Genomic DNA, 72,089 nt, shown 5'->3' with positions numbered 1-72,089 from the left:
CATAAACCAAGTATCATTTGTACAGATTTACCTCAAAAGTAGCATTTGTTCATATTTATCTCAGAAGTACATTTGTTCACATAAACAAAGTGTTATTTGTGCATGTTAACCTTAAAAGTACATTTGTACACAAAAACTCAGTGTCATTTGTACATATTTACCTCAGAAGTACATTTGTTCACAAAAACAAAGTATAATTTGTCATTATTTAACTCAGAAGTACATTTTGACACATAAACGAAGTGTCCTTTGAACATATTTTCCTCATAAGTGCATTTGTAAACATAAACCAAGAATCATTTGTGCATATTTACCTCAGAAGTACATTTGCACACATAATCAAAGTGTCATTTGAACATATTTACCTCAAAAGTACATTTGTACACATGAAGGAAGTATAATTTATTCATATTTACCTCAAAAGTACATTTGTACACATAAACGTAGTATCATTTGCATATATTTCCCTCAGAAGTACATTTGTTCACATAAATGAAGTATCATTTGTATATATTGAACTCAGATGTACATTTGTACACATATACAGTCATTGGTGTATCTTTACCTCAGAAGTTCATTTGCACACATAAACAGTCATTTGTGTATTTTTACCTGAGAAGTACATTTGTACATATTTTCCTTGGAAGTACATTTGTACACAAAAACAGTCATTTGCAGATATTTACCTCAGAAGAACATTTCTACACATAAACAGTCATTTGTGCTTATTTTCGTCACAAGTGCATTTGGACACAAACAAAATGTCATTTGTATATATTTACCTCAGAAGTACATTTGTACATATAAATGAAGTGTCATTTGTACATATTTACCTCAGAAGTACATTTATAACAAAAAAGAAGTATAATTTGTACATATTTCCCTCATTCGTATATATCAACTCAAAAATACATTTGTGCACAGAAACCAAGTATCATTTGTACATATTTATCTCAGAAGTACCATTTGTACATATTTATCTCAGAAGTACATTTGTTCACATGAACAAAGTGTTATTTGTGCATGTTAACCTTAAAAGTACATTTGTACACAAAAACTCAGTGTCATTTGTGCACATAAACTCAGTGTCATTTGTTCATATTTACCTCAGAAATATATTTGTTCACAAAAACAAATTATAATTTGTCATTATTTTACTCAGAAGTACATTTCGACACATAAACGAAGTGTCATTTGAACATATTTTCCTCAGAAGTGCATTTGTAAACATAAACCAAGTATCATTTGTGCATATTTACCTCAGAAGTAAATTTGTACACATAATCAGTGTCATTTGAACATATTTACCTCAAAAGTACATTTGTACACATAAAGGAAGTATGATTTGTGCATATTTACCTCAAAAGTACATTTGTACACATAAACGAAGTATCATTTGCACATATTTCCCTCAGAAGTACATTTGTTCACATAAATGAAGTATCATTTGTACATATTTCACTCAGATGTACATTTGTACACATAAGCAAGTATCATATGTACATATTTCCCTCAAAATACATTTTTACACGGAAATGAAGTATCATTTGTGCATATTTAGCAAAGAATTACTTTTGTACACATAAACGAAGTGTCATTTGTATATATTTACTTCAGAAGTACATTTGTCCACATAAACTAAGTGTCATTTGCACATATTTGTTACGGATTCAGTGGTGGCGGGGCTCGCACCCGACTCTTGACCCCAGTGTTAAGGATCCACGGTGGGGGAATTTGAATGCCACCCAAGTCGGCTCCAATCCGTAGCCAGTTTGGGTTTTCACACCCGACTCTTGACAGCCAAATGTGGAATATTCAGTGTCACTTAACCACCGCAGTCTCCGGGGTTACAACGCCGGCTGGTTCGGCACAGGCCTCGGGTCACGCGCCTCCAATCGCGATATCAACGTACCCCTGGACCTTCCCAGTTGGGGAAACAGACCCCGGTTAAAGACTGGTTTTGTCAGAGACCGAGCGAATTCTGCCAGTCTGTAACCATTTTGGTTTTTATATCCAAATCGAGCGGATCCTTCCTCGGCGCGGCATGAATTAATTCAAAGCGGTAACTTCATACGAATCAGCCAGATTTATTGTGGACACCTCGGGGAACACAACACAAGCATGCACGACAATGTTATAATCAATCTTTAACCCCTTCTTTACGAGGGAGCTATGGATTTTGGGTTTCGAAGGGAGCCCAAGTGAGATAAACCTGAGACAACATGCAGATAAGACACGGACAGCATGCAGACAAGACACAGAGTACTTGGTGATGCTTCATGGACGAGAGGAAAAGTGTCAAAGGTCCGAATGTGGCTCATGACAAGCCGATGTCCACTGATTCGAGCACCCAAGCTCAAATACGCCGCGTGGCAAAATGGTGCCCGTCCTCCTTCTCCCGGCACCGTTGCACACGCAGCCTCAGCGCGTTCTGTCCTCGCGTAATGTTGACGGCACAAGACCGTCAGATCGATGATGGGTTTCAGCTGGTTCCTCCCAAGCTCCAGTATACAAGTCCAGGCCTGGCCTGTTCACCAGACAATGCCAAATCAAGGTATTGGGCTCCGCAGGCTGGGTCCATGGCCGAGGAGGCACCGCCGGCCAAAACCACTCCTCCACAAAGTCGATTGCCTGACTCGATGTGCAGGCGGCCTCTCCCACTGCCAAAATGGCAGACTCGACGTACAGGCAGTTTCTCTTACTGCCAAATGGCAGACTCAGCGCGCTCAGGTACAGTTTCTCTCCCGGCAGATCCACCACTGGCTTTCCGGCGCTCGCTCGCCTCGAAGCCGAATGCTGACTCGCACACAGCCAGTTCTATTCAGTCGATCGCGCCACACTGGCGCTCAGTTTTGCCACCGTCTTCCCGACGCTCGCTCGCCTCCGAGCAGACTGGCTCCTTCCTTCAGTTTCACTTCCTTCTCCAGGCAACTCCCCCTCAGAGTGCAGAGCGGGGACTATTGTCTGGAGAAAGGAATGAAGAAGAAGAACCTCTCGGTCCACCACCACTGTACGAGCAATAACAGCCTCTTACACCTCCCGACACACATGTAACGTCCATTTACCGAACAACCGAGCTAAACATTAATTTAGTCGGGGATCTGGGCTTATCCTATATTTAATAATACACTTAGGGCCATTTCCGCAACAGTATTTTTCTCAGAAGTACATTTGTACACATCAACGAGGTATCATTTGTGCATATTTACCTCAGAAGTATATTTGTACACATAAACTAAGTATCATTTGTACATTTGTATACATCAAGGAAGTATCATTTGTACATATTTACCAATGTAGTACATTTGTGCACAGAAAAAAAGTCTCATTTGTACATATTAACCGCAGAAGTACATTTGTTCACATAAACAGTTTTATTTGTGCATGTTTACCTTAAAAGTACATTTGTACACATAAACGAAGTATCATTGGTACATATTTACCTCAGAAGTACATTTGCACTCATAAACTTGGTGTCATTTCTACATATTTCCTTAAAAGTACATTTGTACACATAAACAAAGTATCATTTGTACATATTTACCTCAGAAGTACATTTGTACACATTAACGAAGTATCATTTGTACATATTTACCTGAGAAGTACATTTGTACACATAAATGAAGTGTCGTTTGTACATATTTATGTCAGAAGTAAATTTGGACACATAAACTGATTATCATTTGTACATATTTACCTCACAAGTACATTTGGACACATAAACAAAGTATCATTTGTATATATTTACCTATATTTACCTCAGAAGTACATTTGTACACATAAACAGTCATTTGTGTATATTTACCTCAGAAGTACATTTGTACACATAAACAGTCATTTGTATATATTTCCCTCAGAAGAATATTTGTACACATAACCAGTCATTTGTGTACATTTACCTCACAAGTAAATTTGGAAACAAACTGCGTATCATCATTTGTACATATTTACCTCAGAGGTACATTTGTACACAGAAACGAAGTATCATTTGCACATATTTACGTCAGAAATACATTTGTACACATAAATGAAGTGTCATTTGTTTATTTCTACACATAAACTAAGTATCCTTTGGATATACTGACCTTAATAGTGCATTTGTACACATAAACGAAGTATCATTTGTACATATTCACCTCAGAAGTACATTTGTTCACATAAACAAAGTGTCATTTGTGTATATTTACCTCACAAGTACATTTGGACACATGAACAGTCATTTGTCTATATTTACCTCAGAAGTACATTTGTACACATAAACAAAGTGTCATTTGTGTATATTTACCTCAGAAGTACATTTGTACACATAAGCAAAGTGTCATTGTGTATATTTACCTCAGAAGTACATTTGTAGACTTAAACAGTCATTTGTGTATATTTACCTCAGACGTTCATTTGCACACATAAACAGTGTCATTTGTATATATTTACCTCACAAGTACATTTGTTCACAGAACCAGTCATTTGTGTATATTTACCTCAGAAGTACATTTGCACACATAAACACTCATTTGTGTATATTTACCTCAGAAGTACATTTATACATATTTACCTCACAAGTTCATTTGTTCACAGAACCAGTCATTTGTACAAATTTACCTCAGAAGAACATTTGTACACATAAACAGTCATTTGTGTATATTTACCTCACAAGTACTTTTGGACACAAACAAAATGTCATTTGTAAATATTTACCTCAGAAATACATTTGTACACATAAACAAACACACATTTGTGTAAATTTACCTCAGAAGTACATTTGCACACATAAACAGTCATTTGTGTATATTTACCTGAGAAGTACATTTGTACATATTTTCCGTCGAAGTACATTTGTACACATCAACAGTCATTTGTATATATTTACCTCAGAAGTACATTTGTACACATAACCAGTCATTTGTGTACATTAACATCAGAAGTACATTTGTACACATAAACAGTCATTTGTGCACATTTACCTCAGAAGTTCATTTGCACACATCAACAAAGTGTCATTTGTATATATTTACCTCACAAGTACATTTGGACACATCAACTGAGTATCATTTGTACATATTTACCTCACAAGTACATTTGTACACATAAACAGTCATTTGTATATAATTACCTCAGAAGTACATTTGCACTATTAAATGACCATTTGTGTATATTTACCTGAGAAGTATATTTGTACACATAAACAAAGTGTCATTTGAACATATTTTCCTCAGAAGTACATTTGTACACTCAACTAGTCATTTGTGTATATTTTCCTCAGAAGTACATCTGTACACATAAACAAAGTGTCATTTCTATATATTTACCTCAGAAGTACATTTGTACACGTAATCAGTCATTTGTGTATATTTACCTCAGAAGTTCATTTGCACACATAAACACTCATTTGTGTATATTTACCTCAGAAGTACATTTGCACATATATACCACAGAAGTACATTTGTACACAAAAACAGTCATTTGTAGAAATTTACCTCAGAAGAACATTTGTACACATAAACAGTCATTTGTGTATATTTACCTCACAAGTACATTTGGACACATAAACTGTGCATCATTTGTTTATATTTACCTCACAAGTACATTTGGACACAAACAAAATGTCATTTGTATATATTTACCTCACAAGTCGATTTGTACACATAAACAGTGATTTGTGTATATTTACTACAGAAGTGCATTTGTACACAGAAATGAAGTGTTATTTGAACATATTTTTTATCAGAAGTACATTTGAACACATAAACTGAGTATCATTTGTACATATTTACCTCACAAGTACATTTGGACACATAAACAAAGCATCATTTGTGCATATTTACCTCACAAATACATTTGAACACAAACAAAATGTCATTTGTATGTATTTACCTCAGAAATACATTTGTACACATAAACAGTCATTTGTGTATATTAACCTCAGAAGTACATTTGTACACATAACCAGTCATTTGTGTATATTTACCTCACAAGTACATTTGGACACATAAACTGTGTATCATTTGCACATATTTACCTCACAAGTACATTTGAACACATAAACAAAGTATCATTGTTCATATTTAGCTCACAAGTACATTTTGACAAAAACAAAATGTCATTTGTATATATTTACCTCAGAAGTACATTTGTACACATTTACCTCCGAAGCACATTTATAACATAAAAGAAGTATAATTTGTACATATTAACTCAAAAATACATTTGTGCACATAAACCAAGTATCCTTTGTACATATTTATCTCAGAAATATATTTGTTCACATAAACAAAGTGTAATTTATGCATGTTAACCTAAAAAGTACATTTGCACACAAAACTCAGTGTCATTTGTGCACATATACGAAGTATCATTTGTACATATTAACCTCAGAAGTACATTTGTTCACATAAACAAAGTATAATTTGTCCATATTTTATTCAGAAGTACATTGACGCATAAACGAAGTGTCCTTTGAACATATTTACCTCAAAAGTACATTTGTACACATAATCGAAGTATCATTTGTACATATTTAACTCAGATATACATTTGTATACATAAACCGAGTATCATTTGTACATATTTACCTCACAAGTACATTTGTACACATAAACTAAGTGTCATTTGCACATATTTGTTTCGGATTCAGCAGTGGCCGGGCTCGCACCAGACTCTTGACCCCAGTGTTAAGGATCCACGGTCGGGGGAATTCGAATGCCACCCAAGTCGGCTCCAATCCGTAGCCAGTTTGGGTTTTCGCACCCTACTCTTGAGAGCCAAATGTTGAACATTCAGTGTCACTGAACCACCGCAGTTTCCGGGGTTACAACGCCGGCTGGATCGGCACAGGCCTCGGGTCACGCGCCTCGGGTCACGCGCCTCGAATCGCGATATCAACGTACCCCTGGACCTTACCAGTTGGGGAAACAGACCCCGGTTACAGACTGGTTTTGTCAGAGACCGAGCGAATTCTGCCAGTCTGCAACCATTTTGGTTTTTATATCCAAATCGAGCGGATCGTTCCTCAGCGCGGCACAAATTAATTCAAAGCGGCAACTTCATATGAATCAGCCAGATTTATTGGGGACACCTCGGGGAACACAACACAAGCATGCACGACAATGTTACAATCAATCTGTAACCCCTTCTTAACTCGGGAGCGATGGATTACAGGTTTCGAAGGGAGCCCTTGTGAGATAAACCTTAGACAAGATATGGACAGCATGCAGACAAGACACACAGTACTTGGTGATGCTTCATGGATGAGAGGAAAAGTGTCAAAGGCCCGAATGTGGCTCGTGACAAGCCGATGTACACGGATTCGAGCACCGAAGCTCAAATACGCCGCGTGGCAAAATGGCGCCTGTCCTCCTTCTCCCGGCACCGCTTGCACACGCAGCGTCAGCGCGTTCTGCCCCCGCGTAATGTCAACGGCACAAGACCGTCAGATCGATGGTGGGTTTCAGCTGGTAACTCCCAAGGTCCAGTATACAAGTCCAGGCCTGGCCTGTTCACCAGACAAGGCCAAATCAAGGTATTGGGCTCCACAGGCTGGGTCCATGGCCGAGGAGGCACCGCCGGCCAAAACCACTCCTCCACAAAGTCGATTGCCCGACTCGATGTGCAGGCGGCCTCTCCCACTGCCAAAATGGCAGACTTGACGCGCAGGCAGTTTCTCTTACTGCCAAATGGCAGACTCAGCGCGCTCAGGTTCAGTTTCTCTCCCGGCAGATCCACCACTGCCTTTCCGGCGCTCGCTCGCCTCGAAGCCGAATGCTGATTCACACACAGCCAGTTCTATTCAGTCGATCACGCCACACTGGCGCTCAGTTTCGCCACCGTCTTCCCAGCGCTCGCTCGCCTCCAATCCGACTGGCTCCTTCCTTCAGTTTCACTTCCTTCTCCAGGTAACTCCCCCTCAGAGTGCAGAGCGGGGACTATTGTCTGGAGAAAGGAATGAAGAAGAAGAACCTCTCGGTCCACCACCACTGTACGAGCAATAACAGCCTCTTACACCTCCCGACACACATGTAACGGCCATTTACCGAACAACCGAGCAAAACATTAATTTAGTGGGGGATCTGGGCTAATCCTATATTTAATAACACACGAAGGGCCATTTCTGCAACAGTATTTTTCTCAGAAGTACATTTGTACACAAACGAAATACAATTTGAACATATTTACACATAAACGAAGTATCATTTGTTCACATAAACGAAGCATCATTTGTTCATATTTTCCTCAGAAGTACATTTGTTCACAAAATGTCAGTGTCATTTGTACACATAAACGAAGTATCATTTGTACATATTTACCTCAGAAGTACATTTGCACATGTAAATAAAGTATCATTTGTACATATTTACTTCAGAAGTACATTTGCACTCATAAACGAAGTATCATTTGTACATATTTACCTCAGAAGTACATTTGCACTCAAAAACGAAGTATCATTTGTCCATATTTACCTCAGAAGTACATTTGTACACATGAACTTGGTGTCATTTCAACATATTTACCTGAAAAGTACATTTGTACACATAAACGAAGTACAATTTGTACATATTTTCCTCAGAAGTACATTTGTGCACATAAACTTGGTGTCATTTGTAAATATTTACCTCAGAAGTACATTTATAACATAAAAGAAGTATAATTTGTACATATTTCCCTCATTCGTATCATTTGCACATATCAACTCAAAAATACATTTGTGCACATAAACCAAGTATCATTTGTAGATATTTACCTCAGAAGTACATTTGTACCTATTTACCTCAGAAGTACATTTATACACACAAACTAAGTATCATTTTTCCATATTTACCTGAAAAGTACATTTGTACGCATAAACAAAGGATGATTTGTTCATATTTACCTCAGAAGTACCTTTGTTCACATAAACAAAGTGTTATTTGTGCATGTTAACCTTAAAAGTACATTTGTACAGAAAAACTCAGCGTCATTTCTTCACATAAACTCAGTGTCATTTGTACATATTTACCTCAGAAATACATTTGTTCACATAAACAAAGTAGAATTTGTCCAGATTTAACTCAGAAGTACATTTGTCCACATAAACTAAGTATCATTTGTACATATTTACCTCAGAAGTACATTTGTACACATATTTACATCAGAAGTACATTTGTACACGTAAACCAAGTATCATTTGTACATATTTACCTTAAAAGTTCATTTGTACACATAAACGAAGTGTCATTTGCACATATTTACCTCAGAAGTACATTTGTACACATAAACGGAGTATCATTTGCACATATTTACCTCACAAGAACATTTGGACACATAAACAAAGTATCATTTCTACATATTTTCCTCACAAGTGCATTTGGACACAAACAAAGTGTCATTTGTACATATTTACCTCAGAAATACATTTACACATATAAACAGTCATTTGTGTATATTTACCTCAGAAGTACATTTGTAGACATACACAGTCATTTGTGTATATTTACCTCAGAAGTACATCTGTACACATAAACGAAGCGTCATTTGCACATATTTTCTTCAGAAGTGCATTTGTAAACATAAACCAAGTATCATTTGTGCATATTTACCTCAGAAGTACATTTGTACACATAAAGGAAGTATGATTTGTGCATATTTACCTCAAAAGTACATTTGTACACATAAACGAAGTATCATTTGCACATATTTCCCTCAGAAGTACATTTGTTCACATAAATGAAGTATCATTTGTCCATATTCACCTCAGAAGTACATTTGTACACATTTATCTTAAAAGTACATTTGCACACATAAACCAAGTATCATTTGTTCATATTTCCGTCAGAACGACATTTGTACACATAAACGAAGTATCATTTGTACATATTTGCCTCAGAAGTACATTTGCACACGTAAACAAAGTATCATTTGTACATATTTACCTCAGAAGTACATTTGTACACATAAACTTGGTGTCATTTCTACATATTTACCTGAAAAGTACATTTATACACATAAACGAAGTATAATTTGTACATATTTTCCTCAGAAGTACATTTGTGCACATAAACTTGGTGTCATTTGTACATATTTACCTTAAAACTACATTTGTACACATAAACGAAGTATCATTTGCACATATTTACCTCACAAGTACATATTAACAGTCATTTGTGTATATTTCCTCAGAAGTACATTTGTACACATAAACGAAGTATCATTTGTACATATTTTCCTCAGAAGTACATTTGTTCACATAAAAAAGTATAATTTGTCCATATTTAACTCAGAAGTACATTTCAACACATAAACGAAGTGTCATTTGAACATCTTTACGTCAGAAGTACATTTGCACACATAAACTAAGCATCATTTGTACATATTTACCTCAGAAGTACATTTGTACACATAAACGAAGTGTCATTTGTACACAAAGTGGCATTTGTACATATGTAACCCAGAAGTACAATTGTCCACATAAACTAAGTATCATTTGTACATATTTACCTCAGAAGTACATTTGTACACATATTTACATCAGAAGTACATTTGTACACGTAAACCAAGTATCATTTGTACATATTTACCTTAAAAGTTCATTTGTACACATAAACGAAGTGTCATTTGCACATATTTCCCTCAGAAGTACATTTGTTCAGATAAATGAAGTATTATTTGTACATATTTCACTCAGATGCACATTTGTACACATAAACAAGTATCATATGTACATATTTCCCTCAAAATACATTTTTACACGTAAATGAAGTATCATTTGTGCATATTTACCTAAGAATTACTTTTGTACACATAAACGAAGTGTCATTTGTATATATTTACTTCAGAAGTACAGTAAGAAAAACTGCCTGCGCGTCGAGTCTGCCATTTTGGCAGTGGGAGAGGCCACCTGCACATCGAGTCGGGCAATCGACTTTGTGGAGGAGTGGTTTTGGCCGGCGGTGCCTCCTCAGCCATGGACCCAGCCTGCGGAGCCCAATACCTTGATTTGGCCTTGTCTAGTGAACAGGCCAGGCCTGGACTTGTATACTGGACCTTGGGAGGAACCAGCTGAAACCCACCATCGATCTGACGGTCTTGTGCCGTCGAAATTACGCGGGGGCAGAAAGCGGTGCCGGGAGAAGGAGGACGGGCGCCATTTTGCCACGCGGCGTATTTGAGCTTGGGTGCTCGAATCCGTGGACCTCGGCTTGTCACAAGCCACATTCGGGCCTTTGACACTTTTCCTCTCGTCCATGAAGCATCACCAAGTTCTCTGTGTCTTGTCTGCATGCTGTCTGTGTCTTGTCTGCATGTTGTCTGAGGTTTATCTCACTTGGGCTCCCTTCGAAACCCGTAATCCGTAGCTCCCTCGTAAATAAGGGGTTAAAGATTGATTATAACATTGTCGTGCATGCTTGTGTTGTGTCCACATTAAATTAAACATTAAAAAACAGTATTTTTCTCAGAAGTACATTTGTACACATAAACGAAGAATAATTTGTACATATTTACACATAAACGAAGTATCATTTGTACATATTTACCTCAGAAGTACATTTGTACACATAAACTAAATATCATTTGTACATATTTACACATAAACGATGTATCATTTGTACATATTTATCTCAAAAGTACATTTTTACACATGAAGGAAGTATCATTTGTTCATATTTACCTCAGAAGTACATTTGTACACGAAGTGTCATTTGTACATATTTACCTCAGAAGTACATTTGTACACATAAATGAAGTGACATGTGTACATATTTACATTTGGACACATAAACAAAGTATCATTTGTACATATTTACCTCACAAGTTCATTTGGACACAAACAAAATGTCATTTGTATATATTTACCTCAGAAGTACATTTGTACACATCATTGAAGTGTCATTTGTGCATATTCATGTCAGAAGTAAATTTGGACACATAAACTGATTATCATTTGTACATATTTACCTCACAAGTACATTTGGACACATAAACAAAGTATCATTTGTATATATTTACCTCAGAAGTACATTTGTACACACAAGTCATTTGTATACATCTCCCTCAAGTAGTACATTTCTACACATAAACAAAGTATCATTTGTACATATTTACCTCAGAAGTACATTTGCACACATAAACAGTCATTTGTGTGTGTGTTTACCTCACAAGTACATTTGGAAACAAACTGCGTATCATTTGTGCACATTTACCTTGGAAGTTAATTTGCACACATAACCAGTCACTTGTGTATATTTACCTCAGAAGTACATCTGTACACATAAACAAAGTGTCATTTGTATATATTTACCTCAGATGTACATTTGCACACATGAATAGTCATTTGTGTATATTGACCTGAGAAGTACATTTGTACACATTTTCCTCAGAAGTACATTTGTACACGTAACCAGTCATTTGTGTATATTTACCTCAGAAGTACATTTGTTGACATAAACAGTCATTTGTGTATAATTACCTCAGAAGTTCATTTGCACACATAAACAAAGTGTCATTTGTATATATTTACCTCACAAGTACATTTGTACACATAAACAGTCATTTGTGTATTTTTACCTCAGAAGTACATTTGCACACATAACCAGTCACTTGTGTATATTTACCTCAGAAGTACACCTATACACATAAACAAAGTGTCATTTGTATATATTAACCTCAGAAGTACATTTGCACACATTTACCTGAGAAGTACATTTGTACACGTAACCAGTCATTTGAGTATATTTACCTCAGAAGTACATTTGTACACATAAACAGTGTCATTGTGTATGTTTACCTCAGAAGTACATTTGTTGACATAAACAGTCATTTGTGTATATTTACCTCAGATGTTCATTTGTACACATAAACACTCATTTGTGTATAATTACCTCAGAAGTTCATTTGCACACATAAACAAAGTGTCATTTGTATATATTTACCTCACAAGTACATTTGGACACATCAACTGAGTATCATTTGTACATATTTACGTCACAAGTACATTTGGACATCAACTGAGTATCATTTGTACATATTTACTTCACAAGTACATTTGTACACATAAACAGTCATTTGTGTATTTTTACCTCAGAAGTACATTTGCACACATAACCAGTCACTTGTGTATATTTACCTCAGAAGTACACCTGTACACATAAACAAAGTGTCATTTGTATATATTTACCTCACAAGTACATTTGTACACATAAACAGTCATTTGTGTATTTTTACCTCAGAAGTACATCTGTACACATAAACAAAGTGTCATTTGTGTATATTTACCTCAGAAGTACATCTGTACACATAAACAAAGTGTCATTTGTATATATTTACCTCAGAAGTACATTTACACATATAAACAGTCATTTGTGTATATTTACCTGAGAAGTATATTTGCATACATAAACAAAGTGTCATTTGTTTCTTTTCCTCAGAAGTACATTTGTACACGTAACCAGTCATTTGTGTATATTTACCTCAGAAGTACATTTGTACACATAAACAAAGTGTCATTTGTGTATATTTACCTCAGAAGTACATTTGTATGCATAAACAGTCATTTGTACACATAAACAGTCATTTGTGTATATTTGCCTGAGAAGTACATTTGTACACATAAACAAAGTATCATTTGTATATATTTACCTCAGAAGTACATTTGTAGACATACACAGTCATTTGTGTATATTTACCTCAGAAGTACATTTGTACACATAAACAAAGTGTCATTTGTGTATATTTTCCTCAGAAGTACATTTGTACACGTAACCAGTCATTTATGTATATTTACCTCAGAAGTACATTTGTACACATAAACAAAGTGTCATTTGTGTATATTTACCTCAGAAGTACATTTGTACACGTAACCAGTCATTTATGTATATTTACCTCAGAAGTACATCTGTACACATAAACAAAGTGTCATTGTGTATATTTACCTCAGAAGTACATTTGTATGCATAAACAGTCATTTGTGCATATTTACCTCAGACGGTCATTTGTTCACATAAACAAAGTATAATTTGTATATATTTACCTCAGAAGTACATTTGCACACATAAACAGTCATTTGTGTGTATTTGCCTGAGAAGTACATTTGTTCACATAAACAAAGTGTCATTTGTATATATTTACCTCAGAAGTACATTTGTACACATAAACAAAGTGTCATTTGTATATTTTTACCTCAGAAGTACATTTGTACACATAAACAAAGTGTCATTTGTATATTTTTACCTCAGAAGTACATTTGTACACATAAACAAAGTGTCATTTGTATATTTTTACCTCAGAAGTATATTTGTACACATAAACAAAGTGTCATTTGTATATATTTACCTCAGAAGTACATTTGTACACATAAACAAAGTGTCATTTGTATATATTTACCTCAGAAGTACATTTGTACACATAAACAAAGTGTCATTTGTATATTTTTACCTCAGAAGTACATTTGTACACATAAACAAAGTGTCATTTGTATATTTTTACCTCAGAAGTATATTTGTACACATAAACAAAGTGTCATTTGTATATATTTACCTCAGAAGTACATTTGTACACATAAACAAAGTGTCATTTGTATATATTTACCTCAGAAGTACATTTGTACACATAAACAAAGTGTCATTTGTATATTTTTACCTCAGAAGTATATTTGTACACATAAACAATGTGTCATTTGTATATATTTACCTCAGAAGTACATTTGTACACATAAACAAAGTGTCATTTGTATATTTTTACCTCAGAAGTACACCACTCCCTCCCAGTTCCGTCTCCACGTGCTGCACGGTGCCATTGCGGGGCGCCAAGTCCCAGCAGTGTGGCGTGCTGGATGATTTGTTATTTATTTATTTCGCATGGGGACGGTGTCCTTGAATGTCCCTCGACTTGTTTTATTCCTGTTTGAATATTCTCACAGTAATTTGTGAACATCAGAGCCAGATTAACCATTAGGCAGACAAGGCATGTGCCTTTGGGCCAGCCAAAAATTCGGGCCACAAAAATGTAGGCAACTTTTTTTTATTTTTTTTTTTACATACAATTCTTATTGGTCTCGTAATTTTCTTCCGAATTTGGAAATCTATCGCATGCAACATACAGATTCCTTTCGCTCAGTTATCTCGGTAAGTACGTGTTTTATAGATAGCTTCCTTCGCCTGGTCTCATGGGTGAATCAGTGTAAATTCGTTGCGATAAGTTGTTGGAATACCGCATCTCCAACAACAACAACGACGACGACGACGACGACGACGACGACGACGACGACGACGACGACGACGACGACGACGACGACGACGACGACGACGACGACGACGACGACGACGACGACGACGACGACGACGACGACGACGACGACGACGACGACGACGACGACAACACCATCTCACGTCCATCCTGACGCCATGACGCTCGCGGCATTCTTCGTACGCACGTTCGCCAGCAGGCGCGAGCGTGGGCGGAGTCTGGCGTAGGCATGGCGACCCTCCTTCGCCAATCGGCAGGGAGTGGGCGTCTTCCCGCCCCGTCTCCGACTCGACACGGTCGCCATGAGACACGCGGTCGGAGGTGAGTTAAACACTGTATAGTGTTTTATGTGGTTTGTATTTTATAATAAAAGGTTTTGAAACTCGTACATTTGATGTTCTATTTGCAGATTCAATCCATCGTTTTGTCAGGATGCAAAGGTGGCTGGGAGCGAGCTCAAGAATTGCAGAAAAAGAAGCATAAGGAGGATCAACTACTCAAGAAGACGCATAAATTGACATCGTTTTTCCATGTGGTGGAGAAAGATGCTGGTGTTGGTGGTGATGATGATATAGATTCAACGAAGGACTCCCCTTCAACATCCCCCGCAGTTGATCCTGTCGAAGACAGGCCGGCCGACTTTGGTGACACTCGGGGCGAAGGTGCTTCAGTATCGACTCCACTGATTCCCAACGATGTCGGGTTGTTTCGTAACATCACAGACAAACTGCGCCATGTGTGCATCAGCTTGAGCACTGACCATTTTCGGAACTTGGATGACATTTATCCAGAAAGGAAGCGCGAATACTCTGGGGTGAATCGCTTTCTTAATGCCAGTGCCTTCAAACGGGTTTTGCCAAATGGGGAGGTAGCTGGTCGTGATTGGTTGGTTTATTCTCCTGCCAAAGCTTGTTTTTTTCTGTTTTCCATGCACTCTGTTTTCCTCTGACAGAGGTGCACAGCTTTCTGGCTCGGGATTTACTGATTGGAAGGATACGGCACAGTACTTGAAGGCCCATGAAATTCTATGAAGGCACATAGAATCAGTTCTATCATTTTGTCAGCGGAGTGCTGATGCCGGTCGAGTTGATAAGCAATGCATCAAAACATGCTGGAGCAGCGCAGCTCTTGGAAAAATGTGTTGACACGTTGTGTTGCCACATTTACTTTTCTTTGCGAGAGGGGTCAGTCGTTTCGAGGTAGTAACGAAATTGTTGGCTCCAGCAGCAATGGTAATTACTTGGGCATTTTGGAGTTGATTGGGCAGTTTGATCCGTTTTTGTCCCAGCACATCCATTACCATGCCAATCGGGGTCACGGTCACACGTCTTATTTGTCAAAAGCAATCTGCGACTAATTAATTGCTATGATGGGCAAGCAAGTACTTGGTCGCATCAAGGATGAGATTTTGAAGTCGCGGTATTTCTCCATTTCAGTGGACTCCACACCAGACATTGCCCATACGGACCAGCTCACTATCATCCTCCGTTACGTCAACATGACAGATCACAAGCCTGTTGAGCGTTTCCTCACGTTCATTAATATCTCTTGTAATACAGGTCAGAATCTTGCTGATACTCTTCTCCAATACTTGAAGGACCATGATATCGACTTTGACAATTGCCGCGGTCAGATGTATGACAATGCTAGTAATATGTCGGGCAAGTACAATGGTATGCAGCAAATTTTGAAGAACAAGAACAGTTTGGTTGATTACATTCCCTGTGTAGGTCACTCTTTGAACCTAGTTGGTCAGTCCGCAGTGCATTGTTGTATTGAAGCGCTTTCATTTTTGGGATTTTTGCAGCGCCTGTATGCGTTCTTTGTGGCATCCACGCATCGTTGGGGTGTCCTGCAGACCCATGTGGATCAGCAACCTGGGTGCCTTGTTCCGAAACACCCATCGGATACCCGGTGGTCTGCCCGAGCTGATGCCACTGAAGCTCTGTTCCACGGTTACCGCCAGTTCCAGAGTGCTCTCAAAGAGATCTCTGCAGCTGAAAATCAGAACAGGGAGACATGAAATGAGGCGGATTATTTTGCAGAAAAGATGGGCACCATAGAAGTTGCCCTGATGTGTGAACTTTGGAATGATATTTTGCAGCGCTTCAAATGCTGCAGCAAGTTGTTGCAAAGTGCCACCATATAATCAACACCAGCTATTTGTCTGCTGAAGAGTTTGAATGAGTTTTTACATGCGCACAGAGAAAATTTTGATTTCTATGAGCAACAAACATGTGATCTCTGCGGCAACAGCACTTACAAATCCGAAAGTCAGCGAATGCCCAAGCATAAGAAGCGTGGCAATGATGGAAATGCTACTGATTCCACAGAAGGGATGACGGGCCAACAAAAATTCAAAGTTAATACATTTTATGTCATCATTGTCCAACTGCGAAGTGCATTGCAGAAACGCATAGAGGCGTATTCTGTAGTGCTGCAGCAGTTTGGCGTTCTGACAGAGTTTGACTCTATGACCGACGAGGATATCAACACTGCTATTACAGGGCTTGTCAGTGTGTATCACAAGGATCTGAATACTGATTTTGCGTCAGAGTTCCGTCAGTTCATTTGCTGGTATAAAAACAAACTGCCCTCAAGATCCCCCTCAACAGGGTGTGCACAGCATATGTTTGCGCTGCTGCACACCACTGGAGTTAATGCAGCCTTTCCAAACACTGAAGTGACTCTCCGAATATACTTAGCACTGATGGCCACTAATTGTTCAGGAGAACGCTCATTTTCGCAGCTAAAGAGAATCAAATATGTGAAGCGTTCTACCATGCATCAACAGCGTCTTGGTGCATTAGACCTTTTGTGCATTGAAAGTGATTCGCTCCGAGAACTGGACTTCAGTTCTGTAATTGAAGAGTTTGTAGTTGTAAAAGCGCGCAAGGTTGCAATCTAAGGTCGATTAAACTGTGAAGCAAAGTGCCAAATCTGTACGTGTTTTGTCATGCATATATTCATGCACTGCAAATTGTACAGAGGGATTAAATAAACTATTTTCTTTTCACATTAAATATTTGTCTTTTTTTGTATTAAATATTTTGTTCTTGAATCAGTTCATCTTTTGTCTGGGGTCCATTTCCATGAGCCCGAGATCTAATTTAAAATTTTCAGGCCATTCTCTAAAATTTCAAAATGTGCCTTAGGGCCAGCCGAGGCTTAATCCGGCACTGGTGGACACCCTGTATACGGATGAAAATAATCCGAATCGAACCCTCCCATTCAAAATACTCGAAAATAACGATAAATATCACAGTGAGAAGTAAAAGAGCGAATTGGAAAGCATATTGGCCGAATGATTGATTCGGGGTGAGGACAAATGGTGGAGGAGAGGAAGTGACGAGGTGTGCGGATGAGGATTGAAGGAATTGGTCGGTTGGGTGAAGCTCATGACGTCGCCCAGACAATCGTCAGTCTTGAGCGGTACCTTGCATATTAGATCGAGATCGCTACAGATCTGTTTCTGTGTGTGTGAATCCCTGAGAGTGGAATGGAAGATAAATCATTGCGTTTTTGAAATTGTTTGTACCTTCCATCCAATACGGGTTTTAACGATACTAAAACGGGTCAAACCGGCAAAATAAGGGTCACTTATTTATGTGTTATAAAGTAGTGTGTTTGTCCGTCCATCCCCGAACTACTCCCTCAGTTTTGGGGCTAGCCCCGCCAAACCTTCTGTGGAACGTTTTGAGGTCCCAGCCGGTGTCCAAACGTGGAAAGGAGGTTTAATAAATACCTCAATACAATTATGATGTTGAGTTTCGATCCGTACGAAACTGCTCCCGATCCAGATGTATTGTCAGAAGGGCGTTTATCTTGATTCACCTCACGAGTGTTTGTATTTTGTTGTGTTTGGTGTAGTATTAATTTGTGATTGAAATGATACTGTTTGGAATGAAAATATAGAGAGAAATTGAGTTTAAAAGAGAATGAGGAAATAATGTGATTGGGTTTTCACCCGTGACATTCATGGATTTGGCATTTGCAGATTCGCCATGACATCATTGAAATACTTTGTTTACCTCACGAGTGTTTGTAATTTTGTATTTTGTTAAATTAATGGTGTAGTATTAATTTGTCATTGGAATGATGCTGTTTGAATTTAAATACAGAGAGAGATTGAGTTTAAAGCAGAATGACAAAATAATGTGAGAGGTTCCACCCATGACATTTGCAGATTCGGCATTTGTGGCTTCGCCATTTCCCCCCCCCCCAAAGTCCTTCACGAATCGGCTGTCCAGCCCCTCCCGTACGTGGCACGGGTACTTCGCTAGTTATATGATATACTCGTGGGGTATGCTTGCACATTGTAAGCAATAACGAACAGTGCTTCCGCATTGCTCAGGTCACTCACCTGCATTTATTTTCTCATCATTTACCCACGAGACATGTGGAAAGGGCGAACTAAACGAATACGAATGAGATAACTGTCTTGGGATCGCTATATTTTGGGTGCTATTGTTGCGGGGCCGGCGTCGGCCGTGAGCATGACCGCCAGATGGAGCAGTAGAGTCGGCTCGACCGATCGCCCGGAATTCAGATCGTACTTCTTCGGAAAAGTATGGGTCCCTTTTTGGACCGAAGTTTGCCAATAGACAGACCACGTGGGGTAGGGTCGATTGCCAATTTCAATTTACTTAATTACCCACGTGGTCCAACCTACCGGGGAAATTCACCCTCGACGGCTCCCGTACGAAACGAGCTGCTTAGCATACTCGTTCCGTGTGCGATCCGAGCGGTTTGATCGCCGAGATTCTTCGGTCCCAAATATCCTGTTACAACGGCAACGGCCTGGCTAATTTTCCAACACGCAGCACGCTAAGTCAATGAAGGAATAGACACGAACGAGCTGAAACATTGAATAATCGGGGTATTTATTTACAATGGGGGATGAGGGGAGCACTTAAGGGCAGAGTGAAACCGAATACTAATGAATGCACGTGTATACAGGCAAAAAGCACTTATACATTTCACTACTTAGCAGATGGGCCCACGGACATACACACGCATACACACACACCCAAATAAACGGACCAAATGGTCTTTATTCAGACCTCCAGCCCGGGGACAGTCGGGCTGAAGACAGGGTCTGTCTTGGACCTGTTCACTTCGTGTGGTCTTCAAGCTGACTCGGTCCGGCGAGAGGCGAGCCGAACCCAGACACCAGCGAGCGGTTCTTGCGGGGACTGGCGTCGCTCGAGCTCTCGATCGTGATGAGGAGGACAAAGACGACGATGACGACGACCAAGACCAGCTTCTGCCCAGGCTCCAGAGCAGTTCCTGCGGCTCCTCAGGCTCTCTATCGCGAGGAGGACAAAGACGACCAAGACCAGCCAGACAGACCGCTGTCCCATTTGACTGACTCCCTTTTATGCGCTCCGGCGCGGCTCGACCCCTCCCCCACTCGGCACGTGGAGAATCCCGGGGCAGAGGGTTGTCGTTGTTCTCTGCAGAACTGGAGTAAACCGTTGCTGTCATTGATGATGCCTTTGCTGATGGAGTTACAAATAAAAGGAAATCCTAACTAGCAAAAGTAACTCACAGTGCACAAACATTTATTTACCCATTAGACAAGGGAAAGCAAGCTATCTATAAAACACATACTTACCAAAATAGCTGATCTATAGGACCTGTATGTTGTGTGCGATAGGTTTCCAAATCCGCAACACTTGCCTTGGAGGAGTGCAGGCTTCGCCGAGCCGCAATAATATTTATAGATCGATATTGTTGCGAATTTGCGCCCGCCGGCGTGCGATTGGCCGCTCGACTCGAATGGCGGCCTCCTCGCCCACCGGACGGACAATTCTGTCGTGACCCTCCGGGACCTATCGCCCGGAGCTAGTCACGGGTGGGCCTTTCGACCTCACCACGATCGTGCCAATCGGCCACCCGCGTAGGATAGGGTTGTTCGCCAAACTCGACCTACCTAAGTACCCACGTGGATGGTAAACCGGGCGATCGTACCTCACCACAGGTCGACTCCGGATACGAACCGCTTAAACGGTCCGTTCCGTGCTATCGGGATAACCGAGCGGTGTTATCGTTGGCCTCGACGGTTCGAATTAATTATCGGACGTATTAAGCCCACTACGAACCCTTGACGTGAAGCAAGATGGAGATTCAAACGAAGGAAAGGACGCAGCGAAACGGGGAACAATTCAACATAATGCACTTTATTTACACGACACACGGAGAGCACACATACACAGCCAAACAGTCAGAATGCACATATATCAATTTAAAACAAAAACAACAATGCAGAGCTACGACCGAATACGCGAACAGACGGCAACACTTATACAGTTTTACTTTACAAGACACGGCGCCACAAGATCCATACAAAAACCCCGAAAAGAAAAAGGTGACTTCCCTTTTGGGCCGTTGAGTCGCTCTCTGACGTCCGTCGACGTGGTCCCGCCTGGCCGCGACTCCGTGCCCCAGCGTGGTAGGCGAGGCCTCTCCGGCGTGCCTCGCGCCGGCACGTGTTGACCGCTCGATGCCACGGACGGAGTTTTCAGCGCTATCCCAGCGCGGATAGAAAGGGGGGCGGGAAACGTGGATGCCCGGGGTCAGGAGGGGGGAATGGCGGACGCTCCTTCCCGCCAGCGGGGGTCTTGGAACCGCACCACAGCAGACCAGACCAGCGGCCACCAGGAGGAGAAGAGGACGAGCGAGCCGGAAGACAGGAAGAGAGCAAGAGCAACCACAAAACCGCTCCGCCCATGTCCGACTTTTTATATCCCGGAGCACCGCCCTGTTGCTCCACCCCGTTCTTTGCTCCACCACCTTTGAGAAAGGTCTCGAAGAGGGGCGTTCCTCCTCCCTGGCCGCGTCACACCACGCATCCACCAATCGGGCGCCAGCTGCCCCACCCCGCTTCTCCTCCCTCACACCAAGCGCGGAGAAGAATGGCGCGAAAAACAGGTGGGAAAAGCCCACCGAGCGTCCTTGTTGGTTTTTGTTTGAAATAAAAGATAGAAAAAGAAAAACGACCGACTCAAAGCGTCGCAGCCTGAATGAATCACATTAATTCCCTCTAAACAACGAGTTTGGTGCTAACTACACATGTACTTAAGAGATACCTCACCTACGGGACCTGGATGGTGGTTTGCGAATTTCCACAGCTGTAACAATATCAAACAACCCAGAAACACCAACGGCACATTCACGAGCATGCATTCGACGAATAACATCGAATTCCACTTCTAAGGTAACACTTTTACAATGCCTCTTAGGCAATAATCTATGGGGTGTTTACAAAGTCCTGTTACCCCCTCCAAAGAACCTGATAAGTGAACATAATGAACACACAAGAGGTATAAATGTAAATTATGAATACACAAAACTTTTATTGTCATAAAAACCAAAATGTTGACATGAACATAAACATATGTATCCAAAACGTACCATGGCAGTTGATATAATGGGGGAGGGAAGGGGGGTGGGGTAATGGAACTTTGTAACCACCCTGTACACTGCAGTACATCTCTCGATGTGCATGTGCGAAGTTGATTTTGCGATCTCATGATTTCTGGTCTCTTGGTCACTTGACAGTTGCATTTCAACGAGGTTTCCGCAAATCTCATGGGATTGTGAGTTGGACAGGCGACTGACGGGACATTTTTAATCACTCCATAGTGCCTTAGCCTTTGTAGCGACATGAAAGGCAACATTAAATGATCCCCAACCCCATTCCTTAGTGAGTGAAGGGAAGTGTTTTTGGCCCCACAAATAAAAAATACACTGTGCAGCACTGGGTAATGCTGGGTATCCCTGCTAGTCCTTCATAAACATGTCTCCTTGTCTCAATCGCAAAGGTTCCCATTAGCAAACTTTCAAAATATGCACTCGAGGGCACGAGTAATTTTCAAAATCAATGATATCATCTGTGCAAGTGCAATTTATCTCATCATTATTTTGCTTTAGAGAGAAGTATGTGGAGAAAAACAATGACTTTAGCGTCCGTTCTGAGTCTAGGAGGTCGGCGGTTCGAATCTCGACCGAGTCATACCAAAGGCTTTAAAGAGCAGGTTGCGGGTCACCAAACATGTTCTGAAAATTTATCAATATGATTATATGTGTATTAAATAGTTCGATACAAACTATTGTGGTTGCCTAAGTATTGGGAAAACTAATGAAATTTAACTCCGAAGTTGTTATTTCTCGAGGCTGTTGAAAAAAACAGCCGCGTGCCATATATGGATGGTGACATCACGTTCTCCAAAACAAAGCGGACGCTCACTCGCTCATTGAAGAAGTGTCCAGTTCAGCGGGCCGTTCTTTCACTTTTTTTGAGCTTGCAACTATCTATATTATCCTTTTTTATTTTGAATTATTGTAGAACAAAGTTATTTGGATATTTGTACATCATGCCTCATACGTGTGTCGTCATGTTTTGCGAAAATGGCTGGAAAACGGGTAATCACTCCCACTGATTCCCGAAGGAATCAAACATTCGCCAGCAATGGATAAGATTTCTACAAACAAAACGGGTGAATGTTCCCCAAAAGAAAACGGGAAAAGAGGACCCTTTGGATAGACTTGTCATTTGTGGTGACCATTTCACAGCCAAGGATGATGAAGGCATAAACACATCTGATCACCATTCTGTGAATATGAGTTGTTGGTTGACAAGTTCTCCAGATACTGCTCTGTCACAGAATCAATTGTTGAGTTTAAGTGAGAAAAACCTTGAAATGTATTCTTAAAGAGTACATGGAAAAACACATAAATAAACTTTCTGAAAAACACAAGCATGAAAAAATTTCTCAACAAATCGACTTATTGTTGATTAAATTACTTTTTCAACAGCATCAGCAAATTGGGCTATTTCATTTAAATTGTAAAAAACTAATCAATTTTCCACTTTTTTTTCTAAATTTGGTAGAATATTTCCCAATGAAGCTAAACATGTTTTGGTAGTTATGTGCCACAACAGTCTCTTGAAAGTTGGGGTTTGTTCTAACTGTTCATTTTCGCTGGGGTCAAGCTCAGCTGTCAGAAAGATTTCAACGCCAAGGCAAAGGTGTATAATATATTTGGGTCCATTATTGATTCATTCTATTTCTGACTCGAGTGACTGGAGGGTTAAAAATTATTATATCAAGTCACAAACGAATCAAACTTTACATTATTTTATGCATCGAACAAGAAAATGAAAATCTACAAACCAATCTGTCTGGTGGAGTCTGTCAGTGTGAACTGCCGGGCAGTCATTCCTGCCACTTGTACACAAAATAGGCCATTTTCTGGCACTTGCAAGTGGCTCAAATTTATATGGCTCAGGGCCAGAAACTCCATAGTATAAATTCCCATCATCCTCCGACTCGTCCTCGGCAATATCGGAATGAAAACACTAGATTTCATCACCGCTGAAATCACTCCCTGATTCGCATCTCGCCATTGTTCACACGCTGTTTCCGAATGTTCACGAAGTTTTCGGAGAACGTGACGTCATAACATCTTTGGTAAATTCCAGTCTGTTTTTCGATCACTGACAAAAGTTTTGACTTAAAACTTAATTTAAGAATATTTTAAGTTTCAAATGTAAGAAAATAATTGCCCAACGATTATTAATGCGATTACAACCTTCGAATCATGCGAAGTCATCAGCCACCCAAAACCTGCTCTTAATGCTCAGCATTTAAAAGGATAGAGCACGGACAAACAATCATAGGTTGAAAATACTAGCGCAGGCTTTGTGGGCCTAATGGTCTTCTCTTGCGTTCTAAGTTTCTTGTAAGGGAACCGAAACATACTGTTACGGCCCAGGGTTCAAGGTTCGCCATGAGGGGAAGCCTCAGGTTCCTTCTGAACGCCTGGTCCTGAGGCCACCAGCCGCATATAACTCCACCGTCCGGTTGTGAAGCAACCACGAACACCAATTTAACCTCATCAGCTCTAACGGTTATCCATCAGACTCGGTTTACCCGAGCTGGTGACTAAATTAACCTGAGTTTCATGCCCTGAGCCACACTCCGGTTACTGCCGAGCGATACAGTGAGTGTATGCTGGTTAACGAGTAGAACCAATCGGTGGGGTACAACTTCCTGTTGAACTACACTTGTACACTATGTCGGACCAATGGAGGAAAGGACAACTGAGACAGATTTCAAAGAACAACTAGCGACTATTTATTTACACACACAAGCAATGGTGAAAAGCACATTATTTATAGGCCTTTCTTCACAAAAGCAAGCAATCACTAAAGCAAGTATTTACAGGCAAAAAGCACAAAAGAGCAGACTTAACCCTAACACGTATTCTTATTCAATGTTATTTACACAAAAGACAAATGGCCATCATTCAATCTGGGAGGAAGAAGAAGAAGACAAGAAGAACTGAGAGAAAAGAAAAGTATGGAGCATGGGGTCAACTCCTTCCCTCATCTCACACAGCCCAACAGGGCTATGTTGCTCCAAATACACTATGGGGAAGGGGAGGGAAGGATGGGGGAGATTGGCGGCAAAGTGGTGATGCGGTGTGAGGGGATGTGCATTCGCATCCCTGTGGCATCCAGCACCAGTAGCCAAGTCCTCTCTAGTGTCCCAGATATGCCAATGGCATGCCATTCTTTTTCTGCTGTGCACCCAGGACAAACAGTTCCACACAAACCAAACCGCATTCTGGAGTTTCTCCTTGTTCTCCTCCACACTATGAATTCCTTCCTTCTCTCCTCCACACTCTGCGTTCCTGTCTGCTCCTCTCTGGACAAGCTTTTACGACCAGGACAAGCAATGAGCTCCTTTCTCCTCACAAGACATGGCTTTCTCTGTCTCATCTCATGCGACCCTCTTTCTCATTGGTGCGCTTCAGATGGAGTGGGGGTGGGGGAGGTCCATGATCCAGCTTGTGGGAAATCCCACTGTCCCTGAGAAGGGTTTCAAAATTAATCGAGATTGTGACGGTTTTCAGAGACCCCAGGCATGCACATACATGGCACATAGAGGAACCCCAGTGTTGTTAAATTCCTAATATATTGTGTAGCTGAAATGCCTCTCCCCACTACTTCTCGGATACGTATAGGAAATATTTGTTGTGTTTGTGTAGAAAGCGAACCCCATTGTGACTCTTCTCTTCTCTTCTCTTTCTCTCTTTCTCTCTTTTTTTCTCTGTCTCTCCCCCCCCCCCCCCCGCCCCCCTTTCCTCTCCACACCTCTGCAGCACATCCATACACATTTTGCAACACACTCCACACAACATTACAAAACCAACTGTCAAACACCACATTATAAAGCCAGCAATCTACCGAAGGAACGTCATAAAGTGGCGAAGAGGTCAGTCACCTCTGCACCTCTTCATACACGTCACATCACACTACATACTCTCCTCTTCTTTCTTCCCCTCCCCACTCTTTTGTTGGGACCAACGTAAGCCCGCTGGCTTACGTACAGTGAATGAGAGTCAGACAATACGCCTCGTCCTTTTCTCTTCTCTGCCAGTCCCTCTTCCTAACCTCGTTTCCCTGGAATGACTGAGGCGCCTGTGTTGGAGAACTGTGACTAAGGAACTGAATAAGAATGGGTTCTTTACTAGGGGTAAGAGCTTTGCTTTTGTGACACTGTCTTTTAAATACATGTCTTGTGTTAACGCCATAAACCATTTCCTAAACTGTCCGATTGTCACTTTCCATTGGTTCAACATAATGTGTGAATTGTAATGGGGAGTTCACCCCGGTCATTTTGTTAGAGGTAGCCATTTGCCAAGGTTTCCACTTGCGGTATCGCTCAGCCGTCTGTTAATAACAGTGGAATGTTGAGAGCATGGAACTCTATCTGGGGGAGTTGATGTTGGACGGAATGTGACGTTGGATCCTGCCTGAATTGGACGTCTTTGTCGGCATGCCTGGTTGTTTAGGCCTAAGTCACATTTGCTCTACGGCGGCCGTACGCCCTCTGAATTGACAGAAACGTGCGGTGGCCGCAGAGTTTCTGCAGTGGTCTCAGGGTAGCCCTACGCCGTTTGGCTATATTTTACAGGCTGTAAGGTCGCCGTGGAATTATAACGCAGAGTTATAACTTTTTTCATTTCTACGTTCGCCATAGCAATTCAACAAGCCGAAAAAAAAAACTGTTAAAAAAAAAAAATTAACCCATTCGTTACCGTCCGTCTGACCGCACGTTCGCCTTAGGTCCCCCTGCAGTCGCCTTGCGGGCACCTTGAGGCTACCTTGCGTCGGCCTTGAAAATTCTATGGCCGCCGTAGGGCCCCCTTAAGGTCACCGTGTGACATCAAATCAAAGACCGTACGGCAACCCCACGTTTTCGGTCTCCACAATTTCTAAGACCTAAGGCCTAAGTCACATTTGCTCTACGGCGAGGATAAGGCGGCCGTACGCCCTCTGAATTGACAGAAACGTGCGGCGGCCGCAGAGTTTCTGAGGTGGCCTCAGGGTGGCCCTACGCCGTATGGCTATATTTTACAGGCCGTAAGGTCGCCGTGGAATTATAACGCGGAGTTATAACTTTTTTCATTTCTACGTTCGCCGAGGCAATTCGACAAGCCGAAAAAAAAAAACTGGAAAAAAAAAATTAACCCATTCGTTACCGTCTGTCTGGCCGCACGTTCGCCTTAGGGCCCCCTGCGGTCGCCTTGCGGGCACCTTGCATCTGCCTTGAAAATTCTATGGCCGCCGCAGGAACGGCCTCAGGTCACCGTGCGACATCAAATCAAAGACCGTACGGCACCCCCACGTTTTTCGGTCTCCACAATTTCTCTTTCTTTCTTTAATAATTGTTATATTACTACAATATCTTTCATTAGCAATTGTTATATTTGTGCAATATCTTTCATTAACAATTATTATCTTAGTATGATATTGTTGCGGTTTTGGAAACTGCATGCCTTTAAGGCAATGGCATCCATCATACAGTGATCCCCAGACAGTTATTTCATTAATATACGTGCAGTTAAACCTTTCCCTCATGTCTAATGGGTCAAACGGGACGAAGTGCGCAGTGTGGATCTCATAGTTAGGTCTGATGATATCTCTATCTTCATTCCAACTCTTTTCCTCTTATTCCTGAAATAAATCCAAGCAGGCACCGCACCCAGACGGCTACTTCTGAAAACCACAGCAACATCTTCCATGGTATGAATGTTCTTGCGGAGGCAAAAGGAATAACCAACTAAACGATTGCAAAAACAACCTCAACAACCTCCACCACATGATCCTACGGGACACACATGGCGTGCCCTTTCATCCAAATCTCCATTCAGTAATTATGTCTTTCCTCTTTTGAACCCTGATTTATATTCAATCCCTTCCTTAAATCCATCGCACAGTACGGGGCACAAATAGCGCACCTCTTTGTTTAGGTCTGCAAGCTGGTTCACAATGGCGTATTACCGTCGATCGTCGCATGCTACCGTGGCCACCAATGTCTCCCGCGGCCAGCAGACATCCTTCCGCAACTCCGTCTCGATGCAGCCACCACCAAGCAGAGGCATGCTGTATGGCCCGGATTGCTCGGGCCGCATGGCATACCACGGAACAAGCACATTCACCAGTGCTAACCGTGGTTCGCCGGGGGTGCCCGGGCGGGTATGCTGGGCTGACGCACCCCTCGACCGGTCGCCGAGGCACGGCCCGGGAGTTTGGTGCAAGGCAATTCATATCACGGGGTTCAGAGCGAGACAATTTCACAGCTCCGCGATCTCTCGCCGTATGTACAATGAGGCCGCTTCCGGCCATGGCGGCCGGGCCGTGCAGTGGGCGGGGCCCAATCAGAGTGCCCGACTCAGGTAACGACACATCACTTCGGGGCAACGCCCCACCCTGCACCGCAGGGCCGATAAAGGACGGGTTGCAAAGCCGTCCGCGCGCCTGCTCTTCCTCGCTGTCTGGCCTGGGAACAATCTCTGCATTCGCCTGCTGCTCCGCCTTCTCGTCTCCCACTCCGCCCACTCGCTCTCGATCTTCGCCACCCTATCTCTGGATTCCCTACATTCGCCGTCTGGATCCGCCTACTCCATCTGCTTGCCTCTCGATCTTTGACTTGGCGTGCTGTCTCCGCCCTTCCACCGCCCACCCGCCTGCTTCTCGCCACTGTCTCCACGCACCCACCTGGCTCCGTCTACCACCCTTCCTCACGACAGATGGCCTCGCCCTTTTCCTGGATCGGTGCATGTGCTGCGCCGACATTGTAATCAAGCAGGAGACAACGCGTCAACCTACGAACTGGGATCGCTCGGCGGAGCGTCCCCCAAAACGTACTGAGTGGCACAGTCGGTCAACCGTGCAAGGTATTACGAGACCGTTTGCCTCATCTCCTCTGCGATTAATGCTTCAGTCACATTTGGCTCGGCGGCCGTAGGGTCCAAAAAATCTTCGGCCACGAGTAATTATAGGGCGGCCACAGTGTTTCCACGGTCACACGATGTAGCAGTCATATATGTTATTATTTTTTGGGTAGCCGCACGGGGTATTTAGAAATTGTGGAGACCGAAAACGTGGGGGTGCTGTACAGTCTTTGATTTGATGTCGCACGGTAACCTTAGGGCGTCCCTGCGGCGGCCATAGAATTTTCAAGGCAGACGCAATGTAGCCTCAAGGTGCCCGCAAGGCGACCGCAGGGGGGGGCGCTAAGGCGATCGTGGAAATAGTGCGACCGCCGTAATTTTTTGGGGCTTGGCAAAATTCATTCTTCATTGATAAGAGCTCACGGAAAACGCACGAATAACGCGAGCCCACTGTACGCCCTACGTACGGTCAATGTGGAACACATCTACGTCATGGCTACGGCTTGTCGAATTGCTACGGCCAACCTAGAAATGAAAAAAGTTATAACTTTGCATTTTAATTCCACGGAGAACCCTACGGCCTGTAAAAGATAGCCATACGGCATAGGGCCACGCTGAGGCCACCTCAGAAACTCTGCGGCCACCGCACGTTTGTGTCAATTCAGGGGGGGGGGGGGTACGGCCGCCGCATCCTAGCTGTAGAGCAACTGTGACTCACTCCGATGAACAGGAGTTAAGCGTGTGTGTGTGTGTGTGTGTGTGTGTGTGTGTGTGTGTGTGTGTGTGTGTGTGTGTGTGTGTGTGTGTGTGTGTGTGTGTGTGTGTGTGTGTGTCATGGCACCTGTCCTCACTTAAGTTAAGAGTGCAGAAGAATTATATCGGGATAAGTCTGCTTTAGCAAGTTGCTTGTTTTGTTGTCGCACCACACATTTCTTTCTGTCCCTGCTTACACACCAAAATAAATCTATTCACTGTGCCACATATTTTTCCTCGCCTGCCTGTAATAAATGATTGTGTAGAAATGTTCCCAGCTCGTTTTTGTCTTTTCCTTCATTGATCCAGCACGGTCCGTATCCTAGCCTCGCCAGGACTTTATTCCCAACGATCCGTTCGTTTTAGCCGGTACGTTCCTTGGCAGTGTTGCTCGGCTGCACCTGATCCGGAAAGGTGATCCGGTTCGGACAAGGCGTACTGAGGGCGTGTCCCCCGGTAATTAGGTCACGTGATTATTTTTAGGTAACCGATATTAGACGGAGGACCCGAAGTCACGTGGTTGAGTTATTGGCGTTCATGATTGGTTAGCGACTCGCCACGTCACGGAGTTTTCCGTGTGCGACGCCCTGAGATTCCGGGGAGACTGGTGGGAACCCGAGATAGCTTCCCTCCTAGTGGTCTTCTGATCCGACCCCCGACCACAACAATATCTTTCATTTTCAATTGTGATATTAGTACACTATCTTTCATTATAATGATAATTATCAATTGTTATATTCGTCCAATATCTTTCACTATCAATTGTTATCATTGTATGATATCTTTCATTCACAATTGTTATATTAGTGCAATATCTTTCATCAATTGATATATTAGCACAATACCTTTCATTAAAAATTATTATCTTCATACGACATCTTTCATTACACTGAACAACAAATTTCCAAAAAATTTTTTTACTGGAGATGTGTAAAGTGATTAAGACTAATTTGGGTATGCTGATTTCAAAAATCATAACCGTTTTGCTGTATCACGTCAGGATTTTCAGGAACAGAAATATTCCCATTGCCTAGAAGTCAGGATTTCAATGAAATTTACATATGTCTTTAACATGTCTATTTCGTACAATTGTTGTTAACTTGTGTTATATTTCTTTCTTTCAGATAAAGATGAGTAGGCATTCCTGTACCAATCATCCTGACAACTTCTGTTATGTCTGTGGTCGGTATACCAAAAAAGATCAACAGCGAAGTATATCTACAGCAGTGAAAATGAAGGCCGCCTACTTTCACTACTTCGGGTGTAAGGTGGGGGACCAAGAACAGAGCTGGGCACCACACATCTGCTGCACAAGCTGTCACACAACCTTGACTCAGTGGTTGGTGGGCAAGCGCGCGAGCATGCCATTTGCGGTGCCCATGATATGGCGTGAGCCGCAGAATCATCATGATGATTGTTATTTCTGCTGCACAAGCATCGCCGGCTTCAACAAGAAGAATAAAGGTAACATCAAGTACGCTGACTGCGTCTCTGCTCGTGCATCAAGAGCTGTGCCTCATGATGACGAGAACCCCGTTCCAACACCTCCAGCTGATCAGAACATAGCTGTAAGCAGTGGTGAAGAGGATGGTGATGATGAACCTTTTGAACCCGACACTCAAGAATCACACCTTCTGAACCAGGGAGACTTAAATGATCTTGTAAGAGATCTCTTGCTGTCAAAGGCGAAGGCAGAGCTGCTTGGATCAAGGCTGTAGCAGTGGAATCTACTTGAACCTAACACCAAGATATCCTTGTTCAGAGCACGTCACAGAGACATGGCTGAGTTCTTTGAGATGGAAGACACGATGACATTCTGCAGTGACATCAACGGTCTGTTGAAAGAACTTGGGTGTGATCACGATCCTGCAGACTGGCGCCTCTTCATCGACTCGGGGAAGAACAGCTTTAAGGCTGTTTTGCTCCACAATGGCAACGAGAAACCATCAGTCCCACTGGCTCACGCGTTCGGCATGACAGAGACCCATGAGACTATGCGGCAGCTGCTTGATTCCATCAAGTACAATGACTTCAACTGGCACATCTGCGGAGACTTGAAAGTGGTGGCGCTGTTGTTAGGGCTGCAGTCAGGCTACACGAAATACATGTGCTTCCTTTGTCTCTGGGATAGCAGAGACGACAAGAATCACTGGACGAAGAAAGATTGGGAAGAGCGAAAAGAGCATGTACCTGGTCGATACAACGTGAAGCATGTCGCCCTTGTCGACCCAGCCAAGGTTTTCCTTCCACCACTCCACATAAAGCTCGGCTTGATGAAAAGTTTTGTACGGGCAATGGATCTGAATGGGCGTGGGTTTTTATACCTCAAGGAAAAGTTTGGCAACACCTTGTCGGAGGCCAAGATCAAGGCTGGTGTCTTTGTTGGACCGCAAATCCGACAGATTATGAAGGACGAAACTTTTCCGACAACTCTAAACCCCAAAGAGCTGGCAGCGTGGAGGAGCTTCAAAGCTGTGACGGACAACTTCTTGGGGAACGAGCGCGCGGACAACTATGAAGAAATAGTGCAGCAGCTGCTGGAGTCCTTCAGGAAACTTGGCTCCAGGATGTCCCTGAAAATCCATTTCCTACACCAGCACCTGAACTTCTTCCCTGACAACTTGGGAGCAGTCTCGGACGAGCACGGCGAGCGATTCCACCAAGAGATTTCGCTCATGGAGACGCGTTACCAAGGGCGGCACAACCCGAACATGATGGGCGATTTCTGCTGGTTCCTGCATCGTGAAACTGACACAGAGCAGCACAAACGCAAAGCCAAATGCCTAAAGCATTTTTAATTACATTCTAATGGAGTTTTTCTGTAATTTCTAAAATTTTGAAGCATTCATGATGAAATAAATGAATAAATGAATTTTTGTAAATTTCATTGAAATCCTGACTTCTCGGCAATGGGAATATTTCTGTTACTGAAAATCCTGACGTGATACAGCAAAACGGTTATGATTTTTGAAATCAGCGTACCCAAATTAGTCTAAATCACTTTACACATCTCCAGTAAAAAATTTTTGTTGTTCAGTGTTATCAATTGTTATCTTTGTACGATATCTTTTATTCACAGCTGTTATCTTCGTACGACGTCTTTTATTCACTATTGTGTTCTTGAATCGGGCATTCCATTCATCAATGTGAACCTATGTTCACGCACGACACTGTGATATGTTATTGAAGGTTAAATCCATTCTATCTGGTTGTAAGCTTACTCCGACATGTTGCAGACCGAAAATAAAGCGCTCGATGGTTTTAAGATTGGAAAATAAGCCCTCATGCACCCTCCCTTACCCCCTTCTTCTTACTCCTTTCTCCCCCCACCTCCATTCCACTGTTTGGACTTCCCTCCAGTCCCTTTGCCCTCCCTCCACGATATCACCCAATCGACCATTCACAGAACGTCCTCCCCTCCCTTTCCGTCAATTTTTACTCCTCCCACGTTTATATAAAGTCCAGGCAGAACGTCTTGAGACATATTTTGCTTGAACAGCGTTGGACGCCATGGCTGGAATAGCCAAAAGCTTTTACGAGCTGTCGGCCCGAAATCTGGCTGGCGAGCTGGTCCAATTTTCCAAGTTCCGCGATAAGGTCGTGCTCATCGAGAATGTTGCTTCACTTTGAGGAACGACGTCCCGGGACTTCACGCAGATGAACCAATTGCATCAGCGTCTCGGTGTTCATGGACTTGTCGTGCTCGGCTTTCCCTGCAACCAGTTTGGGCACCAGGTATGTTGGGACTGTCCTTCGCACTTTCGTCTCTGGCTCTTCATGTCCCGTTTTCTCTCGGCCTCTTACCATGACTTGAATGTTCCTCGTTTTGATGTCATTTCAGGAATTTACTAGCCTCCCCTCCCCATCACTCTGCCATTTTATGGTCTTTCCTTGCATTCTTCCCCACTCTTATCGCCCCACCCAGTAATAATCGCTCTGCCCTCTAATTCACATCACTCCAGCCCCAAGTTATCCCTGTCATACATACTACTGCTTTAATAACGACTGAAATTAATCCTTTCTTGTGGGTTGGCCGGGAAGTTTTTGGCCCAAGTCATTCACGAATCGGCTGGCTAGGCCTGAGGTTCGACTGAAAGTAATTTGGGCAGGAATTTCGAATTTGTCCAGAGTACTGGCGATAACTCGCCTACTCCTTGCAAAATACACTGTGGGGTCTTTAATAACATCCACCAACTAATGCAAACAGAAGGGACAGTCAACTTAACGTCCACCCGAGGGATGGCACACTTTGTGATGCAACGTGATACGAAGGACCAATGCAACAGTTTATAGTCAGGTCGGGAGTCGAACCCAGACTAGACAACTCAACTGTAAGTGCGCTATCTGTGCACCGTCCTGTTGAACTTTATTCTTATCATAGTAAACGCATCATTGCCACTTGCACAATCACCTTATCATCAGTATGTTATCCTATTTGGAAGGACTTGGTTGGGTCCATGTTGACGAGAACACACACACACACACACACACACACACACACACACACACACACACACACACACACACACACACACGTGTGTGTGTATACTCTTGAATATTTGTTCTTCATGGGAAAGGCACAGAGTTATAGTTGGTATTGGGGTGAAAACGTCATTAAAGAGGTGTTTTGCAGGCAGGGTGTTGCATTATGGAGTATTCCGTACTTAAAGAGGTCATATTTAGCCCAATGTCCCATCTGCTACCACTCACCTGTGAATGTTAAATATTCCACGGTGCTTTTTGATAAGCACATGCCATTGTGTGCCAATGTCCTTGCCAAGTTTTAAATCTTGCCTAATCTATGTGTACAAAGGAGGAAATCTTGACACAAGAAGGAGGCCATTTGGCCAAACATTCCTGTGCCATATCCACTCCCTATTAACCTTAACTGGTTCATTAAACTGGTTCATTAATTAACCTTAATTTTCTTTCATTTTTAAATAACTACAACAGAGTTCTGAACTCCATATGTAATTCTTAATAATGCAACTCTGTGATATTCAGGAGAATGCTACCAATGAAGAACTGCTTCAGTCCTTGAAGTACGTTCGCCCAGGCAGAGGATTTGAGCCAAACTTTCCAATTTTCGACAAGTGTGAGGTGAATGGGGCAAATGCACACCCGCTGTTCACTTTCCTGAAGGAACACCTGCCGCTGCCCAGTGACAACCCAACATGCTTCATGTCCGACTGCAAGTCCATCATCTGGAGTCCCGTCCAACGATCTGACATCGCGTGGAATTTTGAGAAGTTCCTGATCGCGCCGAATGGCGAGCCATTCCGCCGTTATAGCAAATTATATCAAACCATCGACCTTGAGCCAGATATCTGCAAGCTTCTCGGCCTGTAGTGAATGAATCCTACCATTGCTGAGCATTCACCTACCGTAACAATTTGATTTCGCTCGCTGTATTGTGACGTGAAATTTTCAGAGTTTGATTGTTTTCTAGTTCCAAGATTTATATATGAAATGTTAACTGTCGCTTGGCTCATTTATTTTTTATTGGTGATACCTTGTTCATGGATGTTTGCACGTGTCTGTTAGAAGCTCCACAGAATGACGTAGCTTTTCTCAAGGTCACTCTTGACCCGAAAGGCAGCCGATTATATAAAGTGGTGACTCTAACTAGCATTACATCAGCACACCTGTCCAGGTAACCCAGAAAAAGCTGCTTTCTTGCTGACTGGTGGTATGTCAGAAATAAAACATTTTACAATGCATTTTGGTGGAATTTTTGGATGGTAAGGAGAGAAAGAGGAATGGATGAAATCAACAGGACACATCGCACGGTGGTTAGCATACCTCAATCACTGTTCTGTTTATTTCATCCATTGTTGTCCCTTTCTGTTGATGCAGATTGACACTAGTATTCACCAGCAAGACGAGTTCTTCATTCTTGGGAAATCAAGAGGAGTTTGATTTTTATTTTTTTCATACAGATATCAAGGCTTGTGGAAGAGGTGAACAATGGAGGAGAGAGGGACAAACACATCAACAATGTAGCAGAGGGGAACAAACTTGAGATGAGGGATAGAAAATTGAGCAAGGAACAACCGGAGAGGAAGTATACGTAACAAGTAAGGATGTATTGGCAGTGAAGAGATGGGGATAAATAGACAAAGGACATGGGGATACACAACAAAGCTGACAAAACCGGGTGCAAAAGGATAACGAGAGGAGTGAATGTGTCAATTGCTGCCGTTTGATGAACAAAATTTATGGAAGCTCTCGTGTAAAGATTTCAAAATGAAGGATGCTGTCTTTTACAATCAAATCAATATGATCCAAGCACTAGTTTGAAACCTTCTGTTTATTATTATGTACGCAAATATAGCATAAATCAAATGTGACAGGAATAACATGGCGAGACTGGAACAGATCGGGCCATGCAACCATAATCCTCCTCCAGGTCAATGACCATTTCAACCAGACGTTTCTCCTCGCTTGATAGGGGAACATAGCGGCGGTGGAGTCGGGCGACCTGTGGTGCCATGCGAGATGGCAGGTACAATTGGCATGGTAGAGGGCTCGCTGCAAAGTCCGGTGAGATGGTGTAAGCTAACAAATCGTCCACATACATGTTCCTGGCGATGACGTCAAACACATCTGCCCTTGTACACTCTGCAACACACGGCACTCAAATAATTGCATTGTATTTTCCATTACGAGCAAAGAACAGAGGGAGATTAATACAGTGTTTACATCAGTCATCTGTATGGGTCAAAAAACTTTAACACCTGTACGTAAGATTTCTGCCTTTGACAAGGCACTGGAATTGTTAATAAGCAATTGAAATGGTCTCGCAGAGTAAACAATGTCAGATGGTCACGTGATTTGGTGTGGGAATCCCAGTGAGACTGTATTTGACATTGAGTCTGTTTAAACAGTTGCATTGCACGTTTTCAATGGCAAACAGAATCGGTCTGTGTTGGATTTATAAACGGCATAAGGACTTGGAATTAGTTCCAAACATTCCAAATTAGTTCCAAACGTCCAATACACATTCTGCAAATCTAGCAGGATTGACCCCACTCAGGGTTTTGTGTACCTAGCGACAGTATTTGATGGTATTGCTTGCCATTTGCAGACTTCACTTCTTCCATGTTACTGTTGGTGTACAAACTTTACTTTTCATTGTTGGACCAAGAACATACCTATTGCTCCTAAAAGCGCAAATGTGATGTCCGTGTGGAATTCCTTATGGAGCTCATCAAACTGGAATCCCCAACTGAAAAAGTAAACAGGATAAATTAAAATACAAAACGATGATAACATATGGTTGCAGTGTTATCATGAGGTCTTTCAAACTTTGTGGCAGTATACGAGTTTCCACCAACCATGTTGGTTACTGTACAGTGCCTTCAGAAAGTATTCACACTCCTTGACTTTTTCACATTTTGTTGTTACATCCTGAATTCAAAATGGATTAAATTGAGATTTTTTTGTCACTGATCTTCACAAAATACCCCAAAAAGACAAAACATGTTTTCAGACATTTTTACAAATGATTTTAAAATGAAATGCTAAAATGCCTAATTTACATAAATATCAAACCCCCTGAGTCAATACTTTGTAGAAGTGCCTTTGGAAGTGATTACTGCTTCAAGTCTTCTTGGGTATGTCTGTATCAGCTTTGCACATCTGGATTTGTGGATTTCCTTCCACTAGAAGCACCCTCTTTCTACGGGAGCCGTCAAGGGGGTCATGTTATTATATCTATGCCTATTTTACTCCAATTAATCCCAGGATTACACACCCAAAAAATGGTTGCGATCGGTTCAGCCGTTTTTGCGGTACCTGGGAACAGACAGACGGACAGATGGTGAATTATTGTAAGATTCTTCCTTGCAAATTTGCTTAAGCTCTGTCAAGTTGGATGGGGAGCGTCGGTTAACAACAATCTTCAAGTCTTTCCACAGATTCTCAATGGGATTCAAGTCTGGGCTTTGGCTGGGCCACTCAAGGATTTTCACATTCTTGTTCTGAAGCCATTACAGTGTTGCTTTGGCTGTATGCTTGGGGTCATTGTCCTGTTGAAACATAAATCTTCAACGCAGTCTAAGGTCTTTTGCACTCTCTGAAGCAGGTTCTCCTCAAGGATTTGCCTGTCTTTGGCTCCATTTATTGTTTCCTCTATCCTTACAAGCCTCCCAGCCCTTGCCACGGAAAAGCATCCCAATAACATGATGCTGCCACCACCATGCTTCACGGTAGGGATGGTGTTCGATGGGTGATGAGCTATGCTCCGTTTCCACCAGATGTATCACTTTACATTCAGGCCAAATAGTTAAATTTTCTCCTCATCAGACCACAAAATCTTTTGCCTCATGCTGTCAGTCTTTCACATGCCTTTTTGAAAACTCCAGGCATGTTGTCATGTGCCTTTTTCTTAGGAATAGCTTCCGTCTGGCCACTCTCACATAAAGCCTAGATTTGTGAAGTGCTGCAGAGATTGTTGTCCTTCCGGCAGGTTCTCCCATCTCAGCCAAAGAACTCTGTAGTTCTGTCAGAGTGGTCATTAGGTTCTTGGTCACCTCCCTGATCAAGGTCCTTGCCCAGTTGCTCAGTTTGGTCAGATGGCCAGTTCGAGGAAAAGTATGGGTAGTCCGTATTTTTCCATTTCCTAATGCTGGAGCCCACTGTGCTCTTGGGAATTTTAAACACTTTAGAAATTGTTTTATTCCCTTCCCCAGATCTATGCATCCTCACAATTCTTTATCAGAGTTCTACAAACAGTTCCTTGAACTTCATGGTGGAGTTTCTGCTCTGACATGCACTGTCAACTGGGGAACCTTATATAAAAAGGTGTGTTTCTTTCTAAATCATGTCCAATCAATTGAATTGGCCACAGGTGGACTCCAATCAAGTTGAAGAGACATCTCAAGGATTATCAAAGGAAATTGGATGCACCTGAGCTCAATGTGTCATAGCAAAGGGGTGGAATATTTATTGATGCAGGACATTTCAGCTCTTCATTTTCAATAGATATATATATATATATATATATATATATATATATATATATATATATATATATATATATATATATATATATATATATATATATATATATATATATATATATATATATATATATATATATATATATAGAAAAACAAAATTCCACTTTGTCATTATGGGGTATTGTGTCGATCAGTGCCAAAAAATCTCAATTTAATTCATTTCAAATTCAGGCTGTAACACAACAAATTGTAACAAAAGCCAATGGATATGAATACTTTCTGAAGGCACTGTATGTTTATATATATATATATATATATATATATATATATATATATATATATATATTATACACCAGAGATTTATTACATGGTGATGAGGATAAATATCTTATAGCATCATTATTTCAGCCATAATTTATGAATTCATCCCTCAAGGGGTGGGGTGGGAGGAGGCAGAGGAAGAGCTGGGGTGGGAAGAGGTACCCAACGATGCCCGGCAACGCTGGGTACCTCCGCTAGTATGTATATAAAGAGCACATTCAAGGCTAGCATGACAGCCTAGAGTAGACTGTTAAGGTATGCTCACTTGTCTTTGAGCTGTGCTTCTTGGGTTCGAATCTCGATCCAGCTATAAATGGTCACCCATCTACCAACGCTGGTCCTTGCTGGACGTTAAGGTTCCCACGATTATTCGTAAAGAGGAGGTAAGTTATCGCTGGCACCCTGAACAAATTACAAATTGCTGCATCTTTACTTGAAAGTCAAGCTTGGCTAGCCGGTTGGTAAAAGGCCGGGGCCAAAAACGTCCCCCCCCAAGGAGGACACCACAAGAAGGTGCAGTCTTTCAGCAATCCTTCAACACAAGCTGTGTGTTGCATCCTCTCTTCTCACCTGTCTCCAGACACTGTATAGAAATGTCTCGGATTCGGGTCCAGTATGATTTTGTGCGTTTGATCCCAGATAACCAACAATCTAAGTGGACCATTGTTATTGTTACAGTGCCCTGGTTACACCAAAGCCTGCCAATTCCATTGAACGTGGGGTGTACACATTGTTTTTGAAATGAAATAAAACAAATTGACAAATGTATTAAATGGGTTCTCAATGGTCCAAATGGTCTTTTGCTGATACAATCCAAGTGGTTAGTGCACAATTGATTTAAAACATCCGCATTGGTTCATTTTGCTTTTTCATTGTTCCTAGTTAAGGCGAACAAGGCTGTCTCTTCTACTTTTGGTTAAGGTTAACGGTAAAGGTGTGCAATACACCTGGTTGCGGTTAACAAGGTGTATAATAAAAGTTAACAAAGCAGGCAAAGTGTATTTTGCTCATGGATCCATAATACTCCACATTCTACGATGTGTGTGGCTTGGTGCAGCCTGCATTACCGATCTGCCCCAGGTGACCCCCAACGGGTCTCATCGACCCATACCAGGGGACCAGAAATGGGCGGTTTGGCGCGCTTCGGAGCAGGGAACAAAGCGGGGTTTACGACCCGACCCGTGAACCGAGGAGTCTCGTCAAAAGGCCACCGACTTGGGTTTGGGACCCATCCAGAACCCGCTCGAGCGAGTGCGGCGAGCAACTCGTCCCGGCAGCGTCGCAGCCTCCCACCCATGACTCCGGGATCATTGGGTCCGCAACGGCCACTGCTCGAGAGCTGATCCGTGCTCTCATCACTCTCCAAGAACCCGAGGCTGCGGCCATGGCCGTTGCGATGAGCGAGTTGGAGTCGACAATGATGGTTTTACTTTGTCCGCTCTGGCAGGAATCGCAATTCACGTCCTTCAGGACCGGCTCGCAGTTGAGGAAGCTCCTCCTTCTTGGAGGAGGGATTTCCCGACGGACGTCACGCGTCACGTGACCGCCAGGTTTCTTCCTCTTCCGACCGAGCCGGACATGTGCGTGGATTGTGTGAAGTCGCAGTTCCCCGACAGGGTATGTTGGGCCTGGTGTAACAAGCCGGAATCATTTACAATCAACAATATTATATCTCATGAATAATCCCGATTATGATTCACCATTTGTGACGATGCACAGTCGGCTCTCCCCACTCTCGGATATATGACCATTTTTAGCAGCAACCCACCATATACTGTACTACTGTATGATGTATTTTTTTTTAACTCTCCATTGTAAAATTGTCTGTGAATGTCGTGAAATATGTAAACGGGAAAGTTTGAATTTTCGTCGCTTACTAAACAAGCTCAAATGAGCTAAGATCCTCGTCCTCTTAATGATGACGTCATAAAACGAATATGACGTCATTGTGATGCATCAGGTTTGCGATAAATTATCCGTGCTAATGCCCAGCTTGATTCCCGCAAACAAAATTCAAACAGCTTGCCTCGTTTCGGAGATAATGGTAAAGGCGATTTTCATTAGCGGCGATATTATGACGTCAACTTTTTTTCTCGGAAGAATTTCCAAAATCGGAGATGGTTACTGCCTGCGCGTGGACTTTCTGCGTATACGTGGCAAGTTTCACGAAGATCCGATGAAAACTCTGGGTTGTGAAACAAAAAATGTCAAAAAATAGGAATGACGTCATAAAAATTGATATGACGTCAAAGTGATGTATCATATGTGCGGTAATTCATCTCTGCTAATGCCCTGTCCGATTCCCGCAAACAGAATTCAAAAACCTTGCCGAGTTTCGAAGATAATTTTTTAGGAGATTTCCATTAGCGGAGATATTTTGACGTCATAACCTTTTTTCTCGGAGGAATTTTCAAAATCGGAGATGGTTACTGTCTGCGCAGAGTATTTTTACATATATACACCAAGTTTCAGGAAGTTTCGATGAAAACTGTAGGCTGTGAAACAAAAAAGTCCACAAGAAGAAGATGAAGAACAACAACGTGAGTAAGACCTCGAGATCCTCCACGAGGATCTAAAAACCTGGAGCTGCTCTGATTGAAACGAATAAAACATCTCTTCCAATTATTAAATATAAAATTCACCACAGTTTCAGGGGTGCAAATTAACATTTTTAACCACCGGCCAGCAGGGCCGGTGACTAGAAAAAGTTACCGGTCCAGCAGATTTTCTACCGGCCCGATAAAATAAAGACAAAAGTCACAAATTTGATTTCAAACACTTTTAATATACTCACATGAGTGAGTTTGATGAGTGAGGTTGGTTGGATGAGTGAGTTTGATGAGTGAGGTTGGTTGGATGAGTGAGTTTGGATGAGTGAGGTTGGTTGGATGAGTGAGTTTGATGAGTGAGGTTGGTTGGATGAGTGAGGTTGGTTGGATGAGTGAGTTTGGATGAGTGAGTTTGATGAGTAAGGTTGGTTGGATGAGTGAGTTTGGATGAGTGAGTTGGATGAATGAGATTGGTTGGATGAGTGAGGTTGGTTGGATGTGTGAGTTTGGATGAGTGAGTTGGATGAATGAAATTGGTTGGATGAGTGAAGTTGGTTGGATGAGTGAGTTTGATGAGTGAGGTTGGTTGGATGAGTGAGGTTGGTTGGATGAGTGAGTTGGATGAGTGAGTTTGATGAGTGAGGTTGGTTGGATGAGTGAGTTTGGATGAGTGAGTTGGATGAGTGAGGTTGGTTGGATGAGTGAGTTTGGATGAGTGAGGTTGGTTGGATGAGTGAGTTTGATGAGTGAGGTTGGTTGGATGAATGAGTTTGATGAGTGAGGTTGGTTGGATGAGTGAGTTTGATGGATGAAGTTGGTTGGATGAGTGAGTTTGATGAGTGAGGTTGGTTGGATGAGTGAGGTTGGTTGGATGAGTAAGTTTGGATGAGTGAGTTGGATGAGTGAAGTTGGTTGGATGTGTGAGTTTGGATGAGTAAGGTTGGTTGGATGTGTGAGTTTGGATGAGTGAGTTGGATGAGTGAGGTTGGTTGGATGAGTGAGTTGGATGAGTGAGGTTGGTTGGATGAGTGAGGTTGGTTGGATGAGTGAGTTGGATGAGTGAGTTTGATGAGTGAGGTTGGTTGGATGAGTGAGTTTGGATGAGTGAGTTGGATGAGTGAGGTTGGTTGGATGAGTGAGTTTGGATGAGTGAGGTTGGTTGGATGAGTGAGTTTGATGAGTGAGGTTGGTTGGATGAGTGAGTTTGATGAGTGAGGTTGGTTGGATGAATGAGTTTGATGAGTGAGGTTGGTTGGATGAGTGAGGTTGGTTGGATGAGTGAGTTGGATGAGTGAGTTTGATGAGTGAGTTTGGTTGGATGAGTGAGTTTGGATGAGTGAGTTTGGATGAGTAAGGTTGGTTGGATGAGTGAGTTTGGATGAGTGAGGTTGGTTGGATGAGTGAGTTTGATGAGTGAGGTTGGTTGGATGAATGAGTTTGATGAGTGAGGTTGGTTGGATGAGTGAGTTTGATGGATGAAGTTGGTTGGATGAGTGAGTTTGATGAGTGAGGTTGGTTGGATGAGTGAGGTTGGTTGGATGAGTGAGTTGGATGAGTGAGTTTGATGAGTGAGGTTGGTTGGATGAGTGAGTTTGGATGAGTGAGTTGGATGAGTGAGGTTGGTTGGGTGAGTAAGTTTGGATGAGTGGGGTTGGTTGGATGAGTGAGTTTGATGAGTGAGGTTGGTTGGATGAATGAGTTTGATGAGTGAGGTTGGTTGGATGAGTGAGTTTGATGGATGAAGTTGGTTGGATGAGTGAATTTGATGAGTGAGGTTGGTTGGATGAATGAGTTTGATGAGTGAGGTTGGTTGGATGAGTGAGTTTGATGGATGAAGTTGGTTGGATGAGTGAGGTTGGTTGGATGAGTGAAGTTGGTTGGATGTGTGAGTTTGGATGAGTAAGGTTGGTTGGATGTGTGAGTTTGGATGAGTGAGTTGGATGAATGAGATTGGGTGGATGAGTGAGGTTGGTTGGATGTGTGAGTTTGGATGAGTGAGTTGGATGAATGAGATTGGTTGGATGAGTGAAGTTGGTTGGATGAGTGAGTTTGATGAGTGAGGTTGGTTGGATGAGTGAGGTTGGTTGGATGAGTGAGTTGGATGAGTGAGGTTGATGAGTGAGGTTGGTTGGATGAGTGAGTTTGGATGAGTGAGTTGGATGAGTGAGGTTGGTTGGATGAGTGAGTTTGGATGAGTGAGGTTGGTTGGATGAGTGAGTTTGATGAGTGAGGTTGGTTGGATGAGTGAGTTTGATGAGTGAGGTTGGTTGGATGAATGAGTTTGATGAGTGAGGTTGGTTGGATGAGTGAGGTTGGTTGGATGAGTGAGTTGGATGAGTGAGTTTGATGAGTGAGGTTGGTTGGATGAGTGAGTTTGGATGAGTGAGTTTGGATGAGTAAGGTTGGTTGGATGAGTGAGTTTGGATGAGTGAGGTTGGTTGGATGAGTGAGTTTGGATGAGTAAGGTTGGTTGGATGAGTGAGTTTGGATGAGTGAGGTTGGTTGGATGAGTGAGTTTGATGAGTGAGGTTGGTTGGATGAATGAGTTTGATGAGTGAGGTTGGTTGGATGAGTGAGTTTGATGGATGAAGTTGGTTGGATGAGTGAGTTTGATGAGTGAGGTTGGTTGGATGAGTGAGGTTGGTTGGATGAGTGAGTTGGATGAGTGAGGTTGGTTGGATGAGTGAGTTTGGATGAGTGAGTTGGATGAGTGAGGTTGGTTGGATGAGTGAGTTTGGATGAGTGAGGTTGGTTGGATGAGTGAGTTTGATGAGTGAGGTTGGTTGGATGAATGAGTTTGATGAGTGAGGTTGGTTGGATGAGTGAGTTTGATGGATGAAGTTGGTTGGATGAGTGAATTTGATGAGTGAGGTTGGTTGGATGAATGAGTTTAATGGAGGAGATTTGGTGAATGAGTGAGTTTGATGGAGGAGGTTGGGTGGATGAATGAATTTGTTGAGTGAGGTTGGTTGGATGAGTGAGTTTAATGGAGGAGGTTTGCAGAATGATTGAGTTTCATAGAGGAGGTTGGGTGGATGAAAGAGTTGGATGGATGGATGAGTGAGTTTGATGAGTGGGGGGGGGGTGGGGGGATGATGCAGGGAGGAGGCTGTGGGTGACGGGGGGGACCTTTGTGTGGGCGATGGGGGGCAGGGGGTTGTGAGTAGTGCTGGGGGGGGCATTTTTGTGGGTGATGGGGTGGTTATGACTGATGGGGGGGGGGGGGGTTGTGAGTGATGGACAATGGTTGGGGTACTACTCGTCCACCCAACATCACAAATAAACTCACTCATTCACTCAACCTCACCCATGAAACTCACTCATGAAACTCACTCATTCACCCAAATTCACTCACTTAACCAACCTGGGCATGACAAGATGCGTCCAAACCATCAAATCTCGCGCAATCTCGCGTGATTTGGAACGAGATGAAAACAGACAAAATGGCCACCGCAGAATTACTGGTGATTTCTACGGATTTCTGCGGACAAAAACAGTAGTTCTAGTTCAGAAAACTAGTAGAGAAGCTAGGACAAATTGTACAAAATAATAGGAATCACCGGTGATTCGCCAGCCGGGCAGGTAAGGCAGTATTGTGTTTCGTTCAGGCCTCCAAAATGGCTGCCCAGCACAAAAGTTAGGTGCCATTGGCAACCGGGCGGCCGTTAATTTGCACCCCTGCAGTTTGGATATTGTATTTACATTGTGTGTAAAAATGGTTAATGTTGAGATGTGCAAAAGTGCGGCTTGAAAGAGTGCATTGAACCAAGGTCCCACCCACAGTCATGACCCACGTGCTGCATACAAAGAAGAAGAAGAAGAGGACTGGGCAGTCATGACCCATGTGCTGCACACAAAGAAGAAGAAGAAGACTTCAGAGGAAACCTTTGAGCTGTCTCGTCTGCCTTCGATCCCAAGTGTGGATGGAATTTGACTGCAAACAGCAGCCCTGGTGCTTCATTGGCACGAAAATCGTGGAGTCTGCCGTTCTTTTTAGAGGGTACTTTTAGCCAGTTTGTTTGGATATCAAAGAGCCCACCATGCCTTTTGAAAATAGTAGTCCATTGTGTGCAGGTACCATGGCCAAATCTTGAAAACCTGCCTTAAATAAGAGCTAGTGATGCAGTATCCACCTGTCCGCTGTAAATTCTCAACTCTGAAACACTTGGGACTTGCTGGTGTCCTACGGGTGGGTGTTGGACGGATTGTCTTGTCAAAGTAATCTCTTCAGCAGCTCACTTAGGAAGACACATTCATACTGGGATGATACGAGGATGACATCAATGACCGATTCACTAACTAGGGATAAAACATGATGTGCAGTCGATGCGTAAGTGTTAGTCGTGTTTATGGTGCTACTTTAAGATCAAAACTACAGAATTGTCGGGCCCTGCTATTCGCGGACCCCACATATTCACGGGTCATAAAGTGTGACCTGCTTCTGCATTCGCACTTCGAGTATTTGTTTTTTTTGTTTTTTTTACACTTCAGGACTGGTCTATATCCATCCACCGAGGGAATTAGAAATCAGCCAACATCACAGCATTACATAAAAATATACCCATCAGAGATGGGGAATCCCCCGCCATTGAAATATGTTTTTCAAGATGGCCGCCCAGTTGACCATCTTGGATCCGGCGACGCCCAAAATCAATACGGTTCTTCCTTTTCAGGTGGTACATGTGTGACCCAAATTTCAAATCGATATGGCGAACAGTTTATGAGTTATCGCACTCACAGCTATAAATGTTGATGCCCAGACAGACGGACGGACAGCCGGACGGACGGACAACCCGGGTGACAACAATATCCCCCTTCCGCCACGCGGCAGGGGATAAAAATGTTGACGCCCAGCCAGCCGGACGGACGGACAGCCGGACAGACGGACGACCCGGGTGACAACAATATCCCCCTTCCGCCACGCGGCAGGGGATAAAAATGTTGACGCCCAGCCAGCCGGACAGCCGGACGGACGGACGACCCGGGTGACAACAATATCCCCCTTCCGCCACGCGGCGGGGGAACAAAAAGGGGGAAAAAACTGATTCCCTCAACTACAGACCAATTAGTTTATTGTACTTCTAATCATTGAATTTACACCAGGTGGGGTTGGCTCAGCCTGTCATCCTTCCGAGGTCGATAAAATGAGTACCAGTGTACTGGGGTAATAACCATTTGGGGTAATTTGTGTCAGAGTGGCAACCCGTCCAGGACTGTACTCCTTGCCAATGAAACTGCCTAGGCAGCACTATGTGCCTTTACAGCACGAAAGGAATGGAATTATTATTTTGATTATTTTCAATCATCAGCAAGATCATGAAATCCATCATTGCAATTGACATAACATCATTCCTTTTCTCCAATAACCTCATCTCAGATCATCAATTTGGATTCAGACCTGGTAACCCTTCCTTGGACATGCTGCTTCTACTCTCCCAACAATGGATGGAGGCCCTCAATATCAGACATGAGATCAGGGCCATCTCTCTGGACATATATTGAGCTTTTGATAAAGTCTGCGTCCTTTTGATTAATCCTGGATGCGTCCCCTGAGTAGTAGTAGTGATAAAGTCTGGCATCCTGCCTTCTCTCCAAACTGTCTGCCTATAGAATCCAAGACCAACTCCACTGTTGGATTACTGATTTCCTCCATTCGTGCAGGCAACGTATGGCTCTCATCGAAACCCTTTCATCTCCTCTCCCTGTCAAAACTGGAGTACCCCAAGGCAGTGTTCGAAACCCCATGTTATTTCTAATCTTCACAAACTGACTCTCTGGAGAATTCTCTTTATCTCTTTGCTGATGACTCCACTATCTGCCGTGACATCTCTCATCCTTCTGACAGACAGCAGCACCCTCTTCCCTCTCCTCAGACCTTGACAAATCACAAACTGGTCAAACACAATTTTGCTAATGTATCCATATTGTCCACCATTTGTGTTTTCCCTTACCCCTCATCGTAACCTGCATCCCTTGTTTGTCCATCTCCGTGTACTTTCCCCCTCCATCCTGCTGTTGGTTTTTCCACTTTCTTCTGCTGTTCTCTTTGTTAGGTTGTGTCCTGATTTGTTCTATGTAATCGTTCTTCCACGAGCCGAGACCATATCACAAAAAAAAAAATTCCCTGACATTCACGGACCCCAACATTTGTGGCATTTTTCAGGAACGTATCCCCCGCGAATAGCGGGGTATGACCGATTGTATTTCTCCAAATTGTCAAACCGGTTTCTTCATTCTCAATGATTCGTGAGCCTGTCCAACATGGATGTGTGTGTGTGTGTGTGTATACATATATAAATAAATATATATATATATATATATATATATATATATATATATATATATATATATATATATATGAGGTGCCGCGAGGAGTGATGTAAGCGACATTTTTTAATGATATGATGATGATAGGCTCGGATGATAGGGTAAGGGTTAAAATAGTTCTATATGGCATTAACTCCAAAATGGCCGATGTGTCCCTTACATCGCTCCTTCTCGTGGCGCCATATATATATATATATATACATATATACATATATATATATATACATATATATATATACATATATATATATATATATATATATATATATATACATATATACATATATATGTATATATATATATATATATTATATATAGCCTGGTGTTGGCGCAGTGGTTAGGGCAGCGGCTTGGGATCCAAAAGGTCCTGAGTTCAAGCCCCGTTGGGCCGCTGAATTAATACACCAGGGGGTTGACTCAGCCTGTCATCCTTTCGAGGTCGGTGAAATGAGTACCAGTATACTGGGCCGGTGTATACCCTGGTTAAAATAGGTGTACCATATCCCTGTGTCGTAAGAGGCGACCAGGGTTGCGTCAGGAAGGGCATCCGGCGTAAAACATGTGCCAAATCACTATGCGGATCACACAGGTGATCCGCTGTGGCGACCCCTAACGGGAGCAGCCGAAAGAAGAAGAAGAAGATATATATATATATATATATATATATATATATATATATATATATATATATATATATAATTGACCTCTCCCACACTCCTCAAACCGAAGAAGCTGTGTAAAGCAACCCAAGAAGACCTACACAAGGTAAGTGCTAAACGCTGTTTTGAACCCTTCCCAGAGTTCCTCAACAACTATAAAGACATTCACACATCGTACACACGTGAGAATCCCAATGCTACACACTCCCCTCAGCTACCGGACCGGTTTCATCACTTATTGGTGAATCATCAGTGATAGCGTTGACAGAAATGCATACCAATAAGGCGCCCAAGCATGTACCATGTGCAAACGTCAAAAGCAGTCAAGGTCTGATGTGTACTATGTGTGAACGTCTTTAGAGTTTTGAAGAAGTCTGGGAAGGGTTTGAAACAGCAGAGTGCTTAACTTATGTAGGTCTTCTTGGGTTGCTTTACGCAGTTTCTTCAGCTAGAGTGGTGTGGGAGGGGTCAATTATATATATATATATATATATATATATATATATATATATATATATATATATATATATATATATAGATATATATATATATATATATACATGTGAGAGCTGATTGGCAATTCCCTCCATTCACAGGTGAGAGATGTGCATGGGTCTTTATTTATTTATATAATATATTACATCCAGGGGTGTGTTCAGTCACAAAGCAACTCGCTAGTGCTTTCCAAGCCAGCTGTTCCTTATCAACGGTTTGAATTGAGTGCTTAAGCCACTTGTCGAGCACTATACAAGAAACTTGGTAACTGAATGCACTCTGCTATTGTAAAAATGATTCCTTTGACAGCTTATAACTTCGTTGCTCAAAACATTTTGAAGGGAAGGACCCTAGTCCGGGAGCAGAGAGGGTTAACCCTGCATTGTTGTATTAAGTTTTTTTTACTGTTGATTTTGGTAGCCAAGGGTCTCTATTTTCAGAAACTGCTTGATGACATGTTGTCACCCTTGAGCAATTTGAGAAATTCAAGATGGCATCCAAGATGGCCACCATTACCTATAAATGACCATAACTCCCTAACTATTCACCCGAGGAAGGTGATTTTTGTCTCTATACCTGGATTTTAGGGGTCAAGCTATCCATTAGAACTAAGTATTATGTTAATATCGTATTACATAATGGTAATTTCCAAGATGGCTGCCATAACACTAAAACTGGCATATCTCCTTAACTATTTACTCCAAATTAGTGGTGAAGGTGTCTATCACTGGGTATTTTGGAGACACATCTATCTGTATCAGATCAAAGTTCATATACTGATGATGTCATCGAGAAATCCAAGATGGCTGCCAGTTTACAAGCACTGGTATATCTTCTATACGATTCAATCTTGGGGAAACTTTTTCCAGTGAACATTTTCGACACACCGCCAAACACAGAGGACATTATATCTGACAGACCGGTATCAGCCATCAGTGTTCCGATAGATTTAATGAAGCTCATTAGAGAGTGCATCCCTCCCAACCGTAGAATAACATTTGAGAACCTTTCTGGATAAGTCCACTGAACTTCTAGAGCGACCCTGTACAGCTGCAGATCACAAGTAAAAACTACGAACTGTTGCCCGATATTGCGTGTGTTGACCTGTGCAACGGCCATTGATGTCACCATGGTATCTGGGTGTGACTGGATCATGTCTATTAAGGGAAGGTAAACAGCCTTCGTCTTTGCTTGTGCTGAATGACCCTGTCAACATGCAGCCCCAGTGTTGTACCCATTGTACTCAGGACAATCTAGTGTGTTGTTCATGTCTTGAAGGAACATGAAGTCCATCTCACTGGCTCTTCCCTTTGAAAATACTTGTTGTGCCAGCATACGCAGGGGCTGAACTGATCGTTTGGGGGTGTTCTGTGGCATCAGAGGCTTCTTGGGACCATTATATCTCTCTATCTCGACATCATACTCGAATGGCTCAACCATGTCTTCCTTTTTCACACGCCAAATGGTGTCTTCTTGGACTGTTTCACGACTGTTACTATCTGGTTGTGTGAGCAGCATGGCAAGGGAATGGGTGGATGACTTTCCGTTTGGAGACGATATGTCAATATCGAAATTGTCTACAATAACCTGAACCAAGCTTGAACTTGAAGTTGATAGGCCTGGTAGTGAAGGTTCCATGGTTGTGGCTTTGGCAGCTGAATGTTTAAAACTTCGTACTTCATCGTAGGTACATGTAACACCATACTCTTGTAACACGTTGATAAGTTTTTTTCGATCTCCTCATCTTGATGCCAAGAGTAATTTGCAAACTAGTGGGCTGGTTTTTCATCACCCCAGTTACCATTGAACCAATGAGAAGTGCAGGTAGTGCCCTATCTAGGTTAGGAGACAGCTTCCCCAAAAGTTTCATCAAAGTGCCACTCATAGTCTCTCTACAATACTGTCGGTTAACCCGAGTATCATAACAATCTTTATCTAATGTTATTAGTTTGACCTCATGCCTGATGACTTTGCACAGTTTGTTGATTGTTACATCAATGTCATCATCCTCATCTTGAACCAATCGCATACATTTTGCAGCTATAGATCGCAAGCTAACAATGTCTGCTAACCCTGGAGACTTTAAAACCACCAACTCATCTCCGAAGCGTTCGCATAGGTTTGGGACAATTAAACGATGTGTCAGCCTGTCACCCCCGAATTCTTTGTATGCTTCATGCAACTCAACTGAATTCGGGAAGCCGGACGAGTCATTGATCATTACAACAAGTGATTCAAAGGCACGATCAATGTTAACTTGGCTATCAGACTTGGTTGCAGCTGAAGCCACATTTTTTTTCTGACAAGAAGCTATTTCGGCAATCCACATGATACCTTGCATCAGCTGCGTGAAGATCACTTAAAGCGCTATCTACCCTTTGCCACACTACGTCTGATAACTCATCTGGACGTCGTTTGCAGGCTTCAAGAATAGTTTGCTTGAGTGACTTCTTGCCACCTGCGCCACTTATTTCCCGACATGAATATGCTGGTCGCCAACGTTTTGGGTTTTTTGGATCTTTTTCAAACACACAAGTTTCACCACAAAACAAACAATGTTCTTTGAAGATAAATCCTGGTAGTGATGAACATCTCCTGGTCTTTGGTGGAATGTAAGACGAAGCACTTTCTGGATTCTTCCTTTTGTGCCTTTCAACCTGGATGCTTGAAGTGCATGTTGAAGCACAGTTTCTGTGACATTTAACTGTGCATTCAGGATTTTCACTAACTTTTTCTTCAAGAAGTTCATGATACCTGTCCCCGTAGATTTTGCTATGCTTGATAAAGTTTTGAATTCTGACATGGCCAGTGTCTTTCAACGGTTCGGTCTTATTCTCACATCCAAATTTGGACATGAAAAAGCACTGTTCTTCATTCATTTTTTACTCGTCATACGGGCAGCACCTGAAAAGACAATAGTGAAGTATTAGTGCCCGTCGATTACAATATGATATTAACATAATACTTACTTCTAATGGATATCTTGACCCCTAAAACCTAGGTATAGAGACAAAAATCACCTTCCTAGGGTGAATAGTTTGGGAGTTATGGTCATTTATAAGTATTGGTGGCCATCTTGGATGCCATCTTGAATTTCTCAAACTGCTCAAGGGTGACAACATGTCATCAAGCAGATTCTGAAAATAGAGACCCTTGGCTACCAAAATCAACAGTAAAAAAACTCAATACAACAATGCAAGGTTAAGGGAAAAAATGGCAGTTGGCTCCCAGACTACCCATACAGAACAGTTGGACGACTGGATGGTTTATCGACCGACCCAGAACAGTAACAACTGGAGAGTTCATGGAACACGATATCGCACGCAGTGTTCATGTCTATACTTCAATTTTGATGAAATAATAATTTTAAAAGATTGCTAAAAAAAATCCACAAGTTGGTCACTACTGAAGCAGTCTTACACACCACCATTATACACTGTAACAAAACAACAATGAGTCACATTTTAGGGGGTGGAGGCTTTATTGATCACCATAGAACACAGCATCAATCGGCACTGCACATAGCCATATCAGTGGCCTCTTCTTCACCCCGATACTGCACACTCTCACATGCTACGCCCACTTCCCAGGGGCTGCGCTTGACAGCTCCTACTACATACACCACCATATAGAACATGTCCAAGTACTGCAAAACTGGAGGTTCTTTGAAGTAGTATGAATACAATTTGTGTTCTACAGTGTTCAAGTGCATAACTCGATCATTAACTGATAAAACGGGCAGACAGACGGATGTACGGACATGCACCAATTGCTTAACCCCACTTTTTGCTTCGCGTGCGTGGAGTAATGAGGTTCTTCTCACTTCAATCACTTGAAGTATATTTCAATCACTTGTTTAACTTGCATACAATGGCAGACAACACATAAAGAATAAACAGCCTGCTCAATCGCCTTTGTAGGACACGACTCTTGGTGAATCATCATCAAGAGCAACATGCCCCATCAGTTATGCAAATCATTGTTAATATTCAGCAAGTTGTTTAATCATGTGATGTGATTCGTAAACCTGTCAAACCAAACAACTGTGCCTTATTTATCACCTCTGTGATTCTCTGCCATTAGGGGAATACTTGTCTGGAAGCTGGTGCATACCTGCTCAACTATGACCGCTGTGCAGCATGTCAAGAGCGTGATGTACCACAATCTAGTCAAAGAAACCGGGAGGAAGTGGATGAAGAAGAGATAATTACTTACAACCGTATGTGACATTTGGACCTTTAATTGTGCCTGCTTGTTTTGCTGATTCACAAGTCATGCAAACAACTCCATGGTGTGCATTGCAAAAGTAGGATGACATCAATAATCATGGCCTTATATAGACCCTGCTTGTGGATGAATTTGAGATGATACAAAACAGGATGTAAGTGTAAGTTATGTAAATTAAGCACAAGAAGAGATAAATTAAACAAGAGAAGAGATAAATATTTATAACTGAAGAATCGTTATCCACGAGCATGCTTTACGGGGATATTTTTCGCTTTTAATGCCGGAGGAATATTGGGGTGAAGATGAGGCATTTGAAGGAGGGAGGTGGGGAGAAAATGAACATGAGGGCGGAGAGGAGCGAGAGGGAGCAGAAGGAAACGGACGGCTGGTGCGAGCAGACCATGTGTGTCCCACTTTATCACCCGGACAACTGACAAAAGCGTATTGAACTTGCAGGTACAGTCATGGACACACTTGTTTTGCATTGATTTATCGAATAGTACCAAGAGGTGAACACAGTGAATTAGCTGATGGAGAAGTGAAGTCTTTTTCTTCTTTCAAATGTAGCACATGGCTGCGTGATTGCGTCATTGGCTGAGGGCGTGGCTGTGCTGCTGATGCAATGCCCTCTGTCGGTTAGAGCAGAAATTTGGAATTTGGCCATGGTGCCAGTGATAGCTCGCCTTCTCTCAACGAAGAACACCGTGGGATCTTTAACATCGACCAACTAATGTTAGCCCATTTAACGTCCATCCGAGAGATGGTACAAGCATTGATGAATCACCATACCTGTGAAACACCGGGATGACAGTTTCTCGTTGGATCAGGATTCAAACCCAGGCTAGACAGCTTAGAGGTGAGTGTACGTACTTCTAGGCTATCCTGAAAACCTGAAAAGTGAAGTAAGCTTCGTTCACAAGTTGTGAAACACTCCGGAAGTTCTGTTCAATCAAAACTAAAAACAATTCTGAACTTTGTTCGTTCGTAGAACTTTGTGCAAACATAACTGAAGTTCAATGGAGTTGTTTTTTGTGTTTTAAAGGATTCATGAGGTATCAATTTATTGGGATATGTTGTTATAATGAAGATATCCTTTGTACCTGTGTGTCAGTAACGATTTTTATTTTTAATTCCTCATAAGCCTAACAAGTGATATTTATGTTCCAGATGTTTGCCAAAACTGTCATCACGTGGTCGCCAAACATGAATACACGTTTTCTCTTATTGACGATTACCAGGTAAACCTCCTGCGCTTCGGTTGATGCTACTAATGTTAAAATATAGGAGAGATAGAGAGATTTGTAGCATTAACCGAGACTCGTCTCCCTTGTGGAGAATTTGGTGCTTTAAAAAAATCCCGATTTAAAATTGTATTGTGCAAACAAACGTTGTAAATCATTTGTTTGCATCTTTCTTGTTTAACCAAACCTCCTTCACACTCATTGTATATTTTATTGGTCATAACCTCTGGAATTGAGTTTATCAAGTTGATAGAAAACTGGTCTTTATAAGGACGAGAGACAATCTGCCTCGACAGTGAAATGAGGACATTTAATTTTCTCAACTCGATGCGAATGAGGAATGCTAACTGCCACCTGAGGAAGAAGACGTCGCGACGTTTCGGGTGTGGGTCCTTATTCAAAGCAAGATGAGATCAAAGGCACACGCCTGAAATGCCGCGTCAGCTCTTTTTCTCACGTGGTATCTAGCATACTTCTGTCAACATTTCGTTGAAAAAAAATTGTTGAAACAAGAAGTCTTTATAAGTTCTCATATGTTCATATTTTCATTTTGGTTTTCCTTTCAATTCCATGGCAAAATGTTCTTCGTATCCTTTGTGGGGGGTGCGGGGGAGTTCTAATTCATAAACTACAAGAAAGTGTTATTTTTATGATTGTAGCTAAACTTTGGACAACTTGCATTGTTTACTTTCTTTGTTTTTTTCTTCTTCTTTTTTGTATACATTGTCGAGGCTCGTATAAGAGCTAACATAAAACATACAACAAAGGGGGGGGGGCAGGAGATTAGAGGGGTGGGAGAGGGAAGGACAGAACAGTAGGAAACAGAGACATTAGGAGATCTATGGAAGGGAGAGGGATGGTGTGGGGAACATGGGGTATACAAGATGGACATTACAGGGACTTTCAGGACCTTACACGACAGGGAACTTTCAGGAAGGAGGGCAGGGAATTTGAAAGGGGGTGGGTTTGAGGTGGATTAACGGGGGTAGAAAAGATCATGGTTTTGGTTGGGGGAAGATAAGAGGTGGTGGTGAATAGCTGTTTTGAAGACCTGAAGGGAAGGATGGAATTGAAGAGTGTGTGGGAGTTTCCTCCAAAGGTAGGGGAAAAAGAGGAATGAAAGGGTGAAGGTGAGCAGTGATTCGCGCTTTTGGTAGTTTTACCAGGAGGGGGTTGCTGGCGAATCTTGAGCACCCTGCGGAAATATTGGGTTGGGGGGGGGGCATTGCAGAAATGTGTTTTAGCCTTCATGTATTCTGTTCAATTGGTTCCCATTATTCCTGTTGCATCGATGGTAAAGTCTGCTATGAGATCAATTTTTCTCCTCCCATGGTATTTCTTTTTTGTTGCCTGAAACAGTACTTTTATTCATTTCAGTTTTCCCTTCCCAACACAAAACGATATCATCGGGTATTATTACCTCCGTCACCTCAGGTGAACGGAGGTTATGTTTTCACTCCTATCTGTCTGTCTGTCTGTTTGTCTGTGAGCAGGATATCTCAATAAGTTGTTTAAGGATTTGGACGAAACTTGGTGGACTGGTTGGGTGTGTAACAAGGATGAATTGATTTGACCTTGGTGAAGATCTGGATCGGGATCCGGATATGAGAATTTTTTTATTTTTCAAGTGATTCTTCGCCGTTGAGAAATAGGACCAAAAACGATATACTGTATCGCATGATGTTTCAAAAAGTTGTGGATGGGTTAAGACAAAACCTGGTGGATGAGTTGGGTAGGTGACAAGAACAAGTCGATTCCATTTTGGAGGTCCTGATGCAGATCCGGCCAATCAGTGGGATACAAAATGTAAACTGTTCAGCCTGGCGGAGGTACGTGCTCTACCGAGTGCTGTTCTAGTTTCCACTTTAATGATAGTGGTTGTTTTGTTTCTCTCTGCTACATGTCAAGCAATTCTGCCTTGTTTTCAAGGCTTGCTCGGTTGATTGGAACCTTTTTAGCTCATTTCCCTGTTGCAATGCCTTCACTCATGGGGATACAAGGAAATACATGGAAAACATTACGTATAAGAAAGCAATTCTCCCCTCTAGCCTGGCTTGTAACTCCAAATATGGCAGGTGCTCATGCTTTACTGCTTGATGACTTGTTCAGAAAACACTGTTTTGACATTCGTCCCTGGTATTTGTGGGTGGGTTCCTTCCCTTGTAACTTTTGGTTCCTGCTTATATTGCAGCTGTTCCTTTCCAAATGAGTTACACTTTAAAGGTTCCTCCCCATCCCTACCCCACTCTCCCCTACTTCCCATGACAGTACACTTTATCCCTCTTCTATAGTCTGTTGAGACAAGCGATGAATGCTTCTTCCTGCCAAACAACATGTATTTGTGACGTTGGTCCATTTCTTTTTTTGTGTCCAGGAGTACACGATGCTGTGCTTGTTATGTGGGCGCGGTGAAGATTTAATCAGCGTGTCGCCTGAAGACCCTCGCAAAATGGCATCACTGTTCTGAGCTTTACCGTCTCACGTAACAGACGGTCTCACTTTCAATGTAGATTTTTGTAAAAGCGCATCACAGCACAGAGATTACTTGCAAAAAGAAACACCTTCACACCCACAGAGATCTTGGTCCATTTGCAGGAAACATTCATATAAAATCCATTCCTGTTTTAAACATCTCCCGGAATGAGCAGATCATGTAAGGCTTCCTCAGTTGCTGGAATTTGTACTCGTCAATATGTCGTTATTGCATTTGTTGTGAAGTGATGCAGTGGTATGTACTTCTTTTCTGAAACTATCAAAATGAGAAAGGGCCCATCCACTGAGGAAATTAATGAAGATGTGAAAAAAGAGGATGGGAGGGGGTTCGAGAAGGGAGACGAGGAAGGGAGTGGTAAGGAAGAGGAATGTTCATGAAATAAGGGAGGAGAGTCAGAAATTATCATTTTGCATCCATAATATTATATGATCCTGAAATGGTTGTGAAGTTATGCAAAGGAAGATGGGACATGTGCTTCATAAAATTGCATCAGCTCGTCGTATGATTGCTCGGTCTGTCAGGATGGCGCAGAGTAGTGCACTCATCGCCGTTGAGGTGTCCAGTCTATGTTTCAATCTCCACCTGGCTGTAAACTGTTGGATTTGGGCTTTGCAGGTAGCCCGTTGCATCACAAATTGTGCCGTCCCTCAGATTGATTCCGAGCTGGGCATCCTGTCTACGAGCATCGATTGCTCATGAATGGTAAAAATTTGAGGGTGTCTTTGAAGGGAAGTTTTATGAGTATCACCAGCACCCTGGCCAAATTCCAATTTCCTACACTGATGTACATGGAGCATTCTATCAGCAACAGAGCCGTGCTCCCAGCAACGATGCATCCAGCAGCCAGTTGCACACAGATCGATGGAATGAAGTGTGACCGTGTTGCCAATGCCCTTGTACATTCAAAAGGGAAATTTGGAATTTGGCCTATGTATCAACAGACGATGGCCTATTCTTTTGACTTGTCCATAGGGATGGGAAAGGCTAGTGTGTGTGTGTGTGTGTGTGTGTGTGTGTGTGTGTGTGTGTGTGTGTGTGTGTGTGTGTGTGTGTGTGTGTGTGTGTGTGTGTGTGTGTGTGTGTGTGTGTGTGTGTGTGTGTGTGCGTGCGTGCGTGCGTGCGTGTTTGCGTGCGTGTCCAGAGGCATATCAACTTTACTATAAATCTTTTATTCTCAGATCTAATGTAACTTGTATAACCCAGTCACATATAATCTATAGATTATATGTAATCATATAATCAAGATTATGAGTAAGAATGTGGAATTGTGAGTAAGAACATGAAATGGTGCTTGCTTGAAGCACTGGAAGGAGGATTTGAAATCAAACCGCCTCAAGACAGCAGTTCCACATTTGGGAGAAAAGAGGAACAATAGTGTGGTCATGGGCAGTAACCTTGTATTTTGGAAGCTTAATGGGGAGAGGTTTACTGGAAGAACACACACATTCTGGAGTTGCTGGGGAAGTTGAAAGGGCTGAGAGAGAGAGAGAGAGAGAGAGAGAGAGAGAGAGAGAGAGAGAGAGAGAGAGAGAGAGAGAGAGAGAGAGAGAGAGAGAGAGAGAGAGCAGAGAGAGAGCAGAGAGATAAATAAAAGGACCGGCCACCAACCTGCCTGCAATATGAGAGCAGCAGACCTTGTACTTCGGCTTTATTGCAGTAGGTTCCAATAATGTTGAGGGCTTTAGATTCCACAGAATCCAGGAGAAGTAGGTGTGATGCTGGGGTGCCAGCCCATAGGGGGGAGCAGTACTTTTCAGTACTTTCAGCTGTAGAGGAAAGGCTGACGATGAGTAGTTCAAATTTTTCAAGAAAATACTTGGAATGGTGGCAGATGCCCAGTCATCAGCTGGCTTTGGAAGCCAGCTCTACTATATGGCCAGCCAAGGGGAGGTTCCAGCTGCTAGTGAGGCCTAAAAGTTCAGTAGACTAAACCTCTTCCAGTGGTTGACCATGGAATTAGATGTGTGGGATCGTTTGACAATCCTTCTGTTGCAACAGGGTAAAGGTGTGGGTTTTTTTCCATGATTGAAGGATATGTTCCATTTATCAGATCAGCATCAAGTCATATCCAGATCAGAAAAGAGTGATGCAGCTGTTATCTGTTTGTTGATTTAATCATAACATTTTACTATCTAATTTAAGCATGATTTGATTTCATACCTTGAATGTGGATGATGTCCAAGTTAGCCCACACATATTCTCTAAGGTGGTGTTGTATAATCGACTCTATTCTATATTGCTTGTTTTAAGACGTAAATTGTTACGTCACACACAACAAGCTTTACGCAGCAATGAGATTGAGCTATGATTTTGAATTTGCAATAAAATGTGTTTTTAATCTCTCTGGGGTCACACTTGATGGCTTGTTGTGTGAAAGGAGTCAGTGAGACTCTGCCTTGTGAAATGCTCTGTCTTATTTGAAATGCATCGTAGGATCTTTGACTTGCACTTGCAAATGCGAAGACCGGACTTCACCTTCCAATTTCCCCCTCCCAAAAAATAGCTTAATTTAATATGATGCAACTCTGCTTGAATAGCACCAAGATCACCGTTTTGGTTGGACTCTGTTCCTTTGTAGTTAGATCCTGTTCAAACCAAACCCATACTAGACAGCTCGAAAAGGATTATGCTGTCACTGAGCACTCTGAGGCAACTACAACTTAACAAAGTTCTGTCTGTTGAGCATGAGTTATAATCGTACACTTAATCTTTGCTTGTGTCATTAAAGCCTGTAAAGAATGTTGTTTAACCTGTGTTCTGGCAACAGCTACTAAAGACATTTTCAGCCTCTGTGATAAAGCTGGGTGTGGGTACACCTGTAATTGCAGGGTTGCATCGTGTGCTTAGCAGAGTACATTTGTTGCCCTCGCTGTAGGCACTTTGTTGCACAAGGCCTGCAGATTCCATAAGGAACCAAAGGAAACTGAAACACTGTTTATTCAAGAAAATCTTTCTTTATTCTGGCAGTGTGTGGACATGAAGTGTTAATTGCTTAATACCTTCCTGACTTCCTCATCCCCTTCCTATGTTCTTCTGCACGCTTGCTTAATCCACCAGAATATACTGATTAGGCCAATTTTTATTTTTAGTATACACGGTCATTAGGGAGATCAATGGAACAGCGAAATGACAAGGGATGGAAGGTTTATACAATGACAAGGGATGGTGAGGTAAGGAGAGGAACAATGAAGCACAACTGGACAACAGATAGAAGATGAAGGAAGATCATCAACGTTATTAAAGGTCTTTGATAATCAGCGATGTGTCCGTGATGTATACATGTCATGCGCTCTTCATGAACTACATGGTTCTAGAAACCTGGCTTTTCACCTCTTTCTATTTCAAATTTGCAATTGAATCAAATTATCTGTGTTCTGTGCTGAATCGTTTGTTTTGACTGCCGTTTGTGTAACCACCCTTTTAAGCTTTGTATCTAGATGGATGTCAGCTCTTGAATCAATCACTTGTTTTGACTTTGAAAAATGTCCAAGACTGGTTATTTATTCAAATGTTTACAAGGTCATGTGACTAGACTGTAGAAAGCTCTTTTGGGTTGACAGCTTTTGTTGTAGACATTAAAACTTCTCCTTTTTTATCTCATATCCATGCGTCTCCAATGATTACCATATCGTACTCCGTGTAAGGTGTACTTTTTAACTGGTTAATATTAAATTGGAATGCTATTTGAATCAATATTGTGTCTGTTCAAGCATTGTATGGATTAAATTTAAATTTTTTTCCTGTAAAGATTACTGCATCATCAGTGCTTTTCTTAAAAATAGTCTTCAATGTGCTGCGTGTTATTCAGCCTTGGGATAAAGAAAGATGACTTTTTCATCATTACAAAGAATTAACATTGTTATTAAATAAGAGCAATTGTTTCACTGTATTTATTTATATTTCATGGAAAACAAGTAAAAGGTGTGATCTTACATATAAGTTTTGATGACTTAGGTGTTACCCTGATTGACAAAAATATTGCATCAGTGAGTGATGATTCAAGAGTGAAGGCATTTATCTTCAATATATATTAATATATATATATATATATATATATATATATATATATATATATATATATATATATATATATATATATATATATCTTCTTCTTCTTTCGGCTGCTCCCGTTAGGGGTCGCCACAGCGGATCATCCGCATGATCCGCATAGTGATTTGACACATGTTTTACGCCGGATGCCCTTCCTGACGCAACCCTGGTCGCCTCTTACGACACAGGGATTATATATATATATATATATATATATATATATATATATATATATATAGGATATACAGTATATATATATATATATATATATATATATATATATATATATATATATATATACTGTATATCCTATATATATATATATATATATATATATATATATATATATATATATATATACTGTATATCCTATATATATACATATACTGTATATCCTATATATATATATATATATACTGTATATCCTATATATATATATATATATACTGTATATCCTATATATATATATATACTGTATATCCTATATATATACTGTATATCCTATATATATATATATATATACTGTATATCCTATATATATATATTATATATACTAGCAGGAGCTACCGAGTGCTGCCTGGAGGAAAGGGGGGGGGGGAATACCTGGCAAACTTTGCCCAGATTCTGAAGTACCTACACCCAAAATTTGGGGCCTAGGTGCTACGGTTCGGCCGTGAAAGAATGATGCACAAACGCACAAACAAACATACAAACACTTGAAGATATTTATACAGATACAGGGATAAGGATGGCCAATACGATAAATCGATACACAGCAAGCTTTATAATAGCTGACATCTTATGTGCCTGCTCGGTAAGCCCAAGTGTGTGTGTGTGTGTGTGTGTGTGTGTGTGTGTGTGTGTGTGTGTGTGTGTGTGTGTGTGTGTGTGTGTGTGTGTGTGTGTGTGTGTGTGTGTGTGTGTGTAAAAACGAAAAGCACGGTGAGGCGGAGCATTGGTGAGGCGGTAAAGCCACAAGTCAGTCTGGGAAGCCTTGAAGACTATATGACTAATAATCACGTCCTGCTTGAACGTTAATTCGCCAAGACCCTGAAATCCCAAAAGGTGCAGATAACCCAAAAGTCCCCAAAGACCCTGAAGACCCAAAAGTCACTGAAGACCCAAAATACCCTGAAGACACAAAAGACCCCCAAGACCAAAAAGACCTTAAGACCCCTGAGACAAAACAATTTAAACCCCTTATACCCTCCAGACATATTAGACAGCTCAGACCCTTGACCATCTTGATTTTAGACCAATTGGACCTAATATCACAAATAAATTTCAAATAAAAATAATATCACCAATATCTATATATTACTAAAACTCTCATCTTGTGTATGTGTATATATGTATGTATGTTCCCAAAATGCAGCCAAAACGGTACATGATAGTGCAAAATTTTTAGTGCCACCTTACCATTCTCCTACGGTGTGCAGTATAAAGTTTCGTTAAAATCGGGCAACGAAAAAATTATTAAAAAATCAATTCCCGATTCAGTCAAGTACTCCTCGGGATTATTTGATCAATGCAAACAACCTCAGCGGTATAGTTCGCTGGAGCTATCTTTTTTTTTCTTGAAATTATTTATTTTAAATCTCAAACATTTAGTCAAGGCAAAGAACAATTTATTTTTAAGTATAAAATAAAGATAAGATCGCCATTTTGATCTAATTCTAAAATGTTCATTAATCTATCTATAATTCCAGTAATCTCAGTGTGTTTGTCTGTCTGCGACCGCCGTTTCTCGACAACCGCCGGTCTGATCTCATTGAAACTTGCCAGGAATACTGTATTGCCGAGGACCCCAGGATGTGCCTTTTCGAGGTTTGATATCGATCCGACGAGCGGTTCCCAAGTTACGGCCATGTATCTGTCGACCAATGACAAGACACGGTGATATGACATCACGAATGACGTCACAATTAATGGTTTTTTTCACGATTGACGGTCCGATCTGATTAAAACTTGCTAGGAATATTGCTGGGGACCCGCTGGTGTGCCTTTTCAAGGTTTAATATTAATCGGACAAGCGGTTCCCAAGTTACGGCCATTTATCTGTCGACCAATGACAAGACACGGTGCTATAACGTCACAATTAATGTTTATTTATTTATTTTTGCACGATTGACGGTCCGATCTGATTGAAACTTGCCAGGAATATTGCTGGGGACCCGCGGATGTGCCGTTTCGAGGTTTGATATTAATTGGACGAGCAGTTCCCAAGTTACGGCCATTTATCTGTCGACCAATATCTGTGAGAGGGGGGGATGAGAGTGGGGGCGAGAGAGAGGAAGGGGGTGAGAGGGGGGATGGCAAGAGAGGGGAGGGAGAGAAGGGCGAGAGGAGGGGGAGAGAGGAGGGTGAGAGGGGGGCAAGAGAAGGGTGAGAGAAGAGGGGGGAGAGAGAAGGGCAAGATAGGGGGTGAGAGGGGGGGCAAGAGAGGGGAGGGAGAGAGGGGGCGAGATAGAGGGGGTGTCACAATTCTTCTTTGTTTGATATGATGTCACAATTGATGCTGGGGACCTGATACTGCTGGCACGAAGCTGCATATACTGGCACGCACCTACGGGCCCGCCCCTACGGGCCCACCCCTACGGGCCCGCACTAGTAAATAAAATTGTGTTTAGAAGATTACGCACAATAATTTATTCGACTGCCTTTTCTCATTTTTTTTCACATTGACGTGCAATATCAAGTTTCGTTCAAATCGGGCAACGAAAAAGATTATTAAAAAATCAATTCCCAATTCAGTCAAATGCTCTGGGATTATCTATCTATAATTCCAGCAGTGTGTGTGTGTGTGTGTGTGTGTGTGTGTGTGTGTGTGTGTGTGTGTGTGTGTGTGTGTGTGTGTGTGTGTGTGTGTGTGTGTGTGTGTGTGTGTGTGTGTGTGTGTGTGTGTGTGTGTGTGTGTGTGTGTGTGTGTGTGTGTGTGTGTGACCGCTGTTTCTCGACAACCGCTGGTCCGATCTAATTGAAACTTGCCAGATATATTGCTGGGGACCTGAGGATGTGCCTTTTCAAGGTTTGATATTAATCGGACAAGTGCTTCCCAAGTTATGGCCATTTATTTACCAAACCAATGACAAGACACTTTGTTGCGTGGGCGTGGCCGGTGGGGAAGGGAAGCTCAGCCGCGTTCCCCATGACGGATTACAACGTACGGGCTTCCGGAGAGTGATGACTTCGTGTATTCTAATAATTTCTCGATTTCTTATGCGCATTTATAGATAAACACAATGCCCCAAGTTATGATCGTTTTCATATTAGACGGTGCATAAATTTCGGTAACATCAGAGTGCTGGTATGCTCCGAAACAGGAAGTAATTTTTTTCTCTCTCTCTTCTCTTCTCTTTTTGTTTTTCCTTGCCACGACATTGCGAAAAGGTAAAATACGTTGACGCTAATTGAATAATTGGGTATTAAAACTAAATTGCGAATAATCGTAACTGCGAATAATATGCCAACTTCCGGGCCACGCACGTGCGGGCACGCAAGAGCGAAGAAACGGCCTGTGTGGTTGTTGTTTGTTGCTCGCGGTTTGAATATTTATTTATGAATTAATTTTTTTTTATGGGCACGTACTAGTTTGATCAATGCAAACAACCTCAGCGGTATAGTTCGCTGGAGCTATCTTTTTTATGATTTATTCATTAATTTGTTGAATTTATTAAGATTTGTTGAAAATAAATGTTTGTATTATGATTGGTGTAAATTATGCCAACACAGCAAATCTGTGACGTCAATCTCTGCAACGACGTGTGGAGAGGTGAGCGCAGTGAGCTGATCCACGCAAGTTCGAGATAGATCTCATCTAGAAATTTAATAAACAGGTATAAGCCAGGTGTTAGCTTGATGGTTAAGGTGGTGAGCTTAAGATCGTAGGGTCCTGAGTTTGAGCCGTGTTTCCGTTAAATTAACACCAGGTGGGGTTGACTCAGCCTGTCAGTCTTCTGAGGTCAGGGAAATGAGTACCAGTGGACTGGTAATTGAGGGCACTATATCAGCAGCACAGCTGTGCCCCCAGAAAATTATACAACTAGCAGCCTACAATTATACATAGACAACAATTATACAACGACATACAACTACAATTATACATAGGCTGCACATGATAGCTATAAACAGGAATATATTCCTGCTTGGGGCTAGTTTGAAAAAATTCTGACTCAAATCCAAGGACTTCATCAGTTACACAACAACACCCCACTGAGCTATTGGGTCTTTGGGTTAACCTCAGAAATTTTGAGAGGAAAACAGCAGGTGCTTTGATATTGTACAATGTGGAAATATGATCACGATAAGTCGCCATTGAACCCATCACAGCTACAACGATAACATTGTCAAAGTAGGCCTTAAAATTCTGAAGACATTGATACGATTTTTACCAGCACCATCGTTCATGCCAATACAACAATTTGTAATCCAACAATTGTGGGGAAGACGAAATGTGATGCTGGAAGTGGTGGTGGGGAGAGGCAGTGAATCACAGAGTACATGACTTTGCTGTAATCCTGCTGAGTCATGGTGCAAAAGTGATATTTATAGGCTGGATTTAAAATATAAAGCCTTCTTGTCTCATAATCGTTTTGCTCATTGCCACCATTTGGAAAGATATGAGTAGGACATACACACCAGGTGGTGATAATATTACAATAAGCTCATTTTTCATTTCCAAACTGCACCCACTCCCATGGTACATCCACGTGCGAACATTCATTATAAAGATTCCAGGATCACTGCTCACCTTCGCTCATTTGTTCTTTTTTCCCACCTGTGGAACCAACTTCCACATTCTCTTCAATCTCAGACTCCTGGTCTTCAAGACAACTGTTCACCACCATCTCAGATCGTCCCCAATCCAAGATCATGATCTTTTGTACCATCATTAACACCCCTCCCCAACTCACCCCAATACTTCCTCTTTCCAAATTTCTAGTTTTGCCTCTTGAGGGTTTCCTTCTGTATCCATATTGTCCACCCTATGCATCTTCTCCTGCCCCTCATTCCTCCCCACACCCATTGTTTGTCCAATTCTGCCTCTATCTTGTCCTTCAACTCTGCTGTTGATGTTTCCCCCCTCTCTCAACTGTTCCTTTTGTCCTGATCCGTTTGATGTACTAATTCCAGTTCTTCTTCCACGAACCTTGACTATGTATACAAAAGTAAAAACATACTGTAGTACTGGCAAAACATAGTGTGGTATGCCTCGGTACTGGAGTAGTTTTATTTTGATACCAGAATAAAACTTTATTTTGTTAAAAAGTAACTATCGTGCATGTGAAATTATCATATGACGTGCGAGAAAAAGGGAAAAAATACAATTATAAGGGTTGCCAGATTGGCGTGGGCAGAATAGCGTGAACTGACTTTGACTGGGAATGATACAGGTTGGCACGGAGGTGATTCTGCTCATGCAGGAAATGTCGGAGTGGATTGTGAAATGGAGTTTTCCATTGCCACAACTTCAGGGTCATTCAATGGGACACACACACACACACACACACACACACACACACACACACACACACACACACACACACACACACACACACACACACACACACACACACAGAGACACACACACACACACACACACATACACACACACACATATACATACACACACACACACACACACAGTAAGCACGTCCACCCATTTCCTATAAAAGTTATGTTTAAAAGGTGAGGACAGTGAGAGTTCCAAAAACATTACTCTTGCTTTCAGTGACTGTACTGAATTCCTGATGCAATAACCATCTGAATCATCAGCTGGGAATTGTCCATCATTGAGGTTTCACCTCTTCAACTCCAGAACCGTTCTGAACAGCGGGTCCACAACTTCAGGGTCCTTCAATAGGAGAGAGAGAGACACACACACACATAGACAGAGAGAGACACACACAGACACAGAGAGACAGACAGACACAGAGAGAGAGGGACAGACATACAGAGAGAGAGGGACAGACAGACACACAGAGAGAGGGACAGACATACAGAGAGAGAGGGACAGACAGACACACAGAGAGAGGGACAGACAGACAGAGAGAGGGAGACACAGACAAAAAGAGACAGACAGACAGAAACGGAGAGAGAGAGAGGGAGAGAGATGCACAGACAGAGAGACAGACAGCGAGAGAGAGAGAGAGAGAGAGAGAGAGAGAGAGAGAGAGAGAGAGAGAGAGAGAGAGATAGAGCAAAAGAGAGACACACACACACAGACAGAGAGTGAGACACAGAGGTAGACATATCGATGTGTACCTACAAATAATGAGCTAAAATAAGAAAGAATAATGAACTTACCACAAGACAGGGGGATGCCAAGGGAAAGGGTAGAGAGTCGAGGGGTGCAAAGTGTGTGTCATGGCATTCGGAGATATTGCCAAGGAGTCATATAGGTGAGGGGCCAAGAGTGCATGTCATGGTGCTGTGAGTTCGTGAAAACTCGGATACATGTTCCAGAAGACCTGAGACACACAGTCTGACAACCAGAGGCTGTTTTCACCTCTTGAGGATCCCAGAGGCTTATGAGCTGCATAGAATAGAGCCGTCACTCCATGCAGCATGTTCTCTCAACCTACATACACTATCCTGTACTGTGGGCAAGTTCAACTGGAGGCCAAAACGTCCCTTCAACTCAGTGCCGAGGAACTGTGAGAGCTATTCTAAAGCATTCCAAAGGGTGATTCTAAAGTATAATTATAAACAATACCACTTAAGGTAATTCTAAAGGGTTTCAAAAGGTAATTGCAAAGGATTCTTAATGGTAAATCTAAAGGGTAATTTTATAGGGTAATAATAAACTGTGGTTCTAAAGGGTAATTCTGAAGAGTTCTGAAGGGTACTAAAGGGTAATTCTCATGGATTCCAAAGGGTAATTCTAGAGGGTGATTTTAAAGGGTAACAGGTGTAATTCTAAAGGGTTCCAAAGTGTAATTCTAAGGGGTTCTAAATGGTAATTCCAAGGTGTAATTCTAAAGGGCAATTCTAAAGGGTAATTCTGAAGGTTATTCTGAAGGGTAATTCTGAAGGGTGTTCTAAAGGGTAATTCTGAAGGGTTATAAAGGGTAATTCTAAAGGGTTCTAAAGTGTAGTTATAAAGGGTAATTCCAAAGGGTAATTCTATAGAGTGATTCTATAGGGTAACACTTCAAGGTTCTAAAGTTAAATACAAAACTCATGGGTAAGACTAAAGCATTCTAAAGGGTAAATTTAATGGGTTCTAAAGTGTAAGTCTAAAGGGTAATACTAAAGTGTTCCAAAAGGTAGTTTTAATGGGTTTTAAAAGGTAATAGTGAAGGGTAATTCCAAAGGGTAACATGAAAGGGTAACTCGAAAGGGTAATTCTAAAGGGTAATACTAAACGGTTCAACAGGGTAATTGTAAAGGATACTACTAAGGGTAATTCTAAAGGGCTCGAAAGGGTAATTCCAAAGGGTAATTGCAAAATGTAATTCTCAAGCGTAATTCTAGAGGGTAATTATAATTGGTGATTCTCTTGGGTAACACTGAAGGGTTCTAAAGGGAAATACTAAACTAAAGGGTAATACTAAAGCATTCCAAAGGGTACTTTTAATGGGTTCAAAAGGGTAATTGTAATGTGTTCTAAAGGGTAATTCTCAATGGTTCTAAAGGGTATTACTCTCGGGCAATTCTTAAGGGTAAATCTAAAGTGCAATTCTAAAAGGTTATACTAAAGTGTAATTATAAAGGGTAATTCCAAAGTCTAATTCTCAAGGGTTCTAAAGGGTAATTCTATAGGGTAATTTTTAAGGGTGATTATAAAGGGTAATTCTAAAAGGTAAATCCAAAGTGTAACTCTAACGGGTTCTTCAGGGTAATCTCAAGGGTTATGCTAAAGTGTAATTCTAAAGAGTTATACTAAAGTGTAATTCTTAAGGGTAATGTGAAACTGATTCGAAAGGGTGATTCTAAAGGGTTCTAAAGGGTAATTCCAAATGGTAATTCCAAAGGGTAATTCCAAAGTGTAATTCTCAAACGTAATTCTATGGGGTAATTTGAAAGGGTGATTCTGAAGTGTAATTCGAAAGGGTAACACAAAAGGGTAATACTAAACTAAAGGGTAATAGTAAAGCATTCCAAAGGGTAATTTTAATGGATTCTAAAGTGCAAGACGAAAGGGCAAAAATGAAGTGTAATTCGAAAGGGTTCTCAAGGGAAATGCAAAAGACCTTTAAATTGGAATTCTAAAAGGTAATTCTGAAGGGTTCTCAAGGGTAATTCCAAAGGGTTCTAAAGGGTAATTTTCAAGGTTAATTCTGAAGGGTAATTCTAAAGAATTCCAAAGGGTACTTCTAAACGGCTCGAAAGTGTAGTTCTATGGGAGTTCGAAAGGGTAATTCGAAAGATTTCTGAAGGCTAATTCCAAAGGGTTCTAAAGGGTAATTCTAAGGGGCTCCAATGTGTAATTGCAAAGGGTTCTAAAGGATAATTCTAAAGGGTTCTCAAGGGTAATTCTGGGGGTTCAAAAGGGAAATTCTAAAGGGTTCTAAAGGGTAATTCTAAAGGATAATTCAAAAGGGCTCTAAAGGGTAATTCTTAAGGGTAACACTCAGGGTTCTGAAGGGTAATACTAAAGGTTCTAAAGGGTATACTAAAGGTCAGGTCAGGTATGGGAGCATGCGCCAGAGCAGCATGTCGCTGCGTCCACTTTCCACCGGTACTCCAGGGGCCTCCATCTGGCCATCCCCCCGGCAGATGCCTGGCCCATCCCCAACTCCTTGAGATGCCGATCAACCTGCTGCAACCACGAGGCACGTGGTCGGCCCATTGGCCTCCTCCACTCACGAGACTCCCTCGCTGAGAGAATCTGGTGAGCAGGATCAGCGTCAGGCAAACGAGCCACATGTCCATACAGCCGCAGCTGACGCTCACGGACTATGCAGGTAACAAATCTCATTTGAGTCTCAGCAACCCCTCGTTGGCCACAAAGTCCGACAAGCGATAGCCAAGGATTCTCCGAAGAGACCTGGTACCAAAGGAATTAAGTCTCCGTCTCAGATCCTTGGTCAGAGTCCATGTCTCACATCCATAGAGCAAGACTGGAAGCACCAAGGACCTGAAGACTCAGACTTTTGTCCTTCCGCACAGGTACCGGCAGTGCCACACCCCATGATCCAGTGAATCCATGACTCCCCAGGCCCGACCCAAACGTCTATTGTCCTCTGACTCACAGCCAGCAGAGACATGAATATCACTGCCAAGGAAAGTGAATCTCTCCATGACCTCAACATCCTCACCACAAACAGGCACAGACAGGACAGCAGCATCCAAGATGTCATTGAAAGCCTGGATCTTAGTTTTGATCCAGGAAACCCGTAATCCCAGCACCTCGAGGACCCCCAAAAGGATATCTAAAGTCTCCGCAAAGATGGCTGCATCATCTTCAAAATCAAGGTCAGAGATCTTGACATTCTCAAACGATGCACCGCAGCTTGATCTCTCCGACTTCCTCCCTAGAATCCAGTCCATACATGTGCTGAAAAGTGTGGGGGCCCTGACATCCCTGACGAACTCCAGTAACAACTGGAGATAAGTCAGAGATGGTACCACCACATCTCACAGCACTCTCAGTACCAGAGTAGAGTTCAGACATCAGATCGATCAGTTTTGGTGGCACCCCACGAAGACCAAGAATCCTCCAGAGGGCATCCCGATTCACTGAATCAAACGCTTTACAGAGAACAACAGAAGCTGCAAACAGCCCCTGCTGAAACACTCGTCTGCATTCGGTAAGGACCCGAAGAGCAAGGATACGGTCAATCATTGACCTCTTTGGTGTAAAGGGTAAAGGGTAAAGGGTATACTAAAGGGTCATTCTTAAAGCCTCTCAAGGGTAATTCTCAAAGGTAATATATAGGGTAATTTTTAAGGGTGATTCTAAAGGGTAATTTATCCACCTTGAAATTTTTATCCACCTTGAACCTTATAAGATCAAGAATCAAAGCTTCCGTGTGTAGATTCCGGAAACTGAGCAATCGGTAAATGTCTTTACGGGTGTGGAAGAAATTCAGTTTTCTCCGTCCGAGTCTGAGACCATTTATTAACAATAAACAACAACAAACACATGCATGGAGAAAGAGAAAAACAAGACACAAGCAATATCAAACACGATGTGGTGTTTGAGCGCCCCTTTCTAATGTGCTGTTTCTTCAGTCTCCTCGGTACGTGTTCCGTGCAGCGTGGGCATCGTGCTGGGTGTGTTTCCTGTCCATTGGGTGGAAATTACCACTGCGCGTGCGTTTGGAAGACTGTGTTTTCTACGGAGGGGTGGGAGCGTAATGCCTGCTTGGCCTTTGCTGAGGACCCATCTCACAGCGAAGGGCGCACGTGGCTCAGATTTACCTGAGGAATAATCAGGAAAGAAGAGTAGGAATGAAGTTAGAAATGAAATGAAAAAGAAATAATGTAAGCAAACCTAACTATGAGATCCTCGCAACGCACGCCCCTGTTGTCCCGCTAGACAAAAGGGAAGGGACTATCTACACGTATATTAATGGAATAACTGTCTTGGGACCACTATATGT

The 72,089-nt window shown here is 42.1% G+C and overlaps 3 protein-coding genes and 1 long non-coding RNA gene across 4 annotated transcripts; 3 read left to right on the top strand and 1 right to left on the bottom strand.

The window, feature by feature from the left end:
* The first annotated feature begins 15,371 nt into the window (after positions 1-15,371).
* LOC147032499 (uncharacterized) lies at positions 15,372-18,233 on the top strand. Its single transcript, XR_015055185.1, has 2 exons — positions 15,372-15,531; positions 15,620-18,233. It is a non-coding gene; the product is annotated as an uncharacterized LOC147032499 (long non-coding RNA).
* A 15,427-nt stretch (positions 18,234-33,660) lies between these two features.
* On the top strand, positions 33,661-35,933 carry GPX2 (glutathione peroxidase 2). Its single transcript, XM_085870183.1, has 2 exons — positions 33,661-33,948; positions 35,218-35,933. Exons 1-2 carry the CDS (start codon positions 33,724-33,726, stop codon positions 35,560-35,562), a joined length of 570 nt encoding a protein of 189 aa, XP_085726309.1. The 5' UTR covers positions 33,661-33,723; the 3' UTR covers positions 35,563-35,933.
* Positions 35,934-36,006: 73 nt separating this feature from the next.
* Positions 36,007-40,994, bottom strand: LOC147032497 (uncharacterized). The gene is made up of 3 exons (XM_085870182.1): positions 40,565-40,994; positions 37,368-37,441; positions 36,007-36,834 (listed from the first exon to the last, which is right to left on the bottom strand). Exons 1-3 carry the CDS (start codon positions 40,792-40,794, stop codon positions 36,554-36,556), a joined length of 585 nt encoding a protein of 194 aa, XP_085726308.1. The 5' UTR covers positions 40,795-40,994; the 3' UTR covers positions 36,007-36,553.
* On the top strand, positions 40,990-59,831 carry CHURC1 (churchill domain containing 1). Its single transcript, XM_085870184.1, has 4 exons — positions 40,990-41,114; positions 53,611-53,746; positions 54,922-54,992; positions 57,370-59,831. Exons 1-4 carry the CDS (start codon positions 41,076-41,078, stop codon positions 57,460-57,462), a joined length of 339 nt encoding a protein of 112 aa, XP_085726310.1. The 5' UTR covers positions 40,990-41,075; the 3' UTR covers positions 57,463-59,831.
* The last annotated feature ends 12,258 nt before the right edge of the window (positions 59,832-72,089 follow it).

This window comes from Eptatretus burgeri, chromosome 2 (genome assembly GCF_056783735.1).
Source record: "Eptatretus burgeri isolate ZD-2024b chromosome 2, Ebu_testis_v1, whole genome shotgun sequence".
NCBI classification, from domain to species: domain Eukaryota; kingdom Metazoa; phylum Chordata; class Myxini; order Myxiniformes; family Myxinidae; genus Eptatretus; species Eptatretus burgeri.
The sequence above is the reverse complement of the archived record's forward strand: the minus strand, read 5'-3'. Positions and strand labels throughout refer to the sequence as shown.

What these genes read in the sequence shown, in the direction of transcription:
- LOC147032497 (XM_085870182.1), bottom strand. Translation starts at nt 40,794, where the DNA reads ATGGGTGGGAGGCTGCGACGCTGCCGGGACGAGTTGCTCGCCGCACTC. An exon ending in GGGTCACCTGGGGCAGATCG is followed by an intron (nt 37,442 to 40,564) that starts GTAATGCAGGCT and finishes TTACTTTTTCAG; the next exon opens with TTGGGGATTCCAGTTTGATG. An exon ending in TGCGCTTTTAGGAGCAATAG is followed by an intron (nt 36,835 to 37,367) that starts GTATGTTCTTGG and finishes CGTGTGTTGCAG; the next exon opens with AGTGTACAAGGGCAGATGTG.
- CHURC1 (XM_085870184.1), top strand. Translation starts at nt 41,076, where the DNA reads ATGTGCGTGGATTGTGTGAAGTCGCAGTTCCCCGACAGG. An exon ending in AGTCGCAGTTCCCCGACAGG is followed by an intron (nt 41,115 to 53,610) that starts GTATGTTGGGCC and finishes CTCTGCCATTAG; the next exon opens with GGGAATACTTGTCTGGAAGC. An exon ending in AGAGATAATTACTTACAACC is followed by an intron (nt 53,747 to 54,921) that starts GTATGTGACATT and finishes TTTATGTTCCAG; the next exon opens with ATGTTTGCCAAAACTGTCAT.